We start from the raw sequence: 72,089 nt of genomic DNA, 5'->3' as shown, positions 1-72,089 counted from the left end.
TATATGTGGACCAACCAAAACTCCAACACTAGAGGGAGAAATGTACTTTACATTATTCATCGATGATTATACTAGAATGACCTGGGTATCTTTGCTTAAATATAAATCAGAAGCATTAGATTGTATCAAAAATTTCAAAGCATCAATTGAAAATGAAAGTCATTTGAAAATCAAGCCCTTAAGATTAGACAAAGGAGGAGAGTATACTTTAGGATAATTCAACAAGTTCTATGAAAAATGTGGGATCAAAAGAGAAATCTCAGTTGCTATAACCCCACAACAAAATGAAGTGGTAGAAAGAAAGAACATATTAGTAAAAGAGACCACAAGAACGGTGTTGTTGGAAGCCAAGTTACTTGTTAAATTTTGGAAGGAGGCAGTTGGTGCAACAATATACATCATAAACAGGGCACAACTCTAGGTAAACAACAATGAGTCTCCATATGAACTATGAAAAGGAAGGTCAATTTCCGTGAAACACTTCAAAATATTTGGAAGAAAATTCTTTATGAAAATAAATGATAATTCACTAGGAAAGTTTGATTTCCAAGTAGACAAGGGAATTTTTCTTGGATACTCATTAAGAAGTAAGGCCTACAAATGCTACAACAATCAACTTTGCAAGGTAGTAGAAATCATTGATGTAAAAATATATGAGGCTCTACCCAAGAACAAAGCATATAAAAAAAAATAAAGAATACCTTATGCTTATATATATGGAGGAAATTGTTTCCAAAGAACAACAAGAATCAAAATATCGGGAAGAAGAACAAACTCAAACTCCAACCAAGACAAAATTCAAGTTTGTACAACATCATCCAGGAAATTAGATCATTGGATATATGGATGCAGAGATACAAAAACAAAGAAGAATGACCATTACACCAAATAAAAGTAACATCACTTTGTTATCCCAAATAGAACCAAAGAATTTTACTCAAGCAAGTATGGATCAACACTGGGTTACTGTGATGGAAGAAGAGTTGAACAAGACTGAAAAAAATGGAACCTGGGATCTTGTGCCTCATCCAATGAATAAAAACATAATTAGAAACAACTGGGTGTTAAAAAACAAAATGAATGAAGAAGAACAAGTTATTAGAAACAAGGCAAGATTGGTGTGCAAAGGGTATGCTCAAATTGAAGGAATTTGAGCATAATATTGTTATGTCGGCTCTGATACCAAATGTTATGAAACTAGCTCACAAAGAGATAGAAAAGGGAGAGAAGCGCCTTAGAATTCAGCCTCTTCGAGGGGGCAACCTCCTTTACATTACACAAATGAACAATTCTTGGATGATACAAATGAAAAGACCTCCTTTCTATATATAGGAGTCTAAGGGCACAATAATAACAATAGTGGGCTTCTATGGGGCACAATAGTAACAATATGGGCACTACATGGGTACATCAATATAATAAGTGGGTTGTACTAATAACAATAAGGGGTTACACTAGTAGTATAGGGGCCTAACAACATACAACAATGTTGATTGGGCAGGAAGCATTGATGACCAAAAGAGCATTAGAAAAAATGCAATTTTCTTATGGGATTGTATTGTATCATGGTTAAGCAAGAAATCATCGTCTATATCTCTCTCCATAGCTAAGGCTGAATATATAGCAGCAACAGACTATTGTAATCCTATTCTATGGATGAAGGAAACCTTGAAGCACATCAAAATGGAAATTAATCACCCAATCACTATCTTTTGTGATAATATCAATGTAATCAATATCTTAAAGAACCTAATCATGCACTCAAAAACAAATCATATTTCGATAAAGCGGCACTTTCTCTGAGAACATGTTGTTGAATCAAAATATTAAAATGGAATATATCAGCAAAGGAACAGATTGCGGACATTTTCACGAAATATTTTCCTCGAGAAACATTTGAGTATCTTCAGCTAAAGTTGGGCATAATAACTCTTGGATATCAATAGATAACCCCTTTTCTATTGATGTCAAAGGGGGAGAGGAGAATGAATTCAATGGGGTCATCATGAAGAAAGAAGCATCATAAAGTCAGGGGGAGTAGCATATAGCCAAGAGGAGAAAATTATATCCTAAGGAAACAATTGCCACAATGTTGCCATCAATAACGAAGGGGAAGATTGTTGAGAAAATAGTTTTTATTGATGTTAAAGGTAAGGAAATAATGAAATAGCCTTAAATTTTGTCTAGATACATTTCCAATGAAGTATGGCACACCTTCTAACTCCTCTTAGTTGAGGAGATGTGATTTTTTAAATTAAAGATGTAATTTGGGCATTCTATTTATGTTTTCATCTCTTATTTAAGTCAGCCCTATTGAGGAACAATTTAATCCTATTTGGGATGCACTGAAACCTATAAATATATGTTCCTCTCCCTCAATTCAAATAGAAACTCAGCCATACAAGAAAGGAATTTAGACATGTTAAGGGAGGCATGTGAGAGAGGTTCAGTAGAGAAATTTTGAGTTCGAAAATGGGCCTCAAAACAAAAATGTACAACCAAAATAAACTTTATAAAAACCAATAGGAATAAAGATGATGATGTCAACCATAGGGGATGATTCACCATTTTTGGAGTAAAAAAGTAAAAAGATAACAAAAAAAAAACTACTTTTTCAACTTGTATTTTCAACTTATCTCCCTATGTTTTTACTCAAATTTTGAGTGGGACTACTTGTTGTATGTGGAATTTAATTCCTCATCCAATTATTATCCATGTTGCATACTTTCGATGGACACTGCTATATGAAAATGAGAAATATATGAAAAGCGTGATTGCAATCACATTTTTCATGTATTTCTCATTTTTTGTGTAGCAGGGTCCATCGAAAGTATGAACATGGGTACTTCTTGGATGAGGAATTAAATTTTGCATCCAACAAGTGCTCCCATTCGAAATATGAGTAAAATCATAGGGAGATCAGTTGAAAATGCGACTTGAAAAAGAAGTTTTTTTCTTGTTTCCCTCTAAAATTTGATGATGTAATCTAATCTTATTTTATTATTTTCACTGTTATTTTATAATATTCCTTATGAGGCTCATTTTAGACCTCGTAATTTCTCTAATGCCTGCATCATGAAATAGGAAAGCAAGGAATTTTGAAGACAACAACTCATTTGAGTTTTGAAGAGACTTTTCTAATTTTGTTTAGGGTTCTTTTGAAGATATTGTTAAACAATATTTGGAGCACATCTTGAAGAGCATTAGTGGGACATAATTCGGATCTATTGTTGCCTCATTTTAGCCCTAAACTTGGACATGATGTTGCCTCCTATGGTTCCCTTAATTCAACGTTGAATTCAGACCTTTGTTCTACCTCAGTCTCGACCCTATTTTGGCCTACTCAGAACCTACCACGACTCTTTGTTTACCTCAGTCTTGTCCATGTTTTGGCTTGTTGAGGACCTACATTAGATTCTTTGTTTACCTTAGTGTCAACCTAGTTTTAGACCTTATTTTGGAGCAAACTTAGAGTAGAACTCATACTTTTTTTTGGCCTATCTTGAAGGGTCTTTCATAATATACCTTGGAGTGTTTTGAAGACAAGACTAGAATGTGGTAAGAAGGCCAAGATGCTTAATTGACGATAATTGAAGAGAGGTATGTACATATAATAGATAGAATATACAAGGATTATTGACAATTTGGTTCTTGAGGAGGATTGATGTCCTCATTCTATTGTCAGGTTAGAGTCTGGGCTTGCTGAAGAGGATTGTTGTCCTTATTTATTTCTAGGTGGAGCTTGGGCTTGTACAAAAGGATTGGTGTCCTCATTTTACAGGTTGGAGCCTGAGTTTGTAAAAGAGGATTGGTGCCCTTGTCATTATTAAAATTGAAGCTGAGCTAAAAAAAATTAAGTAGTTTTTCACTTTAAAGTCTTATGTTCTTGCATTGTTTATGTTTGTGATTCTAATAAATTGGCTTATGTTTTAAATTAAATTAGTGATTAGATGAAATATTGATTCACTCCCCTCTTAGTGTTTCTAATAATGCCAATTATTTAATTCTTCAAATGTGAATAAAACAATATTTTAATATTTATCATTCTTTGAATTTGATTGCCCACTTCTTAAAACCATGACTTTCAAATGTGAACTATGTTTTAGGTGGATGATATATCGTTAGATATACCTTGATGTGTTTTTTATGGTAATGTTTTTTTGCAATTTTAAATTTAGAATTTCAATGTTTGTGACATTGATGTACCAACATTAAAAATGAAAATAACCAAATATGGAAATTCTTAATAAATTCATGAAAAAAAAATCCAACATGATCATATGACATCTAGTTGCTATTGATAAAATGATATTTGTAAAAACTTAGATAAGAAAATTGAAAAAATGATCATGAATTTTGTTTCCCAAAGTGGAAAAAATAAAAAATCATATGCATCAAAATTAATCCTGAAATAACCATCATTTTTGGATTCAAATTTAATAGTGATTAAATAGAATGAGGCAACAAATATTTTCCAAACAATGTATTAATTCATGTTATTAAAAGAGATAAGAAACCATTTTTAGAATTTTTAAAGGTTCTTCCTATTAAATAATTATTTGATAAATTTTATAGTTCTTTATTCATTCAATAAATATTGAAATAGATGGCAATAAGATCTATCTGATTGTAAACAACAAAGGGATTAATTGTAGCAAGGACCATTTGATTTTCCATTTGTGAGTATAAGATTACATGAAGCAATAAAAATATAATCTGAAGAGGGAAAAAACACTAACATTAGCATGCAACAGGTTTAGTGGAGCTAACATGGTCTTGAGGATGTATCTTATGATATGTTCTTGGAAGTGGTATCAAATTTGGTTGCTTAATGTGCCACATCTCATCTACTTTGCATCTGTGGTAGGTGATAAAGGCCAAGGAAATAATAGGCATGCACATATTTTCCTTTCCGTAAATCTTTTGAGATGTGTTCAGTAAGTGTCTTAGGCATTTTAAGGAAGAACTAATTCCATTTTTATCTCTTTTCATAATCCTTAAAGGATGCAATTCATACATTGAAATATCCCCCAAATTTCTCATTGTTATTTCATGCATGGTAATTTCCAACCTAGACACGTTTTTTTTGCATTACATAGAAATGAAATGACCAATATCCATGTTGGATTCTTCAATTCCCCATTGTTCGATACACCTATATTTAATATTATGGTTTTCCTAGTCGTCCCCTTCACTAGCATGTGAAACATTGCAATCATTTCCAAAAGTGTTGTAGTCAGGTAATATGTCATTACCACTACAAAGTTAGTTAATAAAGTTGGACCTATTTTAGGAGCTATGAATAACACACCAAGAGTAATAAAAGACATGTACCTTTAGTGTATGTATAACTTTGTAAAATTTTTCATATATGTCGCCTCTTCACATTTAGGCAGTTGTGAAAGGCCCTCTATGATCACGGACTATGCTTACTCTACAATGTATTTGGTTATTTGAGTTGTGACTTGATGCGCACATTGTTCAAGTGGGCATGGTCATAAAGGATGTCTACGTTGGATATGTTAAGTATACTCCCTCATGTACTTTTATGTATATGGTCTACCACAAAATTATGGAAAAATATTTCTACTTTTGTAAACATGGAAAACCATTAGCAGGTATGTAATTGTACTATATGCTTCCTAACAAGCCAATATATTATGTGGGAAGAGCCATCATGGACCTGCAATAATGCCAACCTATGATTAATAAGTTAATAAGTTATGTTATTTGTAATTTTTTTGTTTTGTTTTATTTTACATAACATTAACATGAACAACTTGGTTTTACACATTATGGAGTCGGCACTTAATTCTCACCTCTTTAAGGGATTGTTGCTTGATGTGTTTATGGTAGAAATCAATGGAATCATCTATTTCATGGTTTGAATGTTATAATTTCTCACAATTTTAACCCACATACATGCAATGTTTTAGATAACATGCCAAAATAATTCTTAATAGTATATATAAATCAATAACAATCCTTGAATCTCTATGATAGATTTACTCACTTAGTTGTGGCTTTCATTGAGCATTGAAATATTTTATGATATTGATTTGTAGATATAAATTGATCAATTTACTCATAACATCCTTGACTAACAAATGAACAATGTAGTATGTTCTCTAGGAACTTGGACATGCCAGTATTCATTTTACTGCCATGAAAATACTTGTTTAATTTATTCAATAACATTAATGCACATGTCAGATGCAGAGACTTATTGAATATTTGAAACATCATTATGGATAAACAATATTAACATGAAATTATATTGCTAATAAATACATAAAAAAAAATGGCGTAATAAGAAAATGAAGAATTGAGCACCTTTATTGCAAAGATCTCTACAACTGAATTGTCAATAATAAATTATGAAGCTTTGCATGTGGGTTAGGAAGATAGAAAACATTAGGGAAATGCATGAAATGTGCATGTAACCAAGTTTCATTCCTTGATATGACCCAAGCAACAAAAAATCCAGTGTAGTGTTCTTGAAAGTAATAATAGTGTATGATGGACACTACCATGGCACAAAATATTATAAATTCATATTAATGAAGAATAACATCCATGTGTTAGAAAAGGTCATTAGAAAATAAAATACATTTTGTTTGATAGTGTAAATGTTGAAGCTACTGTAAAGACATTGTTACACCCATGTCTAACAAGCTATGATCTCGCCATCTTATCATCATCCTTAACATGAATGGCTCCCAATTTAATAGGAATATATCCACCTTGTTCCTTTCTATGCAATACTAGACACAAAGGGCGTCATCCTCATGAATTCAATATAGTGTGTCATCAATATGTTTTCTTTGGTTTGGGATGCCACATTTTGAAACGAATGCATCCCTTCCCATTATGAGAAAAATTATATGAGTTTGTTCTGCAACAAGTATTTGAAAATGCTTACGATGTACATCTCGGTTAGAGAAACAACAAAAACAAGAAGATATCCTAGCCAACATCTTACACTTTTCAACAAGTGCATAAAGTGACTCCAATGTTGTTGGGAAAATATAGGATTGGTGTGACCATGGTAAACTAAACCACTTTTGTCTCATATTGAGACTAGACATAAATGATGAGCTCCAAGGGTGGTTTAACATGGATTGTTTCAATAACCTACTGCAATTATCATCCTCTCTTCCTCCTCACTTCATTTAAAATGCTTTTGTAATGTTCTCGATCATAATAGCACCATTGCTTGAAAGCATAAAAAATGAGTTAGATCCAAATGTTGAAATAACATCAACATATTTTTAGGTGCAATCATATTTAAAATTAAAAAAGTACTAATACAAGAAAAAAAATGTTGACATACAACCAATAAGATTCACATTTAAAAATAACAAGTTAGTAATACAAGAAAAATTTATGTAAGATATTTCTAGTGGCCTTTGGCATTTGAAAAATTCAATGTGGTATCACAATAATAAACAATATTGGCATGTAAAATGAAATTCCCATAATGTGGATAACATCCAATTGAAAAAAAATCCATAGTTGGAAACAAGAAATAATGTTGACACATGACAAGTAATGCCAATATATTAAGAGGTAAACACAAGCTTAAAAAAGGGAAAAGATTGAATGCAGAAATAACATCTATATATTTCATTAAGTGGAATCTATGTTAGCTTTAATAATTTACTAAAATATTTAAGTGAAATCTTGCAGTAATTACTAGGGGATTGTGTTCCTTGGATTATTTTGATCAATTCAACTTTGTACATTTGTTTGGTTTAGTTGAGATGGATCAGTTCTCATTTCTTGTAATTGAGTAACAATAATATAATTGTAGGGTCTCATTTAAAGTAAATGTTGGGTGTGGAGCCTAATTATCTTCTTGATTCAGAGGTCTTGTTTCAGATGCATTTGGATCCCAGTCCCTAATAGGGGTGTGGGGGGCTTCCCCCCGCCCCCTTTCCTTAGTGACGGTTCAGGGACACTACCCCCGAAGCGAAAAATTAGATAAACATTTCCTTGTAAAATATTGTGATTTTGTAGTCAATTTGGGTGATCCATTAGGCAGAAGATCTGATGGTAGAAGCTATGTTATTGTAGGTAATTTTTCCCTAGAAGGCAACCCTCAATTTATATGAGGGAATTGTATTACGACCATGTATTATTCTGTGTGAGAAGAAGAGAGGAGACTATGTGAGAGCAAAGAGGAAGTTAAAATAGATTTTTTTGTAGGTTGTATCCCTTCATTTTGTTGGACAATAAAAGAAGGACTTGTTGTTTCTCCGTGGACGTAGCCCAAATTGGGTGAACCACGTATATCTGTTTCTCTCTTATTTATGCTTTTAAATGTATTTTTTTTTTTGCAATATTTTATGTGTTCCATTGCTCTACTATTTAATTTCTCACAGTATATACCAAATTAGTGTTTGAGACTTACTTGTTAGTGTGATAAGGGACCCCCTTTATGTAGAAATTTAATTGCTAAAGTCTATAGAAGTGTAAATGCCTTACCCTCCTCTAGATTTGAGCTCATGACCTCTTGGGAAGAAACAAATGTTCTTAACCATTAGGTCCATTCAATTTGTATATTCAAAGGGAATAATGGTGGCTTCACCCTAAACATGCATATGTTACAATAATTCTCATTTCTCATATATGGTGTTAAATGGACCATTATGAGTTCTTCAATCATCATCTTCATGACTATATTCAATACTAACTTGGGTATTTGTTACTACATTCTTGTTTGTTATGGTACTATATAAATGAGCTAATTTTCCAATCAACCTCAATGTATTATGTGTATGGTTTTTTCTAATAGAGTCAAAGGGATAGCTTGATCCCTAATCAGCTCTATGTTTGACTATTTAACAAGGAAGGCTCCTTGATAAAACTCATGCCAATGGTGGAGGTTGGTGCCAACTCTCCTTATAGAGAGATTCGTATAAACACCTAAGATGAGGCTTGGTGAATACCTTTCTGAGGTTGCTTCAAGATTCATGCTATGTGATTGTGGGTTGATTGTTGGCTCAATTTGAATAGTGAATCGGTTATGTCACTTTATTAAATATTAAGATTTCCAAGTATGATTTATCCTTGACATAACTTCTTTGCTTTTCCTACAAAACAATATCAAACAACAAATTGTTATCATTTGATTGGTGTGATAGCACAATGATTGATCATCTTTCTATGTAACCACAATCTACAAACAACCCCTCCTCCTAAAATTCTAGACATTATGTAGTGGTTTTGACATTATGTAGTGGTTGCGGTATTCATTTCACTCAAACCATAATTACCAAATTTGGGTGAAATTTCCCAAACAATACAAAACTTCGAAATTCCATTTTAGTATGTGAATTATTTAGTCTCAATTTGATTCATAGTTAATTTAGCATTTGTTGCAGCATTGTTCCACCTCTTGCTCCATGATGAACGCCATTGCAACCCTTTCCCTATCTCTTCTACTCGCCCTTCCATAGAGCCCACTGCAACCCTTGTCACACATAGAATCTCCACAAACCTAGTTCACACAAAGTAGCTAATGGAGATGTCAATGGCACACCTAGAATATGAATTTCATGGAATTTTCTCAACAAACATCAAGTTGACCATGGCACTAGATGACAACAACTAAAGTCATGGCTTATTGGACAATTGGTTGATAGAAGAAATTAATTCACCAACCTAGAAATTATATGTCCTTGAATAAAAGTTGTATATTCCTAAAGAAAAATAATAATATTTCAATTGTTTTAAGAGGTATACCAGTAATTTTTTTCTTCAAATTCAAAATTTTCCACCCAAATTATTTTTTTATCATACTAAAATCGAATTTGAAATTCATAACTATGTTCGAATCTCATATTTTAAATAACTCATTCCCCTAGATTCCCAATATAATAGTCTTACATAAAATTTCAAATATTATCCAATGAACGGAGGAGAACCATTGTTGAAACATCATTCCAAACACCCATTATTATGTACAATTTCATAAGAATATGACTTGACCTTGCAATTTTGCTCCTAATCAATTTGAAAAACACCATAACTCTCTATTATGTACAATTTCATAAGAATATGACTTGACCTTGAAATTTTGCTCCTAATCAGTTTGAAAAACACCATAACTCTCAAGAGCTACTCTACTTGTGCATTTAGGTTCTTCTACAGAGGTTCATTTTAATATATTTGTAGTGGATTGATGATATTTGTACCATTTTTAATATATTTGTAGTGGATTGATGATATTTGTACCATGTAGAGTTGAGGAAAACAAATGAGAGCTCTAGCGAATATGGTGGTTTAGGGTTGAGGACAGACCTACAACGGCAGACCTACACAGTTCTCAGCAGCCTTGCCAACATTCTCCAGTAAAACGACAAACCATAAGCGACAAGGAGTGGCGCGCGAATCATGAACATCCCTCAGGGGGAGGACATGGCGCCTCCCCCCAATGACAATGAAAACACTCAAATGCATGAGGAAGATCTCAGGCAAACTTTCCAGGATGAAACAAGAGACGGATCAGATACACAAACTGCCAAGACGGCTGACAATGAGACTTCCAAAGTGACATCGGCTACCTGCAAGCCGGTTGCAGCTGAAAGACCTAAGATTGAGCTCCCAAGTAACCAGATCAATACTCAAATCCAGTACATGAAGGATCACGCTTTGATTGGGAAATTTATAGGCTTTTGGCCTACAGAGAAAGCTCTGCATGGATGGATCGCAGCCAAGTGGAAGCCGAAAGGACACATTACCCTGCAGTTGGGACCTAAGGGCTTCTTCACAGCAGTTTTCAACTGTCTAGAAGATCGAAACAGAGTCCTTGATGGAGGACCGTACTTTTTTAATGTAGCTGGACTGTATCTGAGGGATTGGATTGAAAGATTCAATCCGGATAAAGAAGATCTTAGCTGGGCACCAGTTTGGATCCGCCTCTATTCCCTCCCTCTGGAGTACTGGGATGAAGAATCACTACAAGATATTGGGAATGGTCTAGGGGAATTCATCAAAACTGCGGAGGAGACAAAACTCCGAAGATATACCTCCTATGCTCGAATCTGCGTCTATATGCACCTAAGCAAGGCTCTTCCGGATGCGGTAAGTCTATTCCATGATGATTTTGAATGGGTTCAATCAATAGATTATGAACATGTCCCATTTTGCTGCAGGAAATGCCATGCCCTTGGCCATCTTTTTCGTGACTATCCTTTGAATCAGAAGACCTCATCCCCCTCATCTTCTGACAAACCTGACTCTGATGGATTCACCAAAGTCACTAACTGCAGGAAGAACCACAAAAAGCTTGTTTCAAACCCTAAGACACCTGCTGCCAACTCCTCAATGCCTTCCACAAGCAATAGTTTTGAAACCCTGGCCCAGCCGGAGATAAATAACCCCAAAATCCCTGCTCACTCAGAGGAGATGCCCAAGACGAAAGCACAATCCATCCCCACTGGCTCAAAGAAGACCCCGAAGTCTAAACAAACTATAGACCTCACCTCATCCTCTCCTAGTATGGTTCCAGCATGGAACACTCAGGGCATGGATGTGGACAACATGCAACCCGCAACCACAGCTGCAACGGAAACAACAGAGGAAAGGAGTGAAACCCAGCACATGGAAGAAGAGCCTGAAAGCATAGATATTGGAGATCTGGATATACTTGGCTTAGAACAGGCCTGCAAGACAAAAAACTATGACAAAATTCCAGAAATACAACTGGAAAACCTGGAAGTGATCCTTTCCAGGGCACAACAACAAAGAACCCTTGGCATACAGCATGGAAGTCAATGGGATGGCAAAAACATCACCAAAGACAATAAAAAGAGAGGAAGGAAAATGGATCTCCAACGCACCATTCGCATTGGGGAAATGTTGGTGGAATCTGGAAGATATTCCAAGCTTACAAAGTATTATAACACCCTCCCCAATATTTCATCATGAAGCTAACATCATGGAATATTAGAGGGCTCAACAGCCCCGGGAAATACAGATTGATAAAAAATATGATTCAGCAGGAGAAACCCCAAATCTTCTTCATGCAAGAAACCAAATGCAATTCTACAACTCTGGACCACACCCTAGCAAAAGCATGGCCAGGTAGCAAAGCAGTTGCAGTGGATGCCTCAGGAGGCCTCGCAATAATCTGGGATGAACAAGCCATCATGCTTACTAACATTCATGCGAGTAGGCACTTCATTCAAGCTACATTTCACATAACAGGGACAAACATACATGGTCACTTAACTAATGTCTACTTCCCCCAGGAGGCAATGCACAAGATAGACATACTGAATACCCTATCTCTTATCAATGCTGATAGAACTCACCCACTCTGGATCGCAGGAGGAGACTTCAATATGATAACAAAACTGGAAGAAAAGAGAGGAGGCAGAAATAAACTAGATAAGGAAAGCATTCACTTAAAAAACTTCATCCAAAACAATTGGCTCATTGACATGCCATTTAACAATGGAATCTATACATGGAATAATAAAAGAGTAGGCTCACAATAGATAGCCTCTCGACTGGATAGATTCTTGCTCTCCGACAATGCAATCCATCTAGGCGGGGACCTCTCAGCTTCAATCCTGCCCCTCTCAGGCTCAGATCACTGGCCAATTTCGCTTCAATGGACAAGACCAAGCAACACCACTCGTCGACCTTTCCGCTTTGAAGCTTTCTGGCTGTCGCATCCAAATTTCAACAATCTAATAAATACGGTCTGGAATAGTTTCAAACCTCCGGAAGGCTCAAAAATGTATCAATTCCAGCAAAAACTCAAAAATCTCAAAATCAACATCAAACAATGGAACCACTCTACCTTTGGCAATATCTTCCAGGCACAAAATGCTCTAGATCAAGACATGAAAAGATTATAACAGAGGATCATCACGGAAGGAAGATCAGAGGAACTCTCAAAGCAGGAAAAACACCTCCAATCACAAATATCAGAAAGAGACAAGCAAGAAGAAATACTTTGGAAGCAAAAATCAAGAGTTAGATGGCTTAAGGAGGGCGAAAGAAACACAAAGTTCTTTCATCGCACTATTGTTCAGAGGAGAATGAACAACAACATCACTCACATCCAGAATAGGCAAGGGGAAAGAGTAGAAAAACATGAGGATATAGAACAAGAACTTCTCACCTACTTCAAGCAGGTTCACCAAGAACCACAGATAGACAGGAAGTCGGCCATAGAGAAGATAACCAAGACTATACCAAAAGTTATAACAGAGGAACACAATCAGCTCCTCCTCAGGCCGATTTCCTTACAGGAGGTGGAACATGCGATGCACCAATTAAAAGAAGGAAAAGCGCCTGGCCCTGATGGCTTCACATCCAACTTCTTCCACAACTACTGGGATCTGATTAAAATGGAGGTTTGGCAGGTAGTTGAGGAATCCAGGACTAATCGGTGGATGCTTCCCTCCATGAATGCAACCTTCATCGCCCTCATTCCCAAGGAAGCACAATCTCAGACACCTGACAAATTCAGGCCTATTGCTCTGTGTAACGTCATTTACAAAATTGTCTCCAAAGTCATTGCCTCGAGACTCAAACTGCTGCTACCATTACTCATATCGCCAGAGAAATCAGGCTATGTGGAAGGATGGCAGATCACGAATGGCATCATTCTCACTCACGAGATCATTCATTCCTTGAAGCAGTCCAAAAAAGCAGGTATGCTTCTTAAAATAGATCTCTCTAAAGCCTTTGACAGTTTAAGCTGGAAGTATATTCAAAAGGTGTTGATTGCCTTTGGTTTCTCCCCCCCCCGGGTTAGATGGGTCATGAGTCTTATAACCTCAACCTTCTTCTCCATTTTGGTCAATGGCATCCCCTCCACCCCTTTTCATCCCTCCAGAGGAATCAGACAAGGGGACCCCCTATCCCCTTTTTTGTTCGTCATGATGGCGGAAGGACTTAGTAGAAGCATCAAAGAAGCACTTCATTCCCAGCACTTAAGAGGCCTCTCCTTTCCTAATACCCCTGCTTTTACCCACCAGCAATTCGTGGATGATAACATGCTATTTGGTCATCCTTCAGTCTAGGAAGCTCTCAAATTAAAATCCCTGCTGACTGATTTCTTGAATGCCTCTGGAGCGAGCATAAATAAGACAAAATCTCAAATTTTCTTTTTTCATACCCCTGCTGTTACCCAAGCTTCTATTGCTCGTATCCTTGGCTTCCCGATAGCTGCTCTCCCATCCAAATACCTAGGAGCTCCTATGACTAATACAACTCTGAAACACTCATCTTGGCACCTGCTCTTGGAAAAATTGGAAGCTCGCCTCTCTTCCTGGACTCACAGATCCCTCAATATGGCCAGCCGCTTAGTCTTAATTAAAGTCGTTTTACAATCTATGCCTCTATATCTCTTTTCTGTCCTGGCAGCGCCAAAATGGGTCCTCAAAGAAATCAAACACCTCCAAAGATCCTTTCTGTGGGGCACTTCGGGTCAGAATCGCAAATGGGCTCTGGTAAAATGGGACACAGTTTGTCTTCCAAAAATCTCAGGCAGCATAGGGCTTCGCGACCCCTATCACAGTAATGCAGTCATGGGAGCGCGCATCTAGTGGAAATGGCTCACGGCGCCGCACACTCCCTAGGCTATCCTTTGGACAGCAAAATATGCCAACAACCGACCTGTAGATGATCTAATTAGACTCACTGAAGTTGGCCCAAGATCCTTAATCTGGAATGCTGCTAAGCAACACAAGAACTTAATCTAGCAGCACAGCTTCTGGGAAGTTAGGGATGGTAAAACTGCAAGGTTCTGGGAAGATTCTTGGCAGCAGAAACCCAAGCTAAGGGATCTGATCAAACCTCACCAAATACCAGATTGGGAAACGCAAAAGCTAGATAAGGTCAATCAACACTGGAAGCCTACCATAACACAGGGATACAGGCAATGGATAAACTCGAACCACATCATCAGGCAAGGCATGGAGTCCGTTCAGCAGATTCTAGGAACATAAATCTCTAATAGGAAAATTCATTATTCAGATAAGAAGGATGTACTCAGATGGGGCTACGAGGCAAGAGGTACTTTTACCACACATGAGGCTTACAACATAATCATAAGGGATCACTCAATCAAAGATCCTCTTTGGAACAAAGTCTGGGCCCCTAATATTTGGCCAAAAGTGTCTACTTTCCTTTGGTTGCTATGTCAAAACAAAATCCTCACTTGGGACAATATTTGGAAGAGAAGCTTCCACGGACCCTCCATATGTCCCAACTGCAAGCAAGAGGAAGAAACCACTTTGCACCTCATGAATTCATGTCCATTAGCACACAGTCTCTGGGAAAAAGTGAGTTTCCATTGCCAAAAGGATGGAAGAATCAAAGAGGACATACCCAACACTGTTCGCAATTGGGCACGGAATCCATATAAGAGCAAATTACTAAACTCTTTATGGAAACTCATCCCCGGCCTTCTCATGTGGACAATATGGAAAGAGAGAAATCGACGCATCTTCAAAGACCAATCCACACCCTTGGAAATCCTCTGGAACACTTTTTGTGAAAACCTTAGGGAAACCCTACTGCTTCAAACTTGGCATGAAGAAGACTTCCCCTCCCTACCATAGGAACAGAACATATGGGCTAACTGGAATCTACAGTGGAATCAAGAGTTGATAATCCAAGGTAAATCCTCAGCAAAGAGCAAGTTACCAGACAAATGGCTCCCTCCACCCCAACACATGATACCACTGAACTTTGATGGAGCCTCGAAAGGCAATCCAGGCAAAGCGGGATTTGGAGGAATATTCAGAGATCATAAAGGCACACCCCTTCTAACCTTCATAGGCTCAATTGGATGGGATACAAATAACTCAGCAGAATTAGAAGGGTTATGGCAGGGGCTCCTCCTCGCTCAAATTCATGGCTTCTTTCCACTCATGATTGAAGGTGATTCACAAATCCTAATAAACATGGTGAATAAGATTCTGCAGGGGACTCCATCAAACAAAGTGGGCAACAGCTGGAGACTGGCAGAAAGACTGGAACTCATTGAAATGTGGCTCTCTACCCACAGAGCAGTCAATCTCAAGCACATTCGTCAGGATGGCAATAAAGTGGCTGACCTTTTAGCTAATATCGGAGTGGAAAGTGGAATGGCTCTATATGCAGGCTCGCTAACCACTATAGCCACTGAGCTCCAGCTAAAGGAATACAATGAACTAGTGAAAAATGAAATGGCACAGGGAGAAAACGCACACCCGGATGCGGGTGTTAATCAGAACATTAATGGGGATTAGACTGGTAGGCGGCGAGAGGACGAGCCATCTGGCCGTCAGCGCTCCCTCCCAAGCCAGCCTGAGCCGAATTCATGGCCGCCTGCAAGCGACATTTAATGGATGCTCGGGCCGAGAGCTGCTCATTATTTGCACAGATATGGACTCCCCTCCTCCCCTGCTCCATTGCAATTGTCTGCCCCAAGCTGCTGAACCCTGTTCACGCACAGTCACTGGGAGCCGTTGCTGGTTAGTGAGTTGTGTTGACCTTGGCAATGGGCATCACTACTCTCATTCCAGGCTTTGCAATTTGACCTCCGCCCAGCCTTCCCCTGTTCACCCTCTGCTCAATTCCTTAGCCATCTCCTCCACTGAAAACTCGGCCTGGCATTCTGCCATGGCTCGTATTCATCATCGTATGAGAAGCCGAAGAGGTGGAAGTCGGGGTGGTAGCATCCGCCCTCCGGAGACACCGAGCCCTGATTCCGTCTCCCCTTCCCCTTCCCCTGAAATTCCTTACCCTCATAGCTCGGTCTCAGGCAGGTACCCTGATACCCGCAGTGGTCGGGGTCGCGCACAGTTTCCAGGAGTCTACCGAAGAGATGTCGCGGTCCACACTGCCAATTTCCCTTTGCCCCCTCACCTAGCTCCCCACTCAACCCAATTCCGCTTCTGCAGCTCCCTAAACAGACCGGTCATTACTGCCACCATTACCATTGTTTTCTCTGAAGAAACTGAGCCACAGGATGCCCCGTCGGGAAGCACTGGAGCGCAGCAACAGGAGGCACGCAGGCTCAGGAATGAACGTGATTCTGGTAAGCAAGCTATGGACGAGGAAATGGATCCTCTGCATGGCAAGGCCCTGGGTGGCGGTCTGCATACAGCGGGCGGAAGTTCTGGAGACACGCGTCCACCAGGTGGCAGCACGGTCGCCGCGTCAGGTTTGCATGCAGCTGCTGGCAGCTCTGGTGGCGTTCAAGCTGCTCGTGGGCCACACAACGGCGTGTCGGAGGAGGAAGACGACTGGTATCGGTATGCATGCCGCATCGAAGAGGAGCCTGCCCCGGACGAGCTCAAATGACGACGCGTGGCAGCCAGGTGCCACCCATATGCCAGCTGAGGTCTCCTTTGCTGACTGGCTCTTTTCTATTATGACTGTTCTGTTGGAACTTCTCTGGGTTTATGATTATTCTGTTGGAATCTCTCTTGTTTTGTTATTTCCTGTTTTAAAGACAGATATCCCACATCTGGGTATTTTTGACTTTGCGGACTGGTTTCCCCATCGATGGGGCAGTCAAGTTTTTTTCTGATAGACAATGTTCAGCACTGCTGAGGCCCGTGCCTCCTTGTAATCTTATTTTGTTACATATTAATAGATTAACTTTACTTAGAAAAAAAAAAGATATTTGTACCATGTAACTTGTTCTATATGTGAGTTTCACCTCCAACCTACTAGTCTTTCACCATTAAAGGCCTTGAACAAAAAAAAATATGCATCGTGTAAAAAATGCACTTATCCCAAGACCTTTATTTATGCACAGTGGGATATATCTACACATCCCTTTAGATGATGGCATTGGGACATAAATGAAAAGGGCAGAGAAATATTTAAAAGTTGTGCAGATGGATCAATTTTAATTATTATTATTATCTAATTTTAAGGTTACTACCAAGTAAGACATCAAATTGGTGTATGAGACCTTTTTGTTTATGGGATAAGGGACTCACTTCAACACAACGATTTGATTGTTAATTCTACAAAGGCATACATACCCTACCCCTCTAATTTTGAATCTATAACCTTCTAAAAACACATATTCTTAACCATTTAACCCACTCATTTGTTATAACTATGATAACTATTTCATATAAAAAAAAAGAGTTATCATAAGTTGATCAAACTTTTCTTAAGCATATTAAAGCTCTTTATATGAGCAAATACCGTTCTTGACATAAAAGCAAAGTATCGCTCTGGTCCATTGCTCAGTGAAAGATCCTCCGTATTAGAAAAATATATCCATTAAACTTCTCCTTGACATCGAAATACACTCCAACAAAGTGAAGGCTAGCGGAGCAGAGAAAGCTTTGTTAAAGCGAAAGCAAAACTTCCGCTACGATGATAATATACGATTCGTAGACGAGAGTTCGAATCCGATGCAAAACAATAATACGTTTTAACTTTTGCAGCATCAAACATATTTCCTCCTGCACAAGGCAATGCAATTAAATAAATACAAAATGCCCTTTCCTCCTGCACAAGGCAATGTAATTAAATAAATACAAAATGCCCTTTGTCCAACACAGTTTGCTGGAACTTTCCCGTTCTGCATTGAATTCTGATCAAATCCTTCCTCGTCCCCTGCATTGCATTTTTCGCTTAAAATCTTTATGGCGTCATTCGCCTTCAACGCATTATCATTATCCCCAAATCCTGTTGCCCTGCTTCCCACCCGTTACAAGTCACACAATTATTCTTTTGCCATTCAGAGGCTACCTCTGTCATCTCATGCTCATTTCCAGTTGAATGCGGTGCCTCGAGTGCATGAGATTTTTAGTCCGAAAGGTCGCGGGTTCAAAACTCTTTGGTGTACATCGGCTTCAAAGAATCGTGATGCGGAGATGGAATTATCGGCAGAACAACCACGCACAGAGGTGGTCTCCGCCGTGCCCGTCGTGACGGACTTCTATGCAGCAATCAACAAAAGAGACCCGGAAGCCTTGTTTGAGATCATGTCAGACAAGTGCTTATTCCACGACTCGTCTTTCCCAAAGGGTTTTGAGGGAAAAGAGGTAAGTACATTTCACTGTTATTCACAGATATTGTAAAAGTAATTTGGGTTTACTTTATAGAGTTTGTGCATAGCGGAAAAGACACTGTATGCTTGGATTGGATTGGAGAGCAGAATTACTTGAAATTTTTTCATGCGTGTACTTAATTAATTTTTATTTTTAAACTGGTTAAGAATTTTTTAATAATTATTTTTTAATTATAAATAAAATATTTAATTGATTGTTTATTGGACAATTTAATTGGGATCAAGGCGTTACGAAGTATTATATAAATTAAAATTCAATTTTTTTTAAATCTTATTTTATTATATATTTTAATTAATATTTTTACTAAGTGAAACATTTAATTAAAATATATTAAATTTAAAATTATTTTTATAATATGTTTTTTTATTATTAAAGTGTTGGTCACAAGAAATTAATTGCAATATTAAAATCCAGTAAGGGTGTCTTTTATACGCTATTTTTTTTTGCATTTATATTGATAAATTTAAAGAGTGTCTATATTGATAAGCTTGGCCCGCTTGGCCCCACACTCATTGGTATCATCATAATCTTTTCCTTTAGGGTGATGATATTGATATTGTTGTTTTGGCAAAGAGTCACAATGGCAATCAACTAAGAATCCTCCAAGATTTTTGCTTCAAGATGGGTATGATTGTTAACACTAACAAGACTAAAGTCATGATAATTGAATCCAATTACCTATGACAGTTTCATTTACATTTACTATCATAATTACTTGGAGGATGCTCCTTCATACAAATAGAAATGGACATAAATCATTAGCATATTAAAGGGTTGGTCAAAAGAAATTAATTGCAATATGAGATTCAAGGGAGGGTGTACCTTATCCCCTACCATTTTTGGCATTTACATTGATAAGCTTGAAGAGTGTTTAGAAGATGCAGGATGTGTTGGCCTCATGCTCAATGGTATCAACATAACTCTTCTCCTTTATGCTGACGATAATGATATTGTTCTTCTAGCAAAGAGTAGTGACTATCTCGGCAATCAACTAAGAATCCTCCAATACTCTTGCCTCAAGATGAGTATGATTGTTACTATTTGACAAGACTAAAGTCATGATAATTAAATCCAAAAATATTACATATGACAATTTCATTTACGATAATAGCTACTTGGATGAAGTTCCTTCATACAAATATCTGGAAATCAACATCAATAATTAGTTCAATTGGAATTATAGCATTGAGAAAATGATAAATGGAGGATGGAAAGTGTACTATGAGCTTGAAAACAATTGTAAGTCAGTAGATAATTGGATTTGGGATTAAATAAAGTTCATCTTTGAGACTCTTGTCACCCTTGTTATTTTATATGGATGTGAGGTTTGGGGTTGTAGTATATCGAGTGAATCCTAGAGGAAGATTCACAAGATCCAAAAGTATTTTATAATCTATAACCTCAATATTAAAGGATGTACTCCCTACCCTATCCTATTAAATGAAGCTAGGATTTCCCCTATTGAAAGCATGGTTATGATTAGGTATACCACGTACAAGAAGTTATACAACATGGGAGCCAAGAGGTTTCCTAAAATTGCTTCTAACTCTAGTCAAGACCCCCACCTTCCACTCAAGTGAGGATGGAATAAGGATTCTCAATCTTGGCTAGACCGTTGGGGAATAAAGGAGGAGATCATCTTGCACAATAAGGATAATATTAAAAATATTATTACTTTCATATTTAAGAAGAAGTTATAGAGCCTTAAAGAGTTAGGGAAAAAGGATACTAAGATATTATAAGAAGGTGATCAACAACAATTTTGAAAACTATAATTATTTATTTTTCTTGGCTAGTTTCAAGAAGAAAATGAATAAACTTAGCGTTGTCCACTCCCAAAATACCATGGGAAGAAAGAGTATCACTTGTGTGATACCAAGAGGGATGGAAATGAAAATCACTCTCTTAAATTGTCCAACTTATAGTCAACTTTGTTCTAATTTTCAAAACATCTATCACACTACCAACCTTCTTGACCTATTAAGGCACAATACTAACTCTCAGTGCACTTCTCTTCAAGAATAAAAACACAATGTTAAAGAATTTTGATTAATTTCTTACTTTCTTAAATTCCAATAAATCATATTGGTCTTAGTTCTTCATCATCATATTAAACAAAAAAACAAAAACAAAAAATATGAAATAAATATTAAAATTAATAGTTTATAAGTTTTATAATTATTAAATTATTTATGAAATAAATTCATTTTACTTTGATATTAAAATAATTTTATTAAAAAAAAAATATCCTATGTTAAAGATCTTACACCTTATTTTTTTTTCACCTAGGTGGAAAAACCTATCAACTCAGGTGTCAAAACCAACAGTGAGGATAGCCATCTCTGGCTGCTATCCGCCAATGTCGGTTTGACTCATCATAGTTAGATAGGAAAACCACGCCACCTGAAATAACCCGCTGGTGGTCCGTAAGGGCGCAGGCTCATCACTCCTGCCAGATGCCTCTGGGTCTTGGGCCGTTAACCTGTTTCCTTACGTCCGAGGAAGACGAGCTCTTAGCCAAGCAGAAGCAGTTTTACGTATCTTACACCTTATTATTTATTAACAATAATAATTAATCAATATAATTTTGTAATATTTTATATGCAATTCATTTTCTCACTTTTTAAATTTTGAAAAAGAAAATTAAAAATATTTAAATATGTTTGTATTTCTTGATGTAATCAACCTAAATCCATTTTATCGGATCTATCAAGTGTTGAGAGGGATCAAATCTTTCGAAGTGCAAACATTTCTTCAAATTTTACACTCAAAAAAGAAGTTTGCATCTCGAGAAATTTGATCCCTCAGGACACTTGATAAATCTGGTATATATATATATATATATATATATATTCATTCCAGATTCTCTTATATATATATATATATATATATATATTCATTCCAGATTCTCTTCCATATTTTACTGAAAAATGCCTCTCCACATGACCATTCCCCTTCTATAATATATAGTTATTTTATTTTTCTATATAATCATTTTCTCGGGTATATATGTATAAAAAAATTATATATATATATACATATACATATAATCATTGTTTATTTTATTTTACTTTATTTTTTTAATATTAATTATTATATAATTATATTTATAAATAAAATAAATATAATTTATTTTATTATATATTAATGTTAAATTAGATTTTTTTATATATATATATATATATATATAGAAACTTTACCAGGATTATTTCAAAATATCTAATCTTTATAAATATTTCATAGATTCTTTATCGATATAAATTTATATTGATTTATTTATGTATATTTAAAATAATTAAAAAAATATTATCAAATTTTTATATATCAGATAAATTAATGTTCTAAAGATACCATCAATATTGTCTATTTAGATTGCATAAAATATCTCTCATCGCAACCACACAAAGATTTATAATTTACTTTATGTAAAATCGCATATGTGAAATGGCAAATGACTGCAGGAACTTTTGCAATTCATCAAAGATTTAATAGAAGCCCTAGGCAAGGACATGTTATTTAAAATTGACGGAATAAGTGAAGGAGATGATCTTACTGTGGCAGTGTTATGGCATTTAGGTTAGTAATTTCTAGTCATATCAAGTATCAGGTAATATTTTTTTGCATTTATATTAGTGTCTAATAACATGTAGGTTTTCAAAATTTATGATATCAATGTTTAATTGGTGCAGAATGGCGAGGACAAAATTTTCCTTTCTCCAAAGGCTGTGGCATATTTTACTTTGAAAAAGGAGGAGACACATTATTAATAAGGTCAGACCTCTTTCCACACAACTGTTGCAGCGGGTAGAAAGTTTATTAATAAGGCTGGGCACCATTAAGGTCACTTTATATTCAAAATGTTTAGTTAACATATATATCTACTATTCTATTTTTTTTTTATTTTTTTGTGACAGGAGCGTGCATCATTTTATGGAGACCCCTCTTAAACCGGGTAAATTGATACTGGTGAGTAATTTTATTTTATTTAGCATTCAAATATATAATTTAAACAATGAAAAATAACATATTGTATTTTAAATTCTAAAAAAAATTGTCTCATAAAAAAATTTGATTAGACTCATATTAAATCCGTATTTAATAAATTTATCCTAGTATATAAATATATTTGAAAATTTTTATTATGTATAAATTTTATTTAATATATATTTATTGAAATAACTTTTTTATTTAAAATTTTTAATTATAATTTTCTAATATTTCCTTATGTTTATTTCAAATTTTAGCAAATTATTCGAGATTAACGCATTTGTATTCATAGTTGTATTTTACTTGTTTTGTGGCAGAGCTTGCTAAGGATCATTACATCATTCTTTGAGAGATTTCCACTTGTTACGAAAAGTATGATATGATATAATTATACCTTTATATTTCTCTAGTTTTTGAAAGTTTTGCTTGAAAATTCTTGACTTTATAAAAAACGATAAAGGGGTGAAAATTTTAGACAGAACATTTTCCTTATTTGAAATCTTCTCACAGGGATAATAATTTACTAACGTTTTTTTTTTTTTTTGCCAGAGTTTTTGGCAGATCCATATTATGCTTTTGCAGGGATAATCATGTGTTATAATATGTATTTAAAGCCTATAATTGATCCACTGGTAATATACTGTCGTGGGGTATTGATTACTTTGCTGTACTGGGCAAATTGTCTTCTCCGAATTGTAACGCACATTCTATATATTCAATTTCTTGGCAATTGATAAACAATTATCATTGCTTAAGACTGGCATTTTGAATTTATGCAACCACCTCAGCTGCTATGTTTGACATTACCGAATGAATAAATGGGAACGCCAAACAAATGTAATTATACAAATTAATTTTATTCATTATAAACTTTGGAAACTTGATGTTAAGAGTATGCAACTATTTTAATTTTTAGGTTTGCGATGATGTTAAAATATATAAATATAAGCTAAAAGATATTTTATTTATTATTAAATTATTTATAATCTGAATTTTTTGAACACAGATAGATATTTAAATATTTTTAAAAAATTATTTAAAAACAAACCAACAAAAAATAATAGAAGCAAAGTTTTTCTGTTAGTTATTTATTATGGTTGATAATGAATTATTAATATAGAAAATGTTTTTCATTGTTATATATTTACATTATTTTTAAATAAAACAAATGCAATGTTGATGTGTTAACTATTTTTTCGGTAATTGAAGGGTAAAAGGAATTTTTTTTTTCAGAGAAAAAAGTATCATTGAGACAATATAAAAAACATCATAAGATACAAAAGGGTGGCATATGACAGCCACGATCCGAGACATAGCGAGGAAAAACAAATGTCAGAGATGCGAAAAGGCACCATATACAGAAAGACAAATACATCAGCATGAAACAAAAAGGACTGTGTATACATGACATCTATATATCAAGTTCAGACAAAAGGAATTTTTTTAATTATTATTAAAAAGAATTCAATTATATATAAATGAAATTAATTATTATTTAGACAAATGCAATCTTACTTTAATAATCATTTGTATTACTTTTGTTAAATGAAATTAATTATTATTTAGACCAATGCAATTTTACTTTAATAAACACTTGCATTATTTTCGTTGAAGATATTTTCTATTGTATAATTATATAAAAAACACGTGCATTATTTTTGTTGAAGATATTTTCTAATGTATAGTTATGTAAAAAAAGTTATGATCAAGAATTATAATTTGTCACTAAAATATATAAAATTGTTTAGTAAATTATTATTTAATAGGTAAATTAAAAATTCCGTCTTTACAAATTAACTAAAATATACTAATATTTTAGTATCAAGTGAATCTTTAGCATTGACTTAATAGTAATTATTTTCATAATATAATGACATTACTATTTTCATAATATAATGACATGGTTTTGTGAAAAAAATATGGCACCTTTTTTTAGCTATGGATGAAAAGTTATAAAAGTAGTATAATAATATCCATTAACATTCTCCACTGAGTAATAAATGAAAGAGATGTTTTAACATTTAATAAAATTGTTTTCCTTGTGGCTATTTTTTCTAGGTTTTTACCTAAAATTTACAATGAAATTTTTGTATTAACAATAACAATAAAATATATTTTTATTATTAATATTTTTTAAAACAATAATAAAATTTTACACAATTTTACATTTGCAATATTACACACCTCGTTCATACTAATCATCAAGCAATATACCACAACTTATTTAGTTGTTATATTAAAAATTACTTTATGATAAATTGATAAAGTCTTTACTATCTCATTACAAATATACATTATTCAAACATCTTATGTTAAAATGAATATTTGTATTCTACTCCTCCATATTCATATTCATTTCATATTGTATGTTTACAAATTGTATAATTATAAAATGGCTAATGCTTAAGATTATGATGAGCATATGTGATGGGTAACCCAGCTCTTCATATGTATATATTAATGGTTATTTATAGTCATGTACCTTCACCTCATTTAAATATTCAATTTCCCATATATGTATGGTCTTTTTTTAGTTATCTATTTTCTATTTTTATTTGGATTTTTGCCAAGTATTATTCTTTAAACTCTTTAGTTCTTTTATATTTTGGATTTTTATTTTGGATTGTATATTCTTTTCTTTGAAATATTGAAAATATTTTCACTTCATTTAAACATTCAATTTCCCATAAATGTGTATGGTCTCTCTCTTTAGTTCTCTACTTTGTTATTTTCATTTGGATTATTGCCTAATTTTATCAGTCAAACTCTTTAGGGCTTCTGTAATTTGGATTGTCTTTTCTCTTTTTTGAGACTTTGATAATATTATCACCTCATCTGGACATTCAATTTCCCACAGATATGTATGGTCTCTCTTTAGTTTTCCACTATGTTATTTTCATTTGGATTCTTGCCTAGTTTATCATTCAATCTCTTTAGTGCTTTTATATTGTTATGAGGACAAATCCCTCTTGCGGACAAGAGCGATCTCTCCAGGCTTCTGAGAACCCTAGTAACAAACACATAGTAATTGCCACCTTTCCCTAAGTTCTAATCGTTTGAAAGCAATAAAATGAAAGAGACCTCTTACCGGTTTGGCAAACTTATTTATGAAATCCTTAATATCTTTTGATCACACACTCTTTGATGCTCCAAATGTCCTCTCGTCGCTCCCAACAGCTTCTCCGCAATGTTCTAAAATAAATTTGCAAAGACAGAGACAAAACAAGAGATCAAAGCATACAAGATATAATCAAAGAGATCATGAACTAATTAAATAATTATACAATGAAAATTGATCAATGATGCAATCAAAACTCATGTAGGTGATCAAGGAATACTACAAATCAAATCAATAGAGATTTAACTGAGAAAGAACAATTGCTTATATTCATAAAACTAGAGAAAATCCTTACAACCATTTAGCCTTGATGTAGCAAGCTCTTTCTGCAATCTCCAACCCTCTCCCTTGCAAGGCAAGCCTTCCAACCTAATCTCAACAACATAAACCTACTTCCAACAATCCTCCTCCAAACCCCAGGCCTGTAATGGCTTTATAGGCCAAGGATGAGAAGTTATGGATCCATTCTCCAAAGAATGAGATCCACTATTAGTGGGATAGATGTACCACAACGGAAGGGGAGTTACTCCATGATGTGAGGGATCAACAATGAATAGGCACTCATTCAAAGATTGTTGGTTAGGATACATGCTACTAACAATGCTTCTAGACTTTACTTTTTATTTTTACGTACTTCAAGTCATGTGCACAGGTCATTATGGAAGACAGATCGTACTTTTACATGGATAATAATGGTATTCCCTGTGTATGTGCAAAAAATGACTATGAAACTGCGAACATAGCCAAATTCAAGGTTTTGTGCCATAGGACCTAGAAATTCCACCTTCTTTGGGATGATTTAGTTTCAAACTCTATAGGGTAATGCTTTAGAACACATGTGTGGATAGCGAGAGATACAAACCAATATTCATTTGCCTAATGTGAAAAAATGATGTGTAACAGATTACCCCCTAAAGAACAAACCTAGAAGAAATATTTTGATGACTGAAGTGCTTTATCATGCGAAGGTTTAGGTTAGAGACTGTAGTCGGACACCTAAAACAAACAGACAAATGTTAAAATTCAATATAGAATATCATCACTGAGGTAGGCATTCCCATACTCAGAACATAAATGTCTCAAAGCACAATATGGAAATACATCTGAAGATCCATGTCAAAAGACGACATAGTATGGATGCAACCATCAATGGATCTATGTTTACAATCATGAATATTTAATAACTCCATGTAGCTTGAATGGGTGAAACTAGATCCAGGGTATTGATCTCCATCTCTCGATTTGTAGTACGAATCTAGCCATGTGAGTGAATGTCTCGAAGTTGAACATGATAGAAACCACTTGATTACTAGTCAATGATGAAAATCGTTAATAAGCATGAGAGAAACCACCAATAATGACAATGGTTCTCGAGGTACTTCCAGTACAATCTATGAAATGTGAATAGATGATTTGATGTCGAACACTCATAGAATCATTCGATCGAAGTCCAATGATGAGAACTTATCGTCGAAAGTGAGAAACCTGTCATTAAGGCATGCAAGCCTCAAGGTACTGAAGGTTTCTAGATTAACTTGCTAGATAATGAACTAAATGTGATAGGAAGCGACCTGTCACAGGAGGGCCTACAACACGAAACTCATGTCAAGTTTTGAAGAACAACAATTTAGGGTAATCTAGGACTGACTCAGGGATGGTCTATGCAACTAAAGGAAAAGGTTGACAAAGTAATTTTGACTAAGTTTGAACTTCTCTTGAACATATCAGAGACACGACATAATGACTTAGAAATATTTGACTCAAAAATAAAACCCAAACCAACTGAAGACTTTCAAATGAGGTATGGTCAACTGAGTAACAAATGGATTTCCCAACCCAGACACGAAAAGTGACAGAGTGTCATGTTCAAGAGTGACATGCTGCCTTTTATAAATTAAAAACAAATCTTCTTTCTCAATTTGCCCCACCATTATTGGAAAGTACCTCTTTATTTCTTACAAGCTTGAGGAGGATAACATATGCTTGTCCTGTAAGCTCATTCTTCGAATGAGTCCTCCAAATTATTTTTAACGAGCCCTAAGAAGGAGTGGTTCGGTCTCGTCATGCTTAACAAGTCTTATATTTAATTTTTACGAGTCCAATAAAAAGGTAACTCGATGTCATTTTCAAGTTTAAAGAGTTTGAAAGGACACGAAAATAAAACTCATTAAATTCTTTTACCGTAAAATTTTAACGAGCCTGGAGAAAGTGAAGCTCAGAGTTTTTCAGTTTTAGGGAGTCAGAAGAAAAACGAAAGTAAACTCCACAGTGTTCTTTTTCGTACATTTAGTCTCTCAAGCCTGAAAAAGGATAAAATAATGCAAGAGAGAACTTTATTAACCATGATTAGTCAACGTATACCTTTTTCGTAAATAGTTTGGTTCATTCCGTAAAAGGGGTAAACTTATACTAAATAGACAATTGTTCATTTAATTTTACGAGTTCGAACAATCAAGTACTCAACGATCTTTTTGTTTTTAAGGAGTCTTAAAATTTCATAAAACGAACTCCATGATTTTTCTTTTCCGTAAGTTTTAATGAGTTTGAAAAAGTGATAAAAATATAGTCAAATCATTGATTTTCAATTTTAATTAACGAGCAAGAAAAGACGGAAAGAACTAAACATTTTCATGTACGTTTACAAGCATGAAAAGATAGCAAAAGAAGCTTAGGATTTTCATGAGTTTAACGAGTCTTGAAAATAATAACTGAAATGGACTCGAGATAGGTTTCATTTTTACACAAGCTTGAAACAAATAAAAACTATGCCTAAAAGTAGTTTCATTTTAACACAAGCTTGAAACAGAAAAAAAAAAAAAAAAAAATTGTGCTTGAGGGTGGTTTCATTTTTACACAAGCTTGAACCAAAGAAAAACTATGCTTGAGATAAGTTTTCATGCCCCCAGCATACCGACATAGGCACATGCCCCCCAAGCTTCGTTTCATTCACCTAAGTAGACTATTGGTTACTAATAAGTGGATGAAACGAAGGTTCATTTACGAGATCAGATGAAAGACTTGACTTAAATAGGGGAGGATTTGTTTCATATTTTAATGAGATTGACACATGAAAAGAACTATGGTCATAAAGATTTGTTTCATGTTTTAACGAGGTTAACAGAGTAAAAGAAATATCCTCAAAAAGATTTATTTCATTTTTTAACGAGGTTGACACAATAAAATAACTATCCTCAAAAAGAGTTGTTTCATGTTTTAACGAGGTTGGCATAGTAAAAGAACTATCCTAAAAAAGAGTTGTTTCATTTTTTAACGAGGTTGACACAGTAAAAGAACTATCCTGAAGGAGACCTGTTTCATTTTTTAACTAGGTTGACATAGTAAAAGAAGCATCCTCAAAAAGAATTGTTTCATTTTTTAACGAGGTTGACACAGTAAAAGAACTATCCTAAAAAAGAGTTGTTTCATTTTTTAACGAGGTTGACACAGTAAAAGAACTATCCTCAAAAAGAGTTGTTTCATTTTTTAATGAGGTTTACACAGTAAAATAACTATCCTCAAAAAGGCTTGTTTCATGGCTTCCAAATGGAAGAAACACATTTCCAAAGGGTGTTTCTTGACCATAGATTCCAAGAGATCTTCATCAGAAGGAAGAATATCTCTCTGGAAGGAATGCATGTGAAGAGAATCAGAAGGGGTAAGAAAATCCATTTCAAGTTCCCCCATAAGGTTCCCTATGTCAATCATTGGATCAAAGTCATATGAATTTGAGCAAAGAGTGAGAGGCTTGTTTGCATCTATAATTGAAGACATGGGAATGGTTGCCACATAATTAACCTGTGGCAGGGTAGATACCACTTGCAGATAAGGAACATGCAAGGATGTTGTATGGTTGGTAGTTGAAGCAAGATCAACGTATGAAAGTTGATTAACCATCACAATGTTTCCATTGTGAGGGAAGTACATCATGCGAAAGAGTGTTGATACAATAGCTTTCATGGCATAAACATAGCCTCGCCCAAGGAGAGAATTGAAATCTAAGGGACCTTGGACTACCATAGGATCAATACAGACAGTTTTACCTACCAAGGTAATATGTAACTTAGGAAGGATTCCTAAAGGTTCACTAGCGGTTTTGTTAAAAGATAACAATTCTATGTAACAGGCACAAGATGAAGGGATAACTTGATGTTAAGAGTATGCAACTATTTTAATTCTTAGGTTTGCGATGATGTTAAAATAAATAAATATAAGCTAAAAAAAAATTTATTTATTATTAAATTATTTATAATCTGAATTTTTTTAATACAGATAGATATGTAAATATTTTTAAAAATTTATTTCCAAAAACAAACCAACAAAAAATAATAGAAGCATAGTTTTTCTGTTAGTTATTTATTATGGTTGATAATGAATTATTAATATAGAAAATGTTTTTCATTGTGATATATTTACATTATTTTTAAATAAAATAAATGCAATGTTGATGTGTTAACTATTTTTTCGGTAATTGAAGGGTAAAAGGAATTTTTTTAATTATTATTAAAAAAATTCAATTATATATAAATGAAATTAATTATTATTTAGAAAAATGTAATTTTATTTTAATAATCATTTGTATTACTTTTGTTAAATGAAATTAATTATTATTTCGACTGATGCAATTTTACTTTAATAAACATTTGCATTATTTTTGTTAAATGAAATTAATTATTATTTAGACCGATGCAATTTTACTTTAATAAACATTTGCATTATTTTTGTTGAAGATATTTTCTGATGTATAGTTATGTAAAAAAATTATGATCAAGAATTATAATTTGTCGCTAAAATATATAAAATTGTTTAGTAAATTATTATATAATAGGTAAATTAAAAACTCAGTCTTTACAAATTAACTAATATTTTAGCATCAAGTGAATTGTTAGTGTTGACTTAATAGTAATTATTTTCCTAATATAATGACACGGTTTTGTGAAAATTAATATGGCATTTTTTTTAGCTATGGATGAAAAGTTATAAAAGTAGTATAATAATATCCATTAACATTCTCCACTGAGTAATAAATGAAAGAGATGTTTTAACATTTAATAAAATTGTTTTCCTAGTGGCTATTTTTTTCTCGGTTTTTACCTAAAATCTACAATGAAATTTTTGTATTAACAATAACAATAAAATATATTTTTATTTTTAACAATAATAAAATTTTACACAATTTTACATCTGCAACAAAATTACCTACCTTTTTCATACTAATTATCAAGCAATATACCACAACTTATTTAGTTGTTATATTAAAAATTACTTATCATAAATTGATAAAGTCTTTACTATCTCATTACAAATATACATTATTCAAACATCTTAGGTTAAAATGAGTATTTGTATTCTACCCCTCCATATTCATATTCATTCATATTGTATGTTTACAAATTATATAATTATAAAATGGCTAATGCTTGAGATTATGATGAGCATATGTGATGGGTAACCCACCCTTCGCATGTACATATTAATGGTTATTTATAGTCATGTACCTTCACCTCATTTAAATATTCAATTTCCCATATATGTATATTTTTCTTTAGTTATCTATTTTCTATTTTTATTTGGATTTTTGCCAAGCTTTATTATTTAATCTCTTTAGTTCTTCTATATTTTGGAGTTTTTTTTTGGATTGTATATTCTTTTCTTTGAAATATCGAAAATATTTTCACTTCATTTAAACATTCAATTTCCCATAAATGTGTATGGTCTCTCTCTTTAGTTCTCTACTTTGTTATTTTCATTTGGATTATTGCCTAATTTTATCAGTCAAACTCTTTAGGGCTTCTGTAATTTGGATTGTCTTTTCTCCTTTTTGAGACTTTGATAATATAATCACCTCATCTGGACATTAAATTTCCCACAAATATGTATGGTCTCTCTTTAGTTTTCCACTATGTTATTTTCATTTGGATTCTTGCCTAGTTTATCATTCAATCTATTTAGTGCTTTTATATTGTTATGAGGAAAAATCCCTCTTGCGGACAAGAGCGATCTCTCTAGGCTTCTGAGAACACTAGTAACAAACACACAGTAATTGCCACCTTTCCCTAAGTTCTAATCATTTGAAAGCAATAAAATGAAAGAGACCTCTTACCGGTTTGGCAAACTTATTTATGAAGTCCTTAACATATTTCGATCACACACTCTTTGATGCTCCAAATGTCCTCTCGTCGCTCCCTACAGCTTCTCCGCAATGTTCTAAAATAGATCTGCAAAGACAGAGACAAAACAAGAGATCAAAGCATACAAGATATAATCAAAGAGATAATGAAATAATTAACTAATTATACAATGAAAATTGATCAATTATGCAACCAAAACTCATGTAGGTGATCAAGGAATCCTACAAATCAAATCAATAGAGATTTAACTGAGAAAGAACAATTGCTTATATTCATAAAACTGGATAAAAGCCTTACAACCATGTAGCCTTGATGTAGCAAGCCCTTTCTGCAATCTCCAACCCTCTCCCTTACAAGACAAGCCTTCCAACCTAATCTCAACAACATAAACCTACTTCCAACAATCCTCCTCCAAACCTAGGCCTGTAATGGCTTTATAGGCCAAGGATGAGAAGTTATGGATCCATTCTCCAAAGAATGAGATCCACTATTAGTAGGATAGATGTACCTAAAAGGAAGGGGAGTTACTCCATGATGGGAGGGATCAACAATGAATAGGTACTCGTTCGAAGATTGTTGGTCAGGATACATGCTACTAACAATGCTTCTAGACTTTACTTTTTATTTTTACATACTTCAAGTCATGTGCACAGGTCATTGTGGAAGACAGCTCGTACTTTTACGTGGATAATAATGGTATTCCCTATGTATGTGCAGAAAATGACTATGAAACTGTGAACATAGCCAAATTCAGGGTTTTGTGCCATAGGATCTAGAAATTCCACCTTCTTTGGGATGATTTAGTTTCAAACTCTATAGGGTAATGCTTCAGAATACGTGTGGACAACGAGAGATCCAAACCAATATTCATTTGCCTAATGTGAAAAAATGATGTGTAACAGATTACCCCCTAAAGTGCAAACCTAGAAGAAATATTTTGATGACTAAAGTGCTTTATCATGTGAAGGTTTGGGTTAGAGACTGTAGTCGGACACCTGAAACAAATAGACAAATGTTACAATTCAATATATAATATCATCACTAAGGTAGGCATTCCCATACTCAGAACATTAATGTCTCAAAGCACAATACAAAAATACATCTGAAGATCTATGTCAAAAGACGACATAGTATGGATGCAGCCATCAATGGATCTATGTTTATAATCATGAATATTTAATAACTCTATGTAGCTTGAATGGGTGAAACTAGATCCAGGGTATTGATCTCCATCTCTCGATTCGTAGTACGAATCCAGCCATGTGAGTGAATGTCTCAAAGTTGAACATGATAGAAACCACTTGATTACCGATCAATGATGAAAATCGTTAATAAGCACGAGAGAAACCACCAATAATGACAATGGTTCTCGAGGGATTTCCAGTAAAATCTATGAAGTGTGAATAGATGATTTGATGTCGAACACTCATAGAATCATTAGATCGAAGTCCAATGATGAGAACTTATTGTCGAAGGTGAGAAACCTATCATTAAGGCATGTAAGCCTCAAGGTACTGAAGGTTTCTAGATAAACTTGCTAGATAATGAACTAAATGCGATAGTAAGCGACCTGTCGCAGGAGGGCCTACGACACGAAACTCATGTCAAGTTTTCAAGAACAACAATTTAGGGTAATCCAGGACTGACTCAGGGATGGTCTATGCAACTAAAGGCAAAGGCTGACAAAGTAATTTTGACTAAGGTTTAACTTCTCTTGAACATATCAGAGATACGACATAATGACTTAGAAACATTTGACTCAAAAATAAAATCAAACCAACTGAAGACTTTCGAATGAGGTATGGTCAAATGAGTAACAAATGGATTTCCCAACCCAAACACGAAAAGTGACGGAGTGTCATGTTCAAGAGCGACATGCTGCCTTTTATAAATGAAAAACAAATATTCTTTCTCATTTTTCCCCACCATTATTTGAAAGTGCCTCTTTATTTTTTACAAGCTTGAAGAGGATAACATATGCTTGTCCTATAAGCTCATCCTTCGGATGAGTCCTCCAAACTATTTTTAAGGAGCCCTAAAAAGGAATGGTTTGGTCTCGTCATGCTTAACAAGTCTTATATTTAATTTTTATGAGTCCAGTAAAAGGGTAACTCGATGTCATTTTCACGTTTAAAGAGTTTGAAAGGACATGAAAATAAAACTCATTAAATTCTTTTACCGTAAAATTTTAACGAGCCTAGAGAAAGTGAATCTCAAAGTTTTTCAGTTTTAGGGAGTCAGAAGAAAAATGTAAGTAAACTCCACAATGTTCTTTTTCGTACATTTAGTCTCTCAAGCCCAAAAAAGGATAAAATAATGCAAGAGAGAACTCTATTGACCATGATTAGTCAATGTATACCTTTTTCGTAAATAGTTTGGTTCATTCCGTAAAAGGGGTAATCTTATACTAAATAGACAGTTGTTCATTTAATTTTACGAGTTCGAACAATCAAGCACTCAATGATCTTTTCATTTTTAAGGAGTCTTAAAATTGCATAAAGAGAACTCCATGATTTTGCTTTTCCATAAGTTTTAATGAGTTCGAAAAAGTGATAAAAATATAGTCAAATCACCGATTTTCAATTTTAATTAACGAGCAAGAAAAGACGGAAAGAACTCAGCATTTTCATGTACGTTTTATGAGCATCAAAAGATAGTAAAAGAAGCTTAGGATTTTCATGAGTTTAACGAGTCTTGAAAATAATAACCAAAATGGACTCGAGATAGGTTTCATTTTTACACAAGCTTGAAACAAATAAAAACTATGCTTGAAAGCAATTTCATTTTAACACAAGCTTGAAATAGAAAAAAATTGTGCTTGAGGGTGGTTTCATTTTTACACAAGCTTGAACCAAAGAAAAACTATGCTTGAGATGAGTTTTCATGCCCTCGGCATACCAACATAAGCACATGCCCCCAAGCTTCGTTTCAGTCACCTAAGTAGACTATTGGTTACTAATAGGTGGATGAAACGAAGATTCATTTAAGAGATCAGATGAACGACTTGACTTAAATAGGGGAGGATTTGTTTCATATTTTAATGAGATTGACACATGAAAAGAACTATGGTCATAAAGATTTGTTTCATGTTTTAACGAGGTTAACACGGTAAAACAAATATCCTCAAAAAGATTTATTTCATTTTTTAACAAGGTTGACACAATAAAAGAACTATCCTCAAAAAGAGTTGTTTCATTTTTTAATGAGGTTGGCACAGTAAAAGAACTATCCTCAAAAAGAGTTGTTTCATTTTTTAACGAGGTTGACACAGTAAAAGAACTATCCTCAAGGAGACCTGTTTCATTTTTTAACGAGGTTGACATAGCAAAAGAAGCATCCTCAAAAAGAGTTGTTTCATTTTTTAACGAGTTTGACACAGTAAAAGAACTATCCTAAAAAAGAGTTGTTTCATTTTTTAACGAGGTTGACACAGTAAAAGAACTATCCTCAAAAAGAGTTGTTTCATCTTTTAACGAGGTTGACACAATAAAATAACTATCCCCAAAAAGGCTTATTTCATGGCTTCCAAATGGAAGAAACACATTTCCAAAGGGTGTTTCTTGACCATGGATTCCAAGAGATCTTCATCAGATGGAACAATATCTCTCTGGAAGGAATTCATGTGAAGAGATCAGAAGGGGTAAGAAAATCCATTTCAAGTTCCCCCATAAGGTTCCCTATGTCAATCATTGGATCAAAGTCATATGAATTCGAGCAAAGAGTGAGAGGCTTGTTTACATCTATAATTGAAGACATGGGAATGGTTGCCACATAATTAAACTGTGGCAGGGTAGATACCACTTGCAGATAAGGAACATGCAAGGATGTCGTATGGCTGGTAGTTGAAGCAAGATCGACGTATGAAAGTTGATTAATCATCATAATGTTTCCATTGTGAGGGAAGGACATCACGCGAAAGAGTGTCGATACGATAGCTTTCATGGCATAGACATAGCCTCGCCCAAGGAGTGAATTGAAATCTAAGGGACCTTGGACTACCATAGGATCAATACAGACAATTTCACCTTCCAAGGTAATATGTATCTTAGGAAGGGCTCCTAAAGGCTCACTAGTGGTTTTGTTAAAAGATAACAGATTCTATGTAACAGGCACAAGATGAGGGGAACTCAAAGCTTTCCAAGCAAATGAGGATAAAATACTAACAAAAGCAACTTTGTCTACATTTGTGCATCGCACATTCTTACCATAAACCTTCAAAATAATTTGGAAAGGGGTGGAAGAAGGAAGATGAGGTTTTGTCACTCTACTCGACTCAAAAGAAATAGTCACATTACTTGGATGGGGTTCAAAAACAACAAATGAAATGCACCCATGTGTAAATGAATCTGAGGTAACATGAAGAGCCTGAGCGGTATGAAGTTTACTCTCTAAAGGGAGAGTGGGATCGACCGAAGATGGAATCGATTCGACGACTTAATCAACAAATAGTCCATCAATCTGAGTGATACATGTTTCACCCTCCAATGGAAGAGTGGGATTGATTGTACTTGGATTTAGATCAATCACTTCGCCAACTGACGGCAGATGGGGAAACGTTTACAGTAATTAGTTGGAAGTTGGAAGTTGTAAAATAGTAATATTTTCAAACAATTTTGAGTCTTCATCCATGTGAGGGAAAAGGTGACTTTGATGAGTCCCTTTGCATAACCTACAAGGAAACCTAGCCTTAATCTTTTTCCCTATAATTTGAGAATCATTGGTTGATGGATCAATATTAAGTTGATAAGAATTATTGGACCATACTTCTAAGACCTTAGGAATACCAAGACAATTGATAAGGAAGTGGTCACCCTTACAAATCTTACAAGGTTATTTTGGCTTACGATACATCGTGGAAGCTTCCTCAACATTACCAGTAGTTACAGCCATGGTTGGTTGGTTGACTTCTTTCTTATCTTGCTTCTTCTTCTTCTTCCCTTTGTTCTTCTTCTTAGTCACCTGGTTACTAACATCAAGGCTTTTACCAAGAAAATAATAAGAAAGGAAGGAGGACATGTTGGGTGAAGAAGGTAAAGGGTCTACAATATGTTGGTGACAATGAGAGGTGAACTCAGTTGAGGTGAAAAACTTGGCTGAGCTGATACAATTGGAGTATTTGGAATTAAATAAGTTGAGAATAGCCATACGGGTAAACCTATTGTGAATCCCGGAAGTGACAGTGAATTTGAGAGAAGCCTACCTTTCAATCCTTGAAAATGAAAAAAAATCTCAAGAAAACTTCTTCACAACACCCGATCAAACACATGGAAACTGATTGGAGGCATAGACAAGTCTAATGAAATCTTAAAAAACAAAAAATTCAGACTTTAATGAGGGGAAAAGGTATTTTCTCAAAAATTCTCAGAGTATGCACAGGTAGACAGTATAGTATAGTGCATATACGCACTGTTGCTAAAGGTAATCTGCACATATATACACTCTGTTTCTAAATAGAAACTGCACAGGTCAAGAAAGTTAAAGAAAAAATAAAATAAAAATCGAAACAAATCACAAAATCTGAAATATCATTAACTTGTCAAGACTAAGATAAAGCTATCAAAAAGGTTCAAGAATAAAAAACAAGGAGATGGAAGAGAATAGAACTTTCCCCAGCATAGTCTCCAATTGGTTATGAGGAAAAATCCCTCTTGTGGACAAGAGTGATCTCCCTAGGCTTCTAAGAACCCTAGTAACAAACACAATAATTGGTACCTTTCCCTAAGTTATGATCATTTAAAAGCAATAAAATGAAAGAGGCCTCTTACCGGTTTAGCGAACTGATTGGTGAAGTCCCTAAAATATTTCAATCATGCACTCTTTGATGCTCCAAATGTCCTCTCGTTGCTCCCAACAACCTCTCTGCAACATTCTGAAATAGATATGCAAAGACATAGAGAAAACAATATATCAAAGCATACAAGATATAATCAAAGAGATAATGAACTAATTAACCAATTGTACAATCAAAACTAATCAATTATGCAATCAAAACTCATGTAGGTGATCAAGTAATCCTACAAATCAAATCAATAGAGATTTAACTAAGAAATAATAATTGATTATATTCATAAAACTAGAGAAAAACCTTACAACCATGTAGCCTTGATGTAGCAAGCCCTTTCTGCAATCTCCAACCTTCTCCCTTGCAAGACAGGCCTTCCAACCTAATCTCAACAACATAAGCCTACTTCCAACAATCCTCCTCCAAACCCCAGGCCTATAATGGCTTTATAGGCCAAGGATGAGAATTTATGGATCCATTCTCCAAGGGATGATATCCATTATTAGTGGGATAGAGGTACCACAAAGGAAGGGGAGTTACTCCTTGATGGGAGGGATTAGCACTGAATAGGCACTCATTCGAAGCTTGTTGGTTAGGATAGATGCTACCAACAATTCTTCTAGACTTTACTCTCTTTTTTTTACGTACTTCAAGTCATGTGTACAGGTCATGGTGGAAGACAGTGTGTACTTCTGCACAGATAATAATGGTATTCCCTTCATATGTGCATAAAATGACTAGGAAACTGTGAACGTAGCCAAATTCAAGGTTTTGTACCATATGATCTATAAATTCAGCCTTCTTTGGGATGATTTAGTTTCAAACTCTACAGGGTAATGCTCTGGACACATGTGTGGATAGCGAGAGATCCAAACCGATATCCATTTGCCTAATGTGACAAAATCACGTGTAACATATATTTTGGATTAACGTTCTCCATGCAAGAGCATCCATGGGATTTTGGAAATTCTACACACCCAAAAATATTATTCAATTTCATTTTGGTTTTATTTCACATTTCTATGAATATTAACATCATAGATATTTTAATTATTGTGATCTTATATTTCTTCTAAATTTTAGATATGTTAATGAGGACACATTCCCAGATTTACATTATATATATATATATATATATATATATATATATATATATAGAGAGAGAGAGAGAGAGAGAGAGAGAGAGAGAGAGAGAGAGAGATCAGTTTAGTGCACCTTCAATACCTAAAGTTAGGGATTGGGATTTTACTCTGATATAGAGGATAACTTCCTCTATCTATCCACCAAATTTCATAAGTATGGCTTTTACGTGGTGTACCTAAGTAAAACATAGAGCACCATAGAAAAACATAAATTTCCTTTCAGATTTTTGGTTCTCCAATTTGACTTTGAATATTCTGTGATACCCCTGGTGCAATTGCTTTTTGCAAACATTATTATTTATATTTACTTGTAAATATTGTGGAAGTATTGGCTATGGGGCCAAGATTAAATTTGGTTGACATATGTAAATTAGTATGAATAAGATATTATTTCACTTATTTGTTTATTTGGAAATATAATAGGAGTGACCAAGTGAGAAGTCAAGCTCCCAACTGATAGGAAGTAGTTATGAATCAGTTATACTCCAAGAAAGGATAGTTTTGAAGTGGCAGTTGTCACAATCAAGAAAATAAATCCTTCTTCTTTAAAAGGATCCCTACCACTAGAATCATCATGACTAAAGAGAAATTTTATGGGTGGATGATGATCTAAAAAAAAACAAGATTGCGAGAGAGAAAGACAATCTGGAAAAAATGAGGTCTTAGTGGGAGATAAAGACTGGACCTGCATAAATAAAAATTACTGCCTAGATTTATCAGGATGCTAATAGGTCTTGATGAGGTGAAACTGTGAAAGTTACTGATTTTTTTCCTAACAGAAAAGGAGTCTAGAGATCAAGGGAAATTGTTGAGATAGCAGTTTATCAGTTGGGAGGAGCGTGGTAGCTCCTATTATATTTTTAGAGATTCAGATAAGTAATTTGGTTATTTGTTATGTTTTGTTGAGACTATGTATTCCAATATTTATTTATTTATTTGTTTCTAAGCAGGAGCTAGGAGTAATTACAAGTACCTGTTGGGTGTAAGTCTCTGGTTGTAAAAGAAAAGATTAACTATACAATAATTAACTTTGTGGAAGAAACACAGTATAGAAATTTATGGTTTAAATAGGTGATTGTTTCATATATGTCTTTATAAAAAAAATATCAATATGTTTATGTAAGTAAATAAATAGATGTGGTATAGGAATTCCAAAATTCATGAGGGCTCTGCAACCTAGGGTTCTGGATCGCCTCTGCAACGGTGCAATCTGATCTTTTTCTCTGACTTCTCTCAACGTTTGTACACCAAACCATGACAGCAGCCGGCTGTTATACTCTACACCACAATGGCTTTCCCCCGGGGGGGTTTCAATGCCTTCCCCCTCTTCTAAAAGCGATCCTCAAGCGATGAATACGACCGAGCCTCTGGGGCCTGAACAGGATGACAAGGACCAACGGGACCCTCGGATGCAGGAAACGACAAAAGACTCCATTGTGCAGCCTGACAGAAATAATGAAGAACAAGAAGGAAAGTCCAAGCAACAGGAAACGCCAAAGTTTACCTCATCGACATGTAGACCCGTAGCTGCTGGAAGACCCAAAATAGAACTTCCCAGCCACAGAATCAATGGTCGAATCCAATACATGAAGGACCATGCGCTCATTGGAAAATTTATTAGATTCTGGTTGACAGAAAAAGCTTTGCAAGGATGGATCTCAGCCAAATGGAAACCCAAGGGACAGGTTACCCTGCAGCTAGGACCAAAAGGGTTTTTCACGGCGATTTTTATCTACATCGAACATCCAAATAGGGTCATGGATGAAGGTCCCTACTTCTTCAACTCTGCTGGTCTGTATTTAAGAGCTTGGAGAGAGAGATTCAACCCTGACAAGGAGGATCTCAACTGGGCGCCAGTATGGATCAGGCTGTACTCACTCCCAACAGAATACTGGGATGAAGAATCACTCAAAGACATAGGTAAGGGGCTAGGAGAGTTTGTCAAAATTGCTGAAGAAACAAAGATGAGTAGATATACCTCCTACGCCGGCATCTGTGTCCTCATGCGCCTGGACAAAGCCCTTCCGAAATCGGTAAGTCTCTTCCATGATGACTATGAATGGATTCAACCCTTAGATTTTGAACATGTTCCCTTTCGCTGTCGTAAGTGCCACGCCCTTGGGCATCTGTTTAGGGACTACCCTCTAAATGCTAATCCCCAAGCCTCTGAACCCTCAAGCAAGGCGGACCATGATGGTTTCACTAAGGTTACAAGCCATAAAAGATAGCACAAAAAACCTTCCTCTGGGAAAAAACCCCAGTAGGATGTTGCTTCCATCCCTTCCACGAGCAACAACTTTGAGGTTCTGGCAAAAACTTCGGAAGACCCACCCCAGAACTTTGCACCAATCCCTCAGCTGATCATCCCATCCCCCCCGATCCCTCCTTCAGCCTCCTCTCCCAATCCCCTGCCTCCAAAAATCTTCAGTGGGACTCCCAAAGTATCTCCAAAAAACCCTGATTGGAAGTCCAAGGAAATGGATGTTGACAGTCCCCAAAGCCAATCTATGCACTTATCTCTCATCTCAGAGGAAAGCAGTCAAGTGCAACACATGGATGAAGAACCGGAAAGCATAGATTTGGGTGGTCTAAACATTTTTGAGTTGGAACAAGTATGTAGAAAGAAGGAATATGATAAGATCCAAGCGCATCAGCTTAGTACTCTGGAAGTTATCATATCCAGAGCCTATCAGCAACAACAACTGGGAATACAGCCGAGAATTCAATGGGATAGCTGCTTCCTTCCTAAAGACTCCAAAAAGCGCAGAAGAAAGACAGATCTCCAGCGAACTATTTCCATAGGGATAATCCTGGTCGACAAAGGCAAATATGCTAAATTGACAAAGTATTACAAGCCCACTACTAACAGTGAATCATGAAGCTCACTTCATGGAATCTAATAGGGCTCAATAGCCCCGGGAAACTCAGAATGATTAAAAATATGATAAAGCAGGAACAACCCCAGATATTCTTTCTGCAGGAAACAAAATGCAACAGTAACACTCTGGGAAACATCCTTTCAAAAGCATGGCCAGGTTGTCACTCGGTTGCAGTGGACGCATCAGGTGCATCTGGAGGATTGGCAATTGCCTGGAATACGCAAGCAATAACGCTTTCAAACTTCCATGCCTCCCATCACATTATTCAGGCAACGTTTCATATAATCAGCACCAACATTCATGGTCATCTCACTAATGTTTATTTTCCACAGGAAGCAGCCAACAAAATTGCTCTTCTAGACACCATAGAAGCACTTAACTCCAATAGAGGCCATCCTCTATGGATCATTGGAGGACACTTCAATATGATCACCAAGTTAGAGGAAAAGAAGGGAGGTCGAGCCAGGCTGGAACAAGAAAATGACCACTTCAAAGATTTCATCCACAACAATATGCTAATAGATATGCAAACCTCCAATGGAATGCACACTTGGAGCAATTGCAGGGCTAGGCAGCAACAAATTGCTTCAAAACTTGATAGATTCCTCATCTCAGATAACGCAGTGCATCTCGGTGGCGACCTCTCAGCATCCATTCTTCCATACTCTGGTTCCGACCATTGGCCTATCTCTCTCTAATGGCAATGGCCAGGTGACTCAACCAGACGTCCATTCAGATTTGAAGCATTTTGGCTTTCCCATCCCACCTTCAACGACTTCATCAGATCCACTTGGAACAACTTCCCTACGCCAGAGGGATAAAAAATGTTCCAGTTTCAACAGAAACTCAAATTCTTGAAAGCCCAAATCAAACACTGGAATAAAGAGACTTTTGGCAACATCTTTCAGGCTCAACAAGAACTAAACAAAGAAATGAGAGATCTCCAGCAACAGATAATCACAGAGGGATACAAGGATGGGACTTTGGAACTGGAAAGGCACATTCACAATCAATTGGAGGAGAGAAGAAAGCAGGAAGAAATTCTCTGGAAGCAGAAATCTAGGATTAGATGGCTGAAAGAAGGCGAAAGAAACACTAAATTCTTCCACAGAACTACTATTCAAAGAAGAATGCACAATACCATCTCTTTTATACAAAAGCAAGGAGGGGAAAGAGTGGAAAACCATGCAGAGATTGAACAGGAATTCATCAATCACTTCCAGGAGGTCCTACAAGAACCCCAGATTGATAGATGGCCTGCTATAGAAAATATCACTCAAAATGTGCCAAAAATAATTACAGAAGAACACAACCAACTCCTTCTTTGACCTGTAGCGCCTCAGAAGGTGGATCTGGCCATGAATCAGCTTAAGGAGGGAAGAGCACCTGGACCGGATGGCTTTACCACTACTTTCTTCCATTCTTTCTGGGAGCTTATAAAAGAGGAAGTGTGGCAAGTGGTGGAGGAATCGTGCACTCTACATTGGCTACTGCCCTGGCTTATTTCAACTTTTATCGCCCTCATTCCCAAAGAATAAAGTACCCTCACTCTGGAAAAATTTCGCCCAATCGCTCTCTGCAACGTTATATACAAGGTTATATCCAAAGTCATTGCCAACAGGTTGAAGCCGCTTTTTCCCCTACTCATATCGCCTGAACAATCCGGTTATGTTGAAGGACGTCAAATTTTGGACGGCATCATCCTTACTCATGAAATCATACACTCCCTCAAGAACTCCAAACAGGCAGGTATGATTCTCAATATTGACCTTTCCAAAGCTTTTGATAAGTTAAGTTGGACTTACATACAAAAAATGTTACATGCCTTTGGTTTCAAACCAATGTGGGTTCAATGGATTCAGAGTTTAATTTCCACTACCTTCTTTTCAATCCTCATAAATGGCATTCCCTCTCGACCTTTCAGTCCCTCCAGAGGCATCAGGCAAGGGGATCCCCTATCCCCTTTCCTTTTCGTTCTAATGGCTGAAGGTCTAGGTCGCCATATCAAGCAAGCCCTTCTCTCCCAGCATCTCAAAGGAATATCCATTCACAATTCTCCAGCCACCACTCATCAACAATTCATTGATGACAACATGCTTTTCGGGTACCCTTCTGTTCAGGAAGCCTCCATCTTTAAATCCCTCCTGAAGGATTTCTCTGACGCTTCAGGAACAAGCATAAATAAAGCCAAATCGCAGATTTTCTTTTTTCACACCCCTCTTATTACTCAACAGGCTATTGCCCGCATTCTAGGCTTCTCCATAGCCTCCCTGCCTTCCAATTACCTGGGCACCCCCTTATAGACTCTGTAATCAAGCACGCCTCCTGGCGTATGCTCCTGGAAAAACTTGAATCTCGTCTCACTTTGTGGACTCACAGAACTCTGAACATAGCCAGTAGATTAGTGCTAATCAAAGCTGTGCTTCAGGCAATGCCCCTCTATCTCTTCTCAATTCTGGCAGCACCTAAATGGGTTCTTAAAAGAATCAGAGATCTTCAGCGCAATTTTCTTTGGGGGGCATATGGTACAAATCGCAAATGGGCCCTTGTCAAATGGACTACAGCATGCAAGCCAAAGGAAAAAGGGGGCATAGGTCTGCGAGACCCTAATCATGGTAACAAAATCATGGGCGCAAAAATTTGGTGGCAATGGCTCTCTGTGCCCAATAAGCCTTGGGCAGCCATATGGACAGCCAAATACGCCAATCATAGACCAGCGGAGGAGCTTATTAGATTCACTCCTTCTGAAAAAGGATCGCTAATTTGGAATGCGGCTAGACAACATTTCTCGCTTATCCAACAACAAAGCTTTTGGGAAATCAGAAACGACAGCACTGCCCGATTCTGGGCGGATGCCTAGAATCAGCTTCCAAAGCTCAACAGCATCCTCAGCCCGCCGCCTTGCCAAGAATGGGAGGAACAACAAAAGGAATCAGTCAAGCAACAGTGGACTCTGGAGATAGAACAAGGGTACAGACAATGGAAGCAAACCGATAAGCTTATCAGAAATGCTGATAACCAGACAAAAGAAATCTTGGAGAGTGAGCTCTAAAAACGTCGAATTAGATACTCCGAAGGCAAAGATATCTTGAGATGGGTATATACCCCTAGAGGATCATCCAAAGAGGCCTACAAAATTAGATGCCAAGATTCAATGCCTCTGGATCCTATTTGGGGAAGAATCTGGGCTCCGGGTACTTGGCCCAAAGTATCCTTATTTCTCTGGCTCACTGGGCACCGAAAGATCTTAACTTGGGACAATTTAAGGAAGAGAAACATTCATGGGCCCTCCATTTGTCCCAACTGTCATTCTTAGGAGGAAACGCTTCAACATCTCCTGGACTCTTGTTCTCTGGCCAACCAACTGTGGGAGAAGGCCAGTTTCCGATGCCAAAGAAAATGCCGAGTGTCCAAGGATATTATCAACTCCATTCGCCTTTGGCACCAAAGCCCTTATAAAAGCGCACTTCTCAACCATTTATGGAGAATAATACCCGGCCTCCTCCTATGGACAATATGGAAAGAAAGGAACAAGCGTATTTTCAAAGACCAAAGCACTCCTTTAGAAATCATTTGGGGCAACCTCTGTCACAATCTGAAAAAGACCTTGGTGCTTCAATCTTGGCTTCCGAATGACTTTCCCATGCTGGCAAATGAGGCAGCCATATGGGAAAATTGGAACATACAACTCCCTCAAGGAATTCCCACTTGCAAACCTTCAAAAAGCATGAATATCAGAAAGCACTTATGGTCCCCCCCTCCAAGGCATAGATTCAAACTCAACTTTGATGGAGCTTCTAAGGGTAACCCCGGAAAAGCAGGATTTGGCGGCATTTTCAGAGATCACAAGGGCTCTCCTCTCTTGATTTACCTCGACAACATTGGATGGGACACGAATAACTCAGCTGAGCTGGAGGGTCTTTGGCAAGGATTACTCCTTTCCCAGCAACATGGTTTCCAGCCTCTGGAGATAGAAGGTGACTCCCTAATCCTCATCAACTTGGCCAACCAGCTGCTCAATGGAGATCATGCGCATAAAATCGCCAACAGTTGGAGACTTGGAGCCAGGCTGGATGCTATAGAAAAAACACTCAACACCAACCGAGCAATCATATTCAACCATGTTAAACAGGAAGGCAACGAGGTCGTGGATCTACTGGCCAACCTGGGAGTGGAAAATGGGCATTCTCTTCTCACTGGAGCTCTAGACATAATTCAGAATCATGAACAAGAACAGGAATGAAAAATTCTGGTCCAAAAGGATGCAGCTCCCCCAGATGCGGGTGTCTAGCCAGTTGGTTAATGTGATGGGACAGGGGTGGGGCGAGGTGGGACGACACCTGCCTGCCCTGTACCACATGGATTATCGCCCGACGCAGAATAAACAGTGGCATTTGGGGATCATTGGGTGCATTTGTTTCACTTCAAGTGGCTTTGATCCGCCCAGCCTGTCCTCCGATTTCCCCATCGCCTCCGCACGCTCTGGTCTGCGCTGGGCCTCAGCTCTCTTCAATGCAGTAGTTATGGCGGGTGCAATTCGAGGCAGGACGGAGGGCGATAAATATAGGCTCAGCCATGGGATTGCTTTGAAGCCTCTGGTGCTTTGCTGGTCTGGTTATGGTCTGTTATGGTCTGTCGCTTTGTTGGTCTGGTTATGCTCGGGCAATCCTGCGAAGCTGCCTCCGTCAACTCCCAGGTTTCTTTTGGAGGCCTCCAGCCCTCGTTCGGATGCTCATTTGAATAGCCCGAGCTCTGCGGCGGTGGTTGAACAGTCTTGTTTTCATAGTGTTGTTGTGGTCTTCGTTATGCCCCGTCTTCGCCATAGAATGAGGAGCCGCAGGGGTACTCCTTGGCGTGCGCCCTCCAGCCCATCCTCCAATTCTCCCTCCCTCTCCAGTGAACTCTCAGCCGGCCATTACCCTCGCACTCGCAGTGGGAGAGGGCGTTTCCATCTCCCCAGCCATTACCCTCCAGACTCCACATCGTCTCCCTCTTTCGGCTCTGCGATTTTCACCTTCAATTGTTCTCTGAATCGTCCAAGAATTACTGCTCACATCTCGGTGTTCTTTCATGAAGAAGCCCAGGAGGTAGGAGAGTCTAGCTCTCATCAGGAGGGCCCTGCCTCTGTCTCTGCACAGAATCCTTTTTCTTTGCAGGTTCCGGAGGTCCCAATTCACAATGCCTTGGACGTGGTGATGGAAACGGCGGCTCCTGGTCCTTCTGAAACTGATGTTGCTCGTGCAAGGGCTCTGACTGAGTTCGGTTGGTGCAGAATTGTGGAAGAGCCTCCAGATGTGTAGTTCTTTCTCTGTTGCCTCTGTTACTTGTCACGCGGCCCATAATAGCGGGCAAATTTTGGTTCATGCTGCTATGTGGGTTCACATCTGCAAGATATGGTTCAATTTGCATGTTTCTTTGAATTTTTGCAAGCTCAGTAAGAAGGTCAATACTTGTTCCCCTGCGTGGGATTTGAATACTAGTTCTCGGCTAAGTTCTCTGTCATGGGCAGTGTTTCTGATATTCTCTGCCTCTCCTACAAGGCAGTTGTTTTTTACTACGATCTAGATGTAATTTTACCCCTTTAATGTTAATAGAGTAATTTTATTTAGAAAAAAAAAATAAATAGATGTGGCAAGGTTAGCATGGGCATGGGTTAACAATGAGATAAGGCTCTCAGGTTACCCCTCAACCAACATGTAGTCCTTTCCAAGTGACAAAGTCTTTAAGAAAAATAGAAGTTCATAAACCTCGAAACTAGGAGTCTTGAACTCTAGTTTCTGTGCATTAGGATTGTCCATATGTATATCATTGGCTAACAATGAGATAAGGCTCTCAAGTTACCCCTCAACCAACATGTAGTCCTTGCCAAGTGACAAATTCCTTTAGAAATATAGAAGTTCATAAACCTGGAAACTAGGAGTCTTGAACTCTACTTTTTGTGCATTAGGAATGTCCAGATATATATATATATATATATATATATATATATATATATATATATATATATATATATATATATATATATATATATATATACATAGATTGGAAAATATAGATTACAAATGTGTCAAACCCCATAAGTAGTGTGTACAAATCTTAAAATAAAAATGTCAAAAACATAGTTGTTGAAAATGGCAACAAGAAATGCTAAAAATAGAAGTGCTAAAAATAGCACTACGATAAATAGGAGTTTGGGTATCAGTGCTGGATTTAGCAACAGGGAATGAAAAATGGAAGTGCTAAAAATAGCATTGCTAGTTTTAGCAATTCAGGATGGATTCCTATTTCAGTCAATCCCTGGACTAAAAATAGGAAGTAAAATTTGAATTTGAACTTAACAACTATTTGAAAATAAATTAATTAATTCTCCATGAGTAAATTAGTTGTGAAAAATCAAACACGAAGTCTATGTGAGGACATGCAACAGTTTCTCTAATAATTGAGGAATTTATCCATCAGTTAAAGAGATAAGGATGAGTTCTAATTTGAATTGTAATTAGTTGGCTCAGTTAACTGAGTCAAGTCCAGTTAGATTATTTTAATAGTTTGTTAAATTAATGAGAGTTCAGTTAGTTAATGCTTGCATGCATGTAACTACTGTATTTCAGATAACTGAGTATTCACTCATGGATAACTCATGCATGTCAGTTCAGACAGAAACCTAGTTGAGATCGGAGAAGGGACAGTGTACTATCAGTTGGATGAATATTTTTCCTATAAAGGAAGCTCATCCATGATGAGGATTTATCTCCTTCAGGACTGCGTAGTTGGATCAGAGGTTAGTGAGTGTGTGAAGAGGCCAATTCATACAAGTGGCTGCACTAGACCCCAATCAGAATTGCGTAAAGAAATAGGAGGCTTGGAGGGCAAACCAGAGGTTAGATAGAGGCCTTTGGCTGACTATGAGTAGCAGAGGTATTGCAGAGAGAGCAGGATAGCTTTTGAGCTGATTCTTTTTGTAATACTGGTTATATTTCCACTTGTATGATAATACAGAGTTGGGGTTTAGGCTGGTGCTTTCCCCTTGTTATATCTTCTGTGTTATGTGTGATTGATTTCTCCATATCAGTTATATGTGTTCTTATTGATGTTGCTCATGTTCGATTAAGCTTCCGCTAAATTGGTTGTAGAAGTAGATCAAGTATTTTGCTTTAGTATATTGCATTATCAGGTGATCTACAGGTGGGAATTTCTACATGGTATCAGAGCTAGCTGATTTGTAGAAAAATTCTACATGGTATCGGAGCTAGCTGATATGTAGAAATATTCTACAATAGTTACATCAAGTTGCACAACACTTTCACAAGGAATCACAAGTCTAGAAAGAATAGATTATGTTATCAAAATAATAATAATAATAATAATAATATGACCAGAAAAAGATGGTATTATATAGAAATGTTTCTTTTTTAAGAAAACATGTAAATGAACTTCATAATTCTAGTTCTGAATATAAAGGAACAGTAGAGTTCAGGTACAAATGTATACTATAAACAAAATCATCATCGATTTATATTTAGCATCAACCTAATTTTAAATAGTTACAATTATCTTTCATAAAAGGCCTAAACCACTCAAATAAGGGAATCTTTTAACACAAAAGCAAAACAAGCTCAAACCAAAAATCCAGGTCCTGTAAACAATCTTCTCAATTATTCATTCTATGCATGCACAGGTATAATTGAATTTTCGGCTAGGTCTAGGCCTAAATTCATTGTACTAAAGTAAAGCATGTAATAGACAACCAAGAAGAAAAAGAATACGTCCTCGAGTACCCGAGAGCTTTCTAATGCCAAAAACCCTAAATCCTTTTCTTTGTAAAGTTTCTAAAAATTTTGGAACTAACATGCAAGCAACAGAGTTGTGACTATCAAGCCATAAAGAACTACATAAAGAAAAATAATTAATGGTTTTTGTTGAGAACATGGATAAAGGGCGTGCTCTACAAATGTTAACTCTGAGCTCGAGATGTTATAACAGCTAGAAGTCTTGGCCCTATGATAAAAACCCTACATGCCAGTTCAAATAACCTTGAAAAAATAAGTAAAAGGAAAAAGATTGGAATTCTCTGCAAAAAATCCAAAACTATAAGAGCTTATTGTTCATATGGCACTTCGACGAAGGGAAATATCACCAAGGAAAACATAAAAGACCCATCCCTATGAAAAAAATAGAATGAGTGTAATTTCATCAAACCTAATAGATGAATTATCAAATGTTTTCCTTTAGGATTAAGAAGAATGGAGGGAGGATGTGAGAATACCTTATCAGAACCTTGCAATTCCATGAAAACCTCATATTCATGACCTTAAATCTTCGACACTCTAGCTGAAGGTTGAGGAAAGGCATTTTGAGGGTAGCGTTTTCCTCTCCCTCAAAAAGAAAAAATAGAAAATTTCCTCAACTTTGAGAAAGAAAGTTAAACCCTTTATGAAAAAAACATACATTTATGACAAAGCCAAAATTGTGAAGAATGTTAGTAGACTACAGAGAAGGAAGCTTCATGCAACAATTCATAACTTACAATGGAAAAAAGAATAACCTCTATATGTTTCCATACCTGTCGCAGAACTGTTATGCCAACCAATAGAAAAAAAAATTAAAACACCATTGTCACTGAAGAATGAGTAATGGTTGTAGCTTGGTAAGTTCACATCGCGGGACTTGATGGCTAAAGAACTGGGGTAACAAGGAAAAGGAAACCCTCCCCAATTGCTAACAAGTATGTAGAGCTCTTGTGGTAGAACCTCAGAGTGAAAATGACGCCTGGGTCAAAGGGGGGGTTGGGGTGGTTACCCTAACTGCTGAGGAGAGGATTTGACTGTCGGCAGATTGACGAAAATAAATATTGATTGTTCCTTTCAAACAATTCATGTGGGTGAGGTGTGGTGTGTGCCTTGGAGACTGTCCATGTATTACACCAAGACCCATAGTTAATATATTAATAATATCTCTAAGTTGAAATGCGTCAAGGGTGGGCATAACAAAGTTTAAAACATAGAAAACCATGTATAAGACATAAGCCAAGGTTGCCTTAGCCTGAGTGATGTTCTTGAATGTTGTCAATAAAACAACTAAGGTTCAATACTCATAAGGATCATGAAATAGTATATATATATATATATATATATATATATAGACATAAGTCAAGGTTGCCTTAGCTCAAGTGACACTCTTCAGCGTTGTCAATAAAACGACTAACATTCGATACTCATAAGGATTATGAAATAGTAATTATTATTTTTGTTTATGTGTGTGTGCGCACACGCGCGTGTGTGTGTATACACGTTAAAACATGGGTACATTTTCATTACCCCAACAACCCTTTTTTAACATATTTTCCTAGATCACCAAAGACCTATGACTCAGTCATATAAACTCAGAAGAAGTAAATAGAGAAGTTAAGATAACTATTGCGTAAGGTCAAAGGAAAAAGATAACTCATAAATAAATTTGTTTTTCCTTGAGATGGCATATTACATATTTAAAATATATATATATATATATATTTAGTTGTTGTATGATTTTGAGGTACAATACATATTCAAACCATGAAGAATGGGCTAGATTTGAAACTTCGGGAAGTAATTAATAACTATGTAAATGTAGTATTTATTGTAGAAATTTTTGGATTACCACAAGAAATGGAAAACCTTGGGACCCAAAAATTCATAGCCTCGTAATATAATTATTTTGGAGTTTCATGTAATTTGGACCTTTGGCTCTCCATTGATTGGTTCTCTTTAGTTGTTGGTATTTTTGTCTCTAGAGACCTATCTACAGTCTTTGTGAATGTAATAAGGCATAAGAGTATAGGTTGATGATTTCAATAAAAAATACAAAATTAGTTCTAAATTGTGTTGTGTATTTAATATTCATCACTTGTTGGATATGTATTGAATTTGGAATTCCTTGTTCAGTGTGAGGTGTTTTACTTTTGTCGTGTAATTCTAATATGCACATCCTATAGGCTTGCACCATGTGGCATCTATTGAAAAGTGTAACTAGGTTCGGTCTTCATAATGACATGTAAATATGATTTTATGTAATGAGATGTAAATAAGATAAATAAATAAATATATATATATATATATATATATATATATATATATATATATATATATATATATATATATATATATATATATATATATATATATATATATATATTATTGACTTGCTTCATGGGTTTCATGAGCAAGGGATTTTGTTTTTGAGTCAAGACTCCCATTGAGAGTCTTTAGGATTTATTTGTCATCTAGTCATAAAATGTTAGAGCCATTGTCATGTAATGAAGTCATGTTACACTTTGTAAAAAGTCAATCTTGTCTAGGTAAAGTATCCTCCAAGAGCTTGTCATATATCCTCTTCAAGTCGGCCTACAATAGTGAATGAACTCTCTCGAATAATTTGACCTACCCCCAGCAGTCATGTTGGCCTAAATGGCATGTGGTGAGGTGTATATATAGACACACTCGTCCTCCACTATGAGAAAGAAACTGGAATTGAATTCAATGAAGCAGAAGTGAAAATAAGGGGTCAAGAGAAGTGCAAAGTAGAAGTGCAAAAAAGGGATAGCAAAGAAGATTCTTCTGCGTACTGCGAAGTATGGTTTCTTCTAGATCTACGAAGAGAGGTTTCTTCTAAGGCAGTGCGAAGGAAATTTCTTCTAGGTAGTGCAAATATAGGTTTCTTCTTGGGCAACGAAGTTTCTTCTGGGTAGTACAAATATAGGTTTCTTCTAGGGCAGTGGAGTTTCTTCTGGGAAAAAAAGGATAAGGATTCTTTTGGGAAGCTGAGATAGAAATCTAGAGATCGAGTTTCTCTAGAGGAAACCAATGAAGACCTAGAGATTGAGATTCTCTAGAGGAAGTCAAGAAGGATAATTGTGAAGGATAAAGACTCAGTTTCTCTAGAAGGAGCCGAGGAGAGTAGTTCTAGATCAAGAAGAAAGGTGAGGATGGGAAGAGGCAGTTCATTAAGGTTAGTGACAAGTTTCTTGGGAGGATACTACAGTCAAGGGTCTGTGTCATGGTCTTGGTACTTATCAATTGAAGATCTAGAAGAATAGTTTTGATTGGGTTTTCCTCTCAAGAGGCGAGAGGTTTTGGCCTTGGCTGACAAGCCTACATACTGTGTCACTTGTCTTTTATTGTGCATATTGGTAATTTTCTTGACATTGAGAAGAAAAAATTAATAAGCTAACAAAGATAATACTATAAGTTAAGAAGTAGAAGTATATCACAAGAAATTATCAAGAAGAGAAATCTTGTAACTCTTAATGCTCTAGATTTCTCAACATGGAATTAGAGCTTAGGTGGTGAAGACAAGAAGGGGCATTCAAAGCAAGCAAACACACAAGAATCAAACTTCAAAGAGTATCAAAACAAGTCAAAGAACACCAAGAAAGAGATCTAGATCTTCATCAAACTGAAACCCTAGATCGAAGAATACTCCAAGCAAGAGTCTTGAAATTATCTTCAAGAAGGAAGCAGGAGTAAAGACCGAAACCCTAGAAGCACTTTAGAGATCATCATTTATACATCATCAAAGGAGTAGAAGCTCTTCAAATATAAGGAATATTAGATCAAAAGGAAATATTCTCTCTATTGAAGCAAAGATCTCATAGTAGGTAGTCTTCCCTCACCGAAGTAAGAATCTTATCAAAAATTCAAAGTAAGAAGCAACAAGTTCATCATCAAGTTGAAGATTAAATATTCACAAGTAAATACCTTTTACTATAATCTAATCTAGTAAAAATGACTTCGTGTTTCAAGAAGAACCATAAGTTGGTTGGGATAACAAACTTCCTTGAATGGAAAATAAGAATATACATAGTCCTCAAAGTAAATGAAGTCATTGATCATGTTCATGGAAAAGCCTCCAAGCCACCCGAAGAACATGCATTATCTGAGTACATGGAAAGGGATTTAAAGGCTCAAAAGATTCTCAAGGAATCCATCAAAGGTCCTCTCCTTTCCTATGTAGCTGAGTTGGAGACATCTAAAGAAATTTATGATAAGATGGTAGAACATTTCTCTGAAAGAACGATAGGAAAGACCATATCACTTAGATCTGATCCATACAAATTGAAGGTTTCAAAGGATGAAGGGATATCATTATGTATTTCAAAAGCACATCAAATAAAAGGTCAATTGTAGGATCTGGGAGAGATTGTATCTGAAAAAGAACATTATTGTAAATGCACTAACTAATGAACTAGGTAACCTCATATCTACTGATGAAGAGGAAGTTATCTCATTCATCAAATTATTGTCTCTCTGCGAGGTAGAAGAAGATAGGATGAAGAAAGAAAGTGACAAAATATCAGATAGAAGGGAACAATTAGTGACAAGACAAAAAGGAAAATTTGGAAAGTTTGGTACTCCAAAGAAAAAGAAGAGCATGGTTAAGGAAAGCTTATATGATTGTCAAAATCTTAGGAACTATAGAGAAGGTTGTCCTAAATGTAAGAGGGACAAGGAAGAAGGTTATTCTACTAAGGAAATGAAAGAACCTGAGACAAAGAATCTTAAGAAAGAAGAAGCGAAAAGATCTCTACTATGACTGAGATGATCTTCTTCACTAGAAGGTACTTTTCACTTGTAAGTTATAGATAGGATGTAGTGTAAATAAAATAGAATGCATCAAATTAGAAATAGCACCATGATAGAAGCATTAGAAGTAAGAGCTTGTGACATGGGAAGCAGAAAATATGTCTGGTACAAATTCTACTGATTACAAAGAATGGGAGCTCTTGGAAAAACCTCATTGATACTTATAGAAAGAAACAAAGGTCATCATCGACTAGGATCATCATAGTCAATAAAGAAAACATTTTTCGGGTGAGGATATGAAACATCCTCAAGTTTCTCTGATGGAATCCTCATCAAAGGATTCATCGATCTAGAAAGGAAGCAAATGTTTCATCAGGAATTCCAACTAAAGGGTATTCAAGGGATGATGGTATGATGACATAACAAGAAAGTAGGATAAAAAAAATAAAAATTGAATGAAGCTGCTACAGGAAGTTTGGATGATCGAAAGGAAGATAAGGTATGTATGCTTACATATAAATTCATGTCATATGGTTGTAGATAATATGGATCACTATCTTGGGAAATATGATCAAGAGAAGAAGGGATCTCCTCCTTCGAAAGATTGCAAAAAATCATAAATCACATTAGATGAAATCAACAAAATATGTTCTCATGTGAATCATGAGGAAGCCTACTACAATTAAGGAACTCTGATTGGAAGCTCTTGGGAATGAAGTGTGAAAAGATAGGAAGATATCGTGATAATATGAAACGAAGGTAGAAGGCATTCAATATTCGGAGTCCAAGAAGACTTGACTAGAATATCTCCTGGAAATATGTGAAGACTTTGATGGAAGTCGGAAAAAGATAGAGACCCTTGACAATGGATATCTATGGGAGATGTGTCAATTGCATGCAAGATCCTAATACCTACAGGAAGATGTCATGGTGAAATATCATCACAAAGGCAATTTTGAGTTAAAGTGTTCATTTATTATTTTTGAACTAATATCTGGATGGACTTATGTAGGAATGCCATAGGGAAATCTATGGATGACTTCCAAGTGCACCATATAGAAGGATGTTATGTCCTTCCGAAAAATATGGCATGGGATAAAAATGACATGAAGCAAAGCCAAATGAAAAATATGATGGACCAATTTCTGATGAGTTGAGGACATAACTAACTCATAGATAAAAGTGATGGATAATCTATGCCCTATGAGGAATTTCACAAAAGATGAAGACTCCTTGATGTTACAGATCCATTTGGGCACATCAATCCCATCATCTAGATCAGTTTTTTAGGGCTCATCAAACCCTAATTTCAGTTGCTACATGCCCTAAACAAGTCACCCCTTTGAATGCCTCCTTCCTAGACAGTTTCGTGACCTGAAGACGTCTATAAATAGCCTCTAGAGGGACCAGTGTAGGTAAGCCCTTGTAAGGGTGCGCTACAGAGTAGTTGAGTTCATGCCAGGGTGCTCTGCAGAGCACTTAAGCTTCCTTTCACCTACGTTGGGCGAGATTGAGTGAAATTCACATAGGGTTTGGGGAATATTCTTATCTTTTGGAGTCATCTAGAAGGTTCCCTCACTTATCAACTCCTATGAGCTCGAAAATGGATGAGGAATGAGTTAAGGTGCATCCTATCCTCTCATCCCTTCCTCCATGGAACTAATTCGAAGTATGGAAGGCCATTCAATGCCGCCATTTATGGCAAAACCTCCTTCATCTTCCTATAAATTGACCACGCATCTAAGTGATCAGGGGCTAGATTATGTTTAATTGTAAGGAGATAATGTTGCTATGCTATTTGGCTTTGAAGCAAGTATTGTAATGCTACAAGTTTGTCATGCTTTTGATGTGATGTGGATGGGATCCAAGCTGAAGGAATGGCTTTGAATCAGACACCAATGGTTGTAATTCCTTCTTCTATCTAATAAAGTGTTTGAACCTTTCTCTCATATGTTTGTATTGTTTCATAATGCTTATATGTGTGAATTGTATCTGATTCCTTTCACTTATATTCAATAGATCGTGTGCTTTGATTAGTTCTTTGTTTTCTCTTGTGTTTACAAGGTACTTCTCAAGCGTATTAAGTATGAGAAGGAGTGACAAAATCGATACAAGGGAGACGAGAGGAAAGTGGAACTACAAGTCGGTCTTCTCATCTTCTCATCTTATCTATTGCTTATAGGAGAAGTCTAAAACACTTTAAACTATTGTTCTAGATACAACTACTTATCTAGGGAATTAGTATTTATCCATAGATACCAAATTCTCCAAAACACTTGACAAAGAAGAAATCCATGACATCAAACGAAGGAGCTCTTCAAATAGCTCGTTGTTCTGGGATCACCACATGAGGAGTTGCAATAGGTCCCTAGTTAAGAGGGAACTTGAAAATAAGTTTCTTACTTGGAAGAAACTTGTAAAATTTCTAAGCAGAGAGCCTAGGTACATTCCTTTGTTATAGGAATGAGTACATTCCTTTAAAGGAATATGTCCTCTTGGTTTGAAAAGGAGAGATAGACATGTTGTTTTTGTCTTCACCTGGGAAGACAGAATGGAGGTTTGTGTAATCATTTGGAATTTGATGCTCTTTGAGGATGAGATAGGACATCCAACAGTAAGATTAGTCGTGGAGGACTGATATTCTTTATGGGACTGGGGATTCCAGGATAAGAATAGTCCTCGTGGAGCATACCCTGAGAGAACCCGGGTGGGGTACGTTCCAAGAGAGACAATGACGAGGGTGCATATAAATCATTGGTCTCCCCGGCATTGAAGCTCGGATCTTGTGGAGAGATGGTGTTGTTAGTCAAGGCCTTGCTATGTAATAATGTTGGTTGATATCATGCTATACAAATGAGTTACAAATCTGAATTATTCTTATGAGAGATTATTCAGATTGAGAAAGTCCAAGTACCATTATGAATATCTCCCTAGTTAAGAGGGAGTGTTGAAAAGTGTAACTAGGTTCGGTCTTCATAATGACATGTAAATATGATTTTATGTAATGAGATGTAAATAAGAAAAATAAAATTATTTGATTGACTTGCTTCATGGGTTTCATGAGCAAGGGATTTATTTTTTGAGTCAAGACTCCCATTGAGAGTCTTTAGGATTTATGTGTTATCTAGTCATAAAATGTTTGAGTCATTGTCATGTAATGAAGTCATGTTACACTTTGTAAAAGGTCAATCTTGTCTATGTACAGTATCCTCCAAGAACTTGTCATCTATCCTCTTCAAGTCGACCTACAACAATGAAGGAAATCTCTAGAAGAAGTCCATTGACCTCCAACAGTCATGTCGGCCTAAAGGGCAAGTGGTGAGGTGTATATATAAACACACTCGTCCTCCACTATGAGCAAGCAACTCGACTTGAATTAGGTGAAGCAGAAGTGCGAATAAGGGGTCAAGAGAAGTGCAAAGAAGGGATTGTGAAGAGATTCTTTTGGGTATTGTGAAGTAAGGTTTCTCTTGGATCTACGAAGAGAGGTGTCTTCTAAGGAAGGCTTCTTCTGGGGAAGTGTGAAGGAATTTTCTTCTAGGTAGTATGAAGATAGGCTTCTTCTGGGGCAGCGAAGTTTCTTTTGGGCAGTGCAAAGATAGGTTTCTTTGGGGCAGTGAAGTTTCTTCTAGGAAAACAAAGGAGAAGGATTCTTCTGGGAAGCTGAGATTGAAATATAGAGACTGAGTTTCTCTAGAGGAGACTAGTGAAGACCTAGAGATCGAGATTCTCTAGAGGAAGTCAAGAAGGAGCTGTGTGAAGGATAGAGACCGAGTTTATCTAGAAGGAGTTGAGGAGAGAAATTCTAGATCAAGAAGAAAGGCGAGGAAGGTAAGAGGCAGAGCATCAAGGTTAGTCGCAAGGTTCTTGGGAGGATGCTAGAGTCAAGGGTTTGTGTCATGGTCTTGGTACTTATCAATTGAAGATATAGAAGAAGAATTTTGATCGAGTTTTCCTCTCAAGAGGTGATAGGTTTTGGCCCTAGCAGACAAGCCTACATACTGTTTCACTTGTCTTTTATTTTGCATATTGGTAATTTTCTTGATGAGAAGAACACATTAATAAGCTAACAAAGAGAATACTATGAGTTAAGAAGTAAAAGTATATCAGAAGCAATTATCAAGCAGAGAAATATTGTAGCTCTGAATGCTCTAGATTTCTCAACAGTATCAAAGTAGGATCATTTTATTGTTGGAGTGTTGTTGTGTCCTTGAATAGATGCTACCATGAGGACAAAACATCTCTAGAAGTAGAAATCAATTTTTGAATGAATTTGTGATGTAAGAACCCTATAATAAAGCAAACAATTGTAGAGAAAGAGAAGAAGGTTGAATTTATTGAAAAATATGGGTTCAAATAAAATAAACCCTAGAGAAAGAAGACACAATGAAAAGATGAAAGAAACATGAAAGGACCATTTTATAAGTCATGGAGAAGATTCCTCAAAAAATTGTCTACATAAGATTAAGAAATTTGAGAGAATTTGATGAAAGAAATGCAAGAATTATTGGAGGTTTTAGCGCAAACCAAATAGAGTAGGAATCATATTAATATGGCATGTGAAAACCAAGAAGAGTTATGGGATGTTTATATAGAGAAAACAAATTATACTAAATTAGAAAATGAGAAGGAATTTCTTAGAAGACCTTAGGAGATAGAAGGGCTTGAGAAATATCTAGAAGAAAGAACTAAGATTGAAAAGCATGCAATAGAATGTTTTTATGAAAAAATAATAAGATGATGTAGTTGTTCAAGATATCCTTTATTTATTTATTGAAGCATAATTGTTGAAGCCAAAGATTCCTTTGGGAAGTTGTGATTTCTATAAAGCTATTAATATTGTTGTTTTTATAGGATTAGAATTTAAAATATTGATGATGATGGCCATATGGGTTATGAAAATATTGACACAATAACTAAATATGACATAGGAATAATTTAGATCATAACCTCAAAGATTATGAAGTTGTTGTTGACAAGAATGTTGGTACCAAAAATACAAAATTAAAGTGAATGATTAAAGAAAATTAAAGTGCTAGTAGCAATAAAAAAAATCACCATCTACAACATACGAATGAAGAATATGTAATAGATATGGTTTTTTATAAATAAAAATGGAATTGTGAATGGAGATGGCTAGAAGCTAGGCTCTTTAAAATAGATAGTGGTGTTAAGATTGTTTTCGAGGTAGGTTGTAAAGATTCTAGAAGAAAAGTCTTAGACAATGTGTAAGAAAAGATAAAGGTGAAAGAAAATATTGATACCAATTTATTACAACAACAATTCAAAAGTAGAGAATATGTTGAAGAAATGTTATATTTGAGGAAGGAGAATGGTCCAAAACAACATGATTGATGAAGAAAGTTGGGAGATTGTTGATGATCGTGGATGAATATATTATCTCAATAATTTAAAACTTGATATTTATGAAGGAATATGCTAGCATGGAAAAAATTGTTTTAAGAAGTTATTGTTTTTAAAGAAAATAAAAATCTTGAATGTCACTTGAGGGAAATTGTTGATTGGAGGATAAAAAGTAAGCACAATTTTGGGTTAGAAATTGTTAAAATCTCATGGAAGTTGGGTTCCATCATCACATAATGTTATGTTCATGATTAATGAATTTCTATGAAAAGTGTGCATCTCAAGAATTAAAATGAATGAGTGGATAAACAAGAAAGGGCAATGGAATGTTCTTGCAGAGAAAATATGAATATGGAATAATCATATGGGAATGGGAAATTTTTGCTCTCTATGGGTGTTACTGGTAACATGTTTGGTAGCCATATCTTTACTTTCAAAACTCCTTGCTACAATGTAAGAAATAAGGATTTAGGCTCCAAGAGACACACTCAATATTGAAATCTCTCCTTTAAAGTGTCTATAAATAAATTGAACAAATTATCCTTCATAATGTTCTTTACTTTAAGACTTAGCTTTTGAAATTGTTGAATGTTCTATACAACTATACCTCTTTGCATGAGATTTATCAATTGACTAAAGAAGGTGTTGTTTTTAATATTCCCATAATATGTTATCAGTTTATCAGTATAAAAATGGACAAAGATACAATATAATATGTTTTGTTTTAATAAGTCCATCCGTACCACACAAATTGACAAGGTTCTTAATATAAATATACAATAGTTTCCTTTTGTAAAGTTGGTTCTTGGTGTAGATCAAAGAATTTCTCCATTTGGAATAATCCATTTTATGAGACCATTCACATCAATCTTCCTTGTATTGATCTTGGGAATGAAGTAGTTTTATGGCCCTAAGACAAACCCATGATGATGTGGATCTTGGAGTGATGAATGACCATGTGTCTAGGACTCAATTCTCATCTTCTCCAAATGTGTTAAAACTTAAACATTTCTCCATATGTGATTGGGACTTAATTGTATTGTTCTTTGTATCCTATCCTTGATGAGGTGAGTTTAGGGTGAGGCTTCTTAATCACTCCCTAAGGTCCTCCTTCATGTCTTTGATATTTTCTTTGAGTTCATTTTTTCTTTCCATTTATTTGAGATTTTTTTTTTCCATCTCTTTGAGATTATCTTTGAAAGTTTGGAGTTGTGTTTTAGTTACCATACTAAGGATGTCAACCTTCCACACCATTGCATCTTCCTTGCTTTCTATTTTCTCTTTCAAATTTGACACCTTAAATTCCACATTTTCATTCTCTTCTTGTGTAGGAGTCAAATTTAGCTTAATATGTCTAGATATGATGGGCTTAGCATTTTATAGGGTCTTACAAACTAGGGAACAGCATGCTCTATAGTTCTTTGATATGTTGTTAGGTTTCCAATGGTAATACTTGGCTCGTATTTGATGACTCCAATTAAGGAGGATGAATCATACCCATAGTTATATTTCCTAATCCATAAGTACACTAGAGTTATCTCTTTATGAATCATACCCATAGTTATATTTCCTAATCCACAAGTACACTAGAGTTATCTCTTTAAGTGTTATGTTTGGTGTACTATAGATAAATATTATCAAAAGGCTATCTAAGTATGGCCTCGGGTATGCATGTGGAGCGTGTGATATACCCTAGGGTACATAGAAGGTCAAAAGTGTATGAAAATTCTATCTAATACAATACTGCTCTCTTGGTGCTAGCATAGGTGTACAAGGGTTTCCAATGATAACCCCACTTGTATGTTTTTTGTGTGTGCTTCCTACAATAAATTTACCCATTTAAAGACATAGGTTTGTGTTTATAGATGCCAATACACATCTCTAGACTAAAAAATATAATTGATATAAAATAAAAATAAAATAAAATAATTTGTGATCTCTTCAAAACCCTTGTAAAGCCCTAATTTTAGGAACTTCATTTTTTGTCAAAATTAAATGTATTATGACTTTGAGAATTATAATCTTTTGTTGATGAAAATTTTACAAAATGTTATATGATATGTCCACTTTAGGATCTCTCTAGTCCCATTCAATTTGGACCTTTCAAGTGAAAGTTATGGTTGAATTACCAAAACTTATTGTTTTTTCCCTATTTTTAGGAGAGTGACTTATACAAGCTGCCACTATCATAATTATTTCCTCACAAGTTTAAGATTTAGATTTGAAACACTCTATTTCTATCTAATTTTTAGTGCCACTGATAGCACTCCATTTGGAGCTAGAAATATTTGTATATAGTTTTTTAACCAAAATCCCATTTTAAACCTAGTTTGAGGACTAGATAAAACCCTAACTTGAATAGCTTGTAACTCCAAAAAATATAGAAACTAGATTTTGAACTTTTTATAAGGTGAACTCTTCTATTTCATCTAGTAATTTACTGGTAGTAATTCAAAAAAACATTAGAGTAAAAATGAAATGATGACCTAGTTGAAGGAGCCGAACCAAGGATCATTCATTCGTATACCCAATGTTATGGACCAAATAACGAAATAAGCCTAAAAAGTACCCAATTCATTAACGCCATGCCTAAAACAAGTCAAAGAGTGAATGAATAAGAAGACTTTGAGGGGCCAACCTCCTTTTACAATATATCAGATGCATACAAGATAAGATGATAATTCAAATGAGTCTCCTTGATGTATATATAGGAGACATAAATGCTTATGAATCAATAAAATAATTTGGAATAATGATCATTAATGTATTGATAATTAACCTTAAACTCACCACTTCTCTAGTATAGTGAAATTTAATTTTAATATGCTTTTACTATGAATTAAATTTGGATTATTCACCATATCATTTGCCCATTGTTGCACTTCATGTTCCACTCAGTCTCTTCAAATATCCTTGGGTTGATGATCATCTCCAAATTGGGCTTTTCTAAATATAAGCGTGTAGATACATTCCCACTCAAGCCAAAGTACAACATAAGTATGATGCTTGTCATCATAATCAACAACATTATCTTTAGAGATGTGCATTTGTTCATCACAACCACATTCTTCTCCATGTGCAATAACCATTTGTTTCCCCTCACTCTAATTCTCATATAGAGTCGTATCACCCAAGTAAACAATGGGTGATCCAGTAGCAATCTCTACATTGTTTGTGCACTAGTCTTATCTTTGCCAAGATTTCCATTTTATCTCAATGTCTTTACCTTCTCCTTTGTGGTTTAATTCCATTTTATAGTAACATGATTTTTTTTGTTACGGTGTAATTAGTTACTTATATGAAAACATGCATCATCCTTATTTAGACAACATTATTTTCTTTTACCACTAATCCCAAAATATGGTATGGCCCACATATATTCCAGTGGACCAAACTAATAGCTTGACTTCTAGAAGTACCAATGGAAAATCTTACTGTTTTTTCAAATATGTGACTATTCCTAAATTTAAGAAGATAATGCTTAGATTGTGATCCTCGTATCACTCACTTGATACTTATTTCCTATAAGCTATTTGTAACACCCTCCTCCCACATCTACCTAAGCAACCAGCCAACTGGGGTAAACATGTGACGAGATGCCACTATGATATGATTTGACCTCCTAAGTCACGTTAAGGAAGTGGAACTGACAAAAACACGCCATACAAACATTAATCATCAGCTATAGGACCTTCGGGAACCAATCCAATACTTTAGACAACTTATCTTAGGGTCCCACTGAACTTTTGGACAACTTAAGCCTGAGTCGCTCCCATGTTATAGGCATGAGGGCGACCATAAACCCAAAGTCTCTCTCACACGCTTGCCTTCCAGTGACCAAAGGCCAAAACTGTTAGTGCTATGCCAATGACTATGGGATTTGGGCCACTTTTTTAGGCCTAGATCCCAGGTCACTCCCCAAAATTGAACCATCTCTTCATATCAGTAAAATAACATATAAATGGTAGTACTAAATAAAATACCCATTCAATACCTTGACTAGAGCCCTACTATCCATGACAAACATTTTGTCAAACATATTGCAAATGTGTAATCTACAGGTGTACTTACCAGTTCTGAGCATAGGGGTCTCATACTTAGCTGAGAAATGCTAAGAGCCATTGATGCCTCAACACATCAACAATCATTCCATCCATTAGGTCATAGATACATTGATCATTCAATTACAAGTAAAAACGTGATGAGAGCCACACATGGTTGTTGTCATAAAACACATACATAACCAGCATAATAGCAGCAAAAAATACACATGAATGTACATTCATATAGACCACATATAATCCATCAAAATTCTCATAGAAATACAAGGAGAAATAACTTTTCATTAATGATGCAAAATCTAAACCTGGGATGGGACTTCCATGTTCCACCCGACCATAAAATGGTTGAGCCAAATCTCTCTTCAGGCATTCACCCCCGTGTCATATTCCAAGCATGAATGTGGGATCTCATAGAACACATCAATCAAAAACCATCAATGGATTCCAAAGGCCATCCACCTCAACCCATCAAACAGTGATTCCACCTCATGGTCAGACATCACAAAACCATCATCAGATTAGTCTCTATTCCATCCATCCATAGCTCTAGAGCATTTGTTCCAACTAAGGCTCCAGGACTAGTAACTCAACCCATAGTTGTCGTCGGGGTCCAGAGCATTTGTCCAACCAAGGCTCAAGGACTAGTAACTCAACCAACCAAGGGCTCTAGAGCTTTTGTCCAACCAAGGCTACAGGACTAGTAACTCAACCCAAGTTGTTACAGGGCTTGTGAGCGTTTGTCCAACCAAGGCTATGCGAACTTGTAACTCAACCCAAGCTAAGGAAACATGAGAACCAACCAAAAATGAACAATGAAAGTAAACCCACAATCACCATGGATATCCATGAAATGGTAAGGCTAGGCAATCCATTGTCAATACAGGAAATGTTGTCTACCAATGACAGATCACAACCAAGAAACCACATGCATGCCAAAACTAGTGAAGGAAACATACATGCAACTTGGTACTTGCAAGAAAATATGATGTAGTTGTTGATCTTGATGCCTTCTTGCGCTTTACTGCTCTTCATTTTCCTTCTTGCTCCAAGAATCCAAGTATGCCACACCCACCAAGAGTGCTCCAAGAAAACTCTCAGTCTCGAAGAGTAAGAGAGAGAGAGAGAGAATAATGAGAGAGCTCCAAAACTGAACTGACGAAAGGTTACTGATTGATCCTCATAAGCCTTTTTATGAATGAGGCCTCTATTTTCTTCATTTTCCATTATTTTCCTTCATTTTCCTCCTCACATGCAACCTATGACCTTTCACCTCCTTTTTCTCTTAATTTCCATTATTTTCATAAATAATTGTGCCAAAAATGCCATTTTTCCTTTCCAAAGCCTTAGTCATTACATTTGCCAATTTCCTTAGCCATAAACAATCACAAGTGATCCCCATCACTAGGATTATACGCAACATTCATCTTGGAATAAGTGTCCCATCATCCGTGGTTATTATTTTTCCTTTATTTACTTTTATGACATGGAATTTTCACTAGGGTTGTTACACTATTACTACCCATTAATGTCAGTTTGTAATTTGCAACACATTTTACCACATCAAGTTTGCAGAGGGTATTGAATCTCATGCCCTTAGCCAATATCAAGGCTCCATGAACCAAATTGCATGCTTCCTTGGTGCATCGAATGCTACCTTCACCCCCGTATGTGTAATTTAGCTTAAAGAAACCAAAATTTTGTGTAAACCCAACACATCATTCACATCAAGAATAATCTTGATCCTTTCATCTTTGAGCCTCATATGTATGATTCCATATTCAACAACTTCATATTTGAAGCCATAATCCAAGAATATATATTGTTTCTCATCAACAATTCTATATTGTAAACTACTTTCTATGAGAACTCATGGAAGGAGGCTTGGAATTTAGTGTCCAAGCCACATCATTCTCTTGATATTTAAGGCACGAATAATACTTTCATGCTTTGTTGTCCTCTTTGCCAACGTACCCAGCAAAAAATTTCTCTTTTTATTCATTTTGGAAGTTTGTGCTTGCATTAACTCTTCTTGTGTCCTTTTTTAAGGCACTTCGAATAAACTGAATTTGCCATACTCCTCTCCCTACTTGTTGAGATTCTCTCTAACATAAAATTACCACTAGATTTATGATTTGTTTCCTCCTTAGAGCAACCTCTAGTGATCAATGTAATAGCCCTAGGTTAATATTTCATGTAATGAAGTTAATAAAGGAAAAATACCAAGGTAATGGGACACATATTCCAAGTTGGATGTTGGGAAAAACATCCTAGTGGGTGCTCATTTGGTTTATTATGGCTAAGGAAATTTGTGAAGGCATTGACAAAGGAAAAGAGGCATTAATTGGTATTTTATTTATGAAAATAAAAGAAAATATGAGAAAAGGAAGGTGAAAAGTCACAGAATTGCATGAGGAGGAAATTGAAGTAAAAATAGTGGAAATTGAATAAAATAGAGGCATCAATAATAAAAAGGCTTATGAGGATCAGTCCATAACCTTTTTTTAGTTTTAGCTTGGAGTTCTTTCTATTCTCTCATACTATTGCACACTTAGAACATTCTTGGAGCACTCTAGCATTGGAGAAAGGAAGGAAAAGGAAGGACAGAAAAGCAAGGGACAAGCAAGGAAAAGTTAGATCAAGAAGCTTCAATAGGAATATTTGCAGGTAACAGGTTGAATGTGTAATTTCCTAGCTGGTTTTTGAAATCATGGTATATGCATGTGTGTATTTGGTTCTCTTGTTGTCATTGGCATGGGTTTTTCCAAGTGTGACAATGGTTTAAACCTTGCCTTGCCATTTTAGGATAGCCATGGTGTGATGGGGTTCTTCATTTGGTTGAGCTTTGGATTGTCGAATTGTTTTGGAACCGAGTGAAGTGGTCTCAGGAAAATTCCCAAGGGATTAGTAAATCCTTGATCAGTTTTGGTGGGATTACGATAATGCCTGAGGGTGGATATGGGAAAATTCCTCAAGGTATTTTTGAAGAAATTCTGAGGCAACCAATATTGTTTTAGGCCTAGTAATCCCTTGACCGGTTTTGGCGAGATTGCAGTAAAGCCTGGTTGTTTATGTGCTTGTTTTGGGCCTAGGAACCCCTTGACCAGTTTTGGCGGGATTGTGGTAAATCCTAAGGGTAGATGTGGTTTAATCTCCTAGAAGCCCTGGTTTTTATACTTGAGTCCCACATTCATGCTTGGAATATGGCACGGGGGTGATTGGTTGAAAGAAATATTTGGTTCATCTCAATCTATGATCGGCTGGTACGTGGAAGTCCCTAACTTGGTTGGCTTTTGCATATGCTAATAAGATCTCTCTTCCTCTTGTATTTTATGAGTAATTGTACTTGTTATTATGTGGTTTTGATGTTTGTTCTATCATGGTTATTATTTTGGTTATATGTTGGTTATAAGCATGGTTTCATAATATGTTCTAGTTATGGCTCTTGATATGTTTGATTTGTTGATGAATGGTTAATGAATGCATTAGCTAATAAGTGTTATTGTGGCTAGTATGAGAGAGAATTAGACCTTCTTGATAATTCTCAGATAATTATTCAACCCCTATGTTCAGATATGCATTCATGACCTATAGATTACGTGTTCTCAATATGTTTGACGAAATGAATGTCATCGTTAGGCCTGGTTAGGTCAAGTCTTCAACTTAAGTTTGAATTTTTAGTTGTGTTGTCATGTCACTTATGCATCTGAGAAGTTACAGGAAATTCTAGGCAACGGCTTGGAGGCTGACATGGAATTTAGGATCAGAATCCGGGACTGCATGCTCCTAACTAGAAAGTATGGGTTGCAACTGCATGGATGTAGCCTTGTGCATGTAGTTGGAGGCTTCCAACTACATGGATGCCTTGTTGTTGGTACGGTTGAGGGCCCAGGGTAGAGAAGGAGGGGTCCAGCTTTGGGTTTGGCCACCTAGGATGGTTTCTCAACCTTTGAGTGTCATGTAGCCCCTGTAGAATGTTGTGAAATTTCAGTTTGTCGTCAATAGTCGACCTCACTTCCTTAATGGGATCTAGGACGTTGGGTCATGTCATAGTATCCCTCAGCTCATGTTTACCCCGCAGGCCTATTGGCTTAGGGGGTCCTGACCCAGGCTCAGAGTTAATTGTGCCAACCAACAAAACCCTACACTACTGGCCCTTTCGGCAACAACCCGCGTAGCACAGGTTGCAGTCTCACCTGAAGCAATATAGGAGGATGATGGAACCAATTTTCTACATCCAGAGATCAGTGTGATTTCTTTTAGTGCCCTAGATCTGCCTTCGTGTAGATCTATAAGCCCTTTAAGGCTTGGTACTGCAACTTTGTTAAAATAGCCTTCAAACCTTCGCAAAGGTCAACGATCGGTCTTTGTAGACCCTTAACAATCTATTCATCCACTTACATGCACCATAAAACAACCCTAGATTAGAGCTCGTGCATATCTACTTTAAGTATTTAATAAACATAACTGATTTTATCCTAATCTTCGTGAAAGTACTTAACATGCATTGCGTACATTTGTTAAGACTTATTCAACTGAATCGCGCATCATTAGATTAATATTTCAAAAACACATTAACCATCCACAACATATATCGTAGACGTAAGTAAACAGAAATAAATAGATATACACAAGAATTCTTCAATAATATTCTTTATTTATCTTCAGTTCAGGTTTACATACTCAAAACTACCCTGTGCACTCAGCTACAGGGCTTCGCGCACTCAGTTGCGGACTCTACCTAAGCCTCTGTGCACTCAACTACAGAGCCTTTCTCTCCTATCTGACCCACTTCTCTATGCTAATACTTCCAAGACTTCATTCATTATCCATCATGACATGCCTTAGACTCTCTAAGACACACCTATTTATAGATTTTAACATACAATCCCATGGTTCACGAACCATGGGTGGATCTCAAAACCAACTCAACTTTTACATAAACAAGGGGCTAAAACCCCTTTGAATCCTAACCATCTACACACTCCGCATCCACAAATCGCGGAGACTTTACATTACTTACAACAATTACATCAAACTTGGGTTATTGTAACCCCAAAAATGACCCAGGGAACCCCATCCCAACAAGCCCCCAACATAAAGATCGTGACTCACCCTCGAGTCACTCAGCTAGTGCTACGATCTTGCTGTGAAGATCCCCCAGCTCCACCTGAACTACAACAACTTCGGCAGCGCTCTGAGTGGCTTCCTGCTTGACCTCCTCAACTAGCTTCTTTGTAGTTGGTCCTTCTATGGCCAACCTCATTGTCTGTTGCATCTACTGAAAGCCCTTCAGCTTATCTTGGATGGTTGTCGTGATCTGATAAGCTTCTTCCAACCATGGCTATAGCCTAGCCTTTAGCAAGGCCTCCTTCTTCTGTGACACCTCTACCTATGCTAGGAGATGCTTCCCCTCTTGTAATTTTGCAAAGGCATTGTGCTAGTGCGATTGATCGCATCGTTGCCCTAGCCTCGCTTATCGCTGCAGCTCCCTGATCTATGTATTTAGTGTTTGCAGGTTTGGGTCCTCCTACAGATTGGTGACCAACTCCATGGCTTGCTCAAATACTATTGTGGAGTCTTCAACTGTGGCATAAAGAGTAGCCAGTCCTTCCTTGATCACGGCTCCGCATTGTTCCTTGACCTTCGGCAAAGCCATGGGCTACATCGTCAATTGTAGCTCGGTGATCTTCATATTGATTTCAAATTGAACTCGATTAACCTCATCTTTGGCCTCGCACACACCAGCAGCTAATTTTCTAATCTTGACTTCGAGTTGTGCGTCGTCGGGAATATGAAGCTTAGGCACTATTATGTGTGCCTCCGCCACTGTTGACTCCAGTGGTGAACTATGCGCTTGGAGCGCCTCCTTTTCCTGCAGAACCTGTGTCTTCTCGGTGAACAGTTGTTAATTATTAGCCTTGATTTCACTGAGATCACTGAGTGCTCATTGTTCCTGGATGCGAAGTTCCTCCATGACTCCCTATAATAGTGCATGCAATGACTCCAGTTGCATCGCGGTAAGGTTCAGGCCCATCTTCGGGACTCTATCAAGGAGGGTGCGTTGTTCCTCAGTGTCAGTGGGGACTGATCCTGCAGGCAAGGGGAAGACTAACACATCTTGCGACGACCACGGAATTATCTCTGCGCCTATACTTTGACATTGCGATGAACTGCCTGTTGCATCGCTCACTTTCCCGAGATCTCCTTAGATCTTGGTTGCTTGGAGCTGCAACTCTCGAAGATCCTAAAAGATGGAACAACACAATAAAAAACTAAATTATAGAGCATAAAACATTCAACAATAATGTACAAATCTCACACATGAACTCAATCTTATTTCATTAACATAGGCATATATTTATACATGAGGAGAGGTATTGGGATTTTGCCAACTCCACAAATTTCCCAATCAATAACTCCACAAATCACTCCATAATTCTCTCAACAATCATCCATAAATATCTCACCTGTCATTCCACTAATTTCTCCATAAATATCTCACTAAAAACAACAACTTTAATTATTGAATATTTGACAAATGATCCATTATTCCATCATTTCTCCCCCATAATGATCATTTGGAAATATTCCAAGATCATCTTTGAATTTGCAAAACTTTTCCTTAGACACTGCTTTGGTGAATATATCAGCTACCTGTTTATCTGTTCTGCAGTACTCAATCTCAATCACTCCTTGTTGAACTAGATCCCGAACAAAATGATACTGAATATCAATATGCTTGGTATTCTTATGGAAAATTGGATTCTTGGTCATCTGAATAGCACTTTGATTATCACACATCAACTGAGTGGGTTTCTCTTGTTATTCATGTAGGTCCTATAGAATTCTTCTTAACCAAACTGCTTCACATGTTGTTGTCGTTTCCTCTTTATACTTTTCTTTTTTTGTCGAGAGAGAAATTGTCGGTTGCTTATTAGTACTCCAAGCAACTATCGTTGAACCCATACTAAATGAATACCGTAAAGTTGATTTCCCGTCATCCATACATCCAGTCCAATCTAAATCTGCATAACCAATCAACCTAAAATATTGTGTAGACCTGTATACCAAACCATAACCAATTGTTCCACGCAGATATCTTAAAATCCTCTTTGTTGCTTTCCAATGCAATTCCTTAGGTTCTTCCATAAATATTGATACCATATTGACTGCAAAAGAAATATCTGGTCGAGTTGTAGTTAAGTAGATCAAACTTCCAACCAATTGACGATACAAAGTAACATCAACTGAATTGGAGTCATCATGTCTGTATAACTTCAACCCAACTTCCAAATGAGTTATTGCAGGCTTGCAACTCAACATTCTGAACTTCTTCAAAATGTCCCAAGTATACTTGGCTTGTGACATGAAAATACCATCTTTGTTCTTCCAAACTTCAATACCCAAGAAATAATGTAACTCACCAAGATCTGTCATCTCAAACCCAGCAATCATATGTGACTTAAACCTTTGAAATAGTTTTTTACTATTCCCTGTGTAGATCAAATCATCAACATAGAAGACAACTATTAGAATGTCATGTCCTGACTGAAAGATATAGAGATTGGGCTTAGATAAAATTTTAAGTAAGCCATGGTCCTTAAAATACTTATCAATTCTTGAATAACATGCCCTTGGCGCTTGCTTAAGACCATACAAGGCATTCTTCAACTTATAAACATAATCTTCTTTTCCTCGACACTTCCAAACCTTCAGGTTGCTCCACATAAATTTCTTCATCCACATAACCATTTAGAAAGGTTGATTTAACATCCATTTGAAAAATTGGCCACTTGTACTGTGCAGCTAATGCAAGAACCATCCTGATTGTATCCAACTTTTCCACTGGGGCAAATGTCTCAGTATAATCAATTCCTTCTTTTTGTGCATAGCCCTTTGCAACTAAACAAGCCTTATACTTATCAATTGTGCCATCTGATTTATACTTGGTTTTATAAACCCACTTAGTTTCGATTACATCTTTTCCCTTTGGTAATTTGACCAAGTGCCATGTATCAT

At 36.1% G+C, this 72,089-nt stretch overlaps 2 protein-coding genes across 2 annotated transcripts; both read left to right on the top strand.

Annotated features, from left to right (window-relative positions):
• Positions 1-18,492: 18,492 nt before the first annotated feature.
• Positions 18,493-23,888, top strand: LOC149188515 (uncharacterized). The gene is made up of 6 exons (XM_089413029.1): positions 18,493-19,025; positions 22,514-22,628; positions 22,742-22,823; positions 22,967-23,018; positions 23,357-23,411; positions 23,589-23,888. The coding sequence occupies exons 1-6, from the start codon at positions 18,624-18,626 to the stop codon at positions 23,771-23,773; spliced, it is 891 nt and encodes a 296-aa protein (XP_089269155.1). The 5' UTR covers positions 18,493-18,623; the 3' UTR covers positions 23,774-23,888.
• Positions 23,889-42,084: 18,196 nt separating this feature from the next.
• Positions 42,085-42,786, top strand: LOC149188514 (uncharacterized). Its single transcript, XM_089409978.1, has one exon. The coding sequence runs from the start codon at positions 42,085-42,087 to the stop codon at positions 42,784-42,786; it is 702 nt and encodes a 233-aa protein (XP_089266104.1).
• Positions 42,787-72,089: the final 29,303 nt, after the last annotated feature.

This window comes from Pinus tabuliformis, chromosome 3_1 (genome assembly GCF_031772625.1).
Source record: "Pinus tabuliformis cultivar Carrire ecotype Pingquan chromosome 3_1, CPIR1, whole genome shotgun sequence".
NCBI lineage: Eukaryota > Viridiplantae > Streptophyta > Pinopsida > Pinales > Pinaceae > Pinus > Pinus tabuliformis.
The sequence above is the reverse complement of the archived record's forward strand: the minus strand, read 5'-3'. Positions and strand labels throughout refer to the sequence as shown.

Bases quoted from the DNA above. Each gene is read 5' to 3' on its own strand.
- LOC149188514 (XM_089409978.1), top strand. From the start codon at position 42,085: ATGAAGCTCACTTCATGGAATCTAATAGGGCTCAATAGCCCCGGGAAA.
- LOC149188515 (XM_089413029.1), top strand. From the start codon at position 18,624: ATGGCGTCATTCGCCTTCAACGCATTATCATTATCCCCAAATCCTGTT. The intron at 19,026-22,513 runs GTAAGTACATTT...AAATGACTGCAG, and splicing joins AGGGTTTTGAGGGAAAAGAG to GAACTTTTGCAATTCATCAA. The intron at 22,824-22,966 runs GTCAGACCTCTT...TTTTTGTGACAG, and splicing joins GGAGACACATTATTAATAAG to GAGCGTGCATCATTTTATGG.